Genomic DNA, 72089 nt, shown 5'->3' with positions numbered 1-72089 from the left:
AAAACTGCGCAAATGCAGTTTTACCGCAAAAAGTATAGCGCCAGCTTGAGTCATTCCAAAGCGCCAGCCGGGTGGCAAATTAAAGGAATCCCACAAGCCGGCGCTAAGGTTGGGCTAGCGTCTGGGAAAAATGATGTTAGTCGGGTGGAGGTGGCAGTACTGGGGTTTTGCCTTGTAAAATGACGATAGGCTGGTTGGAGGCAAGAAAAATGACGTTAACCAGCCTAGTGTACTTTCCTGATGCAAAATCATCCATACCACATGACTCCTGTCTTATAAAAGACAGGAGTCATGCCCACCACCCCAGTTGCCAGTGCACCCTGGGCATGGCCATTGCACCCTTTGCCATGCAGGGAGGCCCATTCCAAGGCCCCAATGGAACATTTTTTTAAACAAAATACTTACCTATACTTACCCTACTTACCTGGGATGGGGTCGCCTATCTTCTGGTGTGGGTGGGGGTGTTCTGGGGCTTGGGGAGGGCACCTGTTCACCCATTCCATGGTGTTTCACCATGGAAATGGGTCCACAGGTCCCCGGTCTGATCCAGGCGTTAAATAATGGTGCAAAGCAAGCTTTCCATCATTATTTGGCCCCTCCTTCCACCTGTGCATCATTTTAGCACGGGGGTAAATATGGGACTATGGGGATAGCAGCATTTTAAATATGGGAACGCCTACCTTGCATCTCATTGACGCAATGTAGTTTTACGCATCCCAAAAATAGTGCAAACTCCAATATTTTGACGTTAGACTTGTCTAATGTCAAAATATAAATAGGGAGTTAGGTTTGCACCGAATTTGCTTAAAATAAAATAAAGTACAAATGGAGTATAAATATGCCTCTAAGTATAGAAATACAGAAGAAATACCATTAGTAATACTGGTAAGTGAGGCGGATGGGGAGATGGAACACAGTTTTGAATGGTAGGAAGATTTCATTCTTGTATTGCACCAAGGAGGGATCATATCCGAAGTGCAAGAGGGAACCTTTCAGGAGAATCAGTCTATATTCAGAGGCAAATTGCAACTGACTTCTTTGTTAGCCTTTTGAATTTTCAGCTTGATAGGGAAGTTGTTCTTAAAAAACTGTGGGCACTACAGGGCACACTGGGCTCAAATCACACATTATTTTGTTGTGAGTAGTTGTGTTCCTGCTTAGATGTGCATTACTTCTGAACTTCTAGGCCTGACTCACAAAGCACTTTTTGGGAGTAGTTATGTCTTAATCTATGATTAGGTCTGATTTTTTTATGGGCCCATGGTTCACAAATGCTTTTCCCAGCAGTTAGGGTGCCTCATGCCTAGAAATCCATGAGTGAGCCATATGCTCATAGATGCATTGTTAACCAAAGCTCAGAAATCCAGGAATAATTCACTACAAAACAGAAGTAAATCACATCCTGAAAATGGGTTGTGAATTGGACCAAATATGTTTAGAAGGAAGGTGGTCATGTTTATTCAGATTTAGGGCCTGATTACAACTTTGGAGGACGGTGTTAATCTGTCCCAAATGTGATGGAAATACCACCTACCGTATTACGAGTTCCATAGGATATAATGGACTCGTAATACGGTAGGTGGTATATCCGTCACATTTGGGACGGATTAACACCGTCCTCCAAAGTTGTAATCAGGCCCTTAGTGTCTTGTAGCTCACACAACAAACTTTGAAGTGGAAGTTGACAGGGAGAGGGAGCCAATTTAGATGTTCCAAAGTGTGTGGGACGTACTCAAACTACTTTATAGTTGCTTGCTGCTGTCTGAAGAGTGACTTTGATTGGTGTCAGTGAGCACTATGAGAAACCCACCATTTGTGTCTGCCAAAGATAAGATGCACTACTCATACGTTTACATGAAGTCTTCACAGGTTTTTTTCAACAAAATGAGATATTGCTATGCGGAATGGCAGCATTTCTGCTCCATTAGCTGTAAAACTCTGATGTTAACCCCTCCCCAGTTTGCATGACTTTTTATAGGTTTTCTTCATACATACTCTAAGCAAGAGTACCTGCCATAGAAGCCAAAGCTTAGATAGCAGCTGCACAAATTTCTCATGAGAATAATGAAGAAGGACCTTAAAAAATACAAGAAACGTAAACTTCCAGGTGCTGAGCGAGTTGTTCGTGAATCCTCGCTCAGCAGCGCTAAGCATGAAAGTGTGGCTAAATATATTAGAGGTAAGAAAACAGTGCAGGCTATATACAAAAAGGGCAAACAAATTGACTGTAAGTGAATCAACATAGCATCGGATATGATGATTTTAAAGTAACTTTGTGCATTTCTCAGTTTCACCCATTTGCACAATCTTGCAACACCTGTATCAAGTTTACGACATCATTCCATTCACTTAACTATTCAGCTCTACATCAAAGCTCTACATCAAAGCAGCTTTTGATCTGAAATGTAGATTTTCCTAGTTTATGACGGAAAGTCTTAATTTTATTAAAGACACGGAGGCGAGTATTATGCGTTTCTCTTCTCGCTTTATTAACACAGCAGTCAAGAAGAAACTACAAATCCCATGGGACCAATTATAACGCGTCCAGCCCTTATAAATTTCCTGTACCTGGACACGTTGGAGGTCGGTGAATCTTTTAACCGAGTCGGGCTCTCCTCATCCTCAATAGTCGAGTCACTCAGATCAATAATTAATAACTGTTGTAATCGGTAATCAATACTCAATTAATTGATCAATATAACACATCAGAAATCAATAACAGTTGGTATTTCGGCGCACCATGACCTTTCAGTCATGAATAACCACACCAGTTTATTAAAAGTTAGTGAATTTATTTCCCTATATTAACAAAGCTAGCACGATATATATATGTCTCAAGACCAATTGATATATGTATATGAACATCACTAGCTGTCCATAACGGCGGAAGAAACGCAATCTACGCAAAATCTGAATGATGATACACTCTGTTATAGCAATGCAAATCACCAATGTGACTAACTGTATTTGACTAATTGCATACATTCGGTCAGCATAACAAGATTTCAATTCTTCATGATACATTGAATGAATACCTCGACTAACCTCTAATTAGCATTGGCATGTGGGACTTCATGCAAAACGAATTTAGTCAACACAAATTTGGAAAACTTCTAGCTAGGACTCTATCAAAATAGCAGTTGGTACCTAAAAGGAAAAAAAAAAACACAATGCATAATACATTTATCCTTTCATATTTACCAAATACAATCAGCATTCAAGAAAAGTCTTCGTCCTTCAGGTACCGGTTGATAAGCATAGGGCAAATTTCAAAGGGGCAAAGTTAAGGGCAAGTTTCCTTGCAGCGGCAAGGAGAATAGGGCAAAGTTACTGCATGGGCAAGACAGGGCAAATCAAAGTTAAAGTCTCTAGGGTGAGAATTCTTAAAGTCTCTTTCTCTCAGATAGCGAAAAGGGCATCAGGGTGTTGTCCAAAATGGAGTCTGGCATCAGGCTTCAAACTGGCATCGAGGAAAATGGCTGACTTCTCTTTGTCCGGTGGGTTTAAGTAAGAAACATTCCAAATTCTGTAGGGTCTTCCATTGGAGGGTTCATAGGTTGGCTTCAAATTGTCCAATCAAAAATTGTCTTTTACTAGCGCCCATTTATGCATACACAGTCCTTGGAGCCTTGGAACACAAATTGTATCATGGTTTGCCAATTATTTTACTATCTGTACCTTCATTGTCCGCACCTGCAGAGACTGACCTTGTATCAAAGGGGATGTAACCGGCCTAGCACGAAACCTTGGAGATAAGTGTACCAGCCAGCTTCTACTGGAAAAATACAACTTCAAGCAAGAATATATGTTTCATTAGTTCAAGGAAAAAAAATCACGCAGTTAGAATTTGAAACCAAGCAACTAGGCCAAAGCCTGTATTAAATTTAAGCTAAGCAAAACAGTTTTCAAACAAGAAATCATGGCATACATTTGCGATTATGACGGATTACTACAATTTTAATACTTCGTGATTAATAAAGCTCGTTTATAATGATGGCGAACTACCCAGAGGGCACAATTTCCCTCGTACATTATTTCTTTTACTAAAATCACACTTCATTATGTGTATTCGATTACACGGTATACATGAATATATGTCGGACCTTCTTTTTCTGCGTCATCCATCCCTCCTCTGATGACTAATTATGTCATCACATCAAATCTACCCACAAATTTTATTCCATTAAAATTCTGTATAGTAATTTGGCACTTCAGTCAATTCCCTTTTTCTTTTAGTCCCTTTTGACTTCTCCCTATATATTTCCACCATTTTGTTCTCTATTTTCTCTTCTCTTTTTCTTTTGTTCCTTACTTTTAACATTTTGAAAGCTTTCCATATTCCCCAAGAGCCCAATAAACAAATTAATATTATCAATATTCCCTTTACTATTTTTAGTAACAATCCGTTCCAAACGTTGCTGAGCCAATTTCCCACGGAAGCAAATCCTTTTCCAACTTTCTCCCAAACTCCGTGTTCTTTCAATTCCTTTAAATCTACACTTTCTTTAGTTAAGTTTGTAAGCATTGTTCTAATTTTTCCACTGTTGTCTGGTATATATGTACAACAGTGACGCGTGCCAAGCATTTTGCAAACGCCGCCATCCTTTGCTAAAAGAATGTCTAAGGCAAGCCGATTTTGAAAAGTCATAGCTCTTTCTGCAGCAAGTTCAGCATCCATCAGGATTATAGCTCCTGAAAACTTTGTCAGCATGTTATCCACAATAGTAGACAACTTTCGTATTTTGATCGAATTCAATATGACTCCTACTGAAGGAATCAAAGCTCCAAATATATCTCCTACCACACCAGAAGCTGTCTCCCTTTTCTGAACATGATGTGATTCAGACAGCCTTGGAAATTTCTTTAAGTCGTCTAGTTGGTAAACCTTTGGGAACACTATTCCCAAATAACACCTCCCATACCATCCTTTAGGAAGACGATAACAGGCGTTGAGTCCACAAATATAATATACTCCAGGAATAACTGGGTCTTGTCCATTCAGCATGGACGTCCACTTAGATTGAAATGCATATGTATGTTTACATTCACTCGTTCCCACAAAAACTGTGTCATAATATGATGGAAATCTATGTATACAAAATCTTCCTACATGCAATGTATCTAAAGCTATTTTTCCTTGTGTCTTTATTGCAGCAAAAGCATAATTATCTACAGACGTCCTTTCGTGTAATTCCCTCTCTAATTTCTCCTTCATTTCATTCTTCCTATCATCAGTGCGGTCTAAAAATTCTATTTCTACTGGTGAAAGCAAGCATGTAAGGTTCTCTCTATGTGCGTGAGCTGTGTGAAAAGGTGACATCGGTTCAAAGAATTCCCTCATTAATTTGGCATAATAATCTCGAGCTATCTTACTTAGGTGCCCTATTATGGGGACATATGCAAAAGTAACATCGTAATTAGTATAGAAATAATGAATGTCTTTTTGAGCATAAAATCTGGAAGCTACTATACTACATGTAATTCCATACGTAAGAGGCATGCTGTGATACGTTACCCCCTCCACTACTGAGGTAGGTATTTGTGTACACACATAACAATCTTTCGCATCCATGGTCTCAACATACTCACTCAGTAAGCGATAGAAAACGTTAGATGAAAGTTCCTTCTTATCATGCAAGTGCCTCTCGTCTTGCTCGAGTCTCTTCAGAGCTGTTAGTTCAGTAACGATAATAGGTTTAGAAGTAGAAGCATCATTCGTCTCACTCTCACTTTTACCATGCATTCCAAGAACTATTGCTACGATTATTAGTACGCATGCTGTTATTAAGCCTATACACATGTATTTACAATACTTCATTTTACGCCCCTGTGTAGTGAAGCTAGTCATGATCTGTATAGAATCAGAAAGCTGAAGACACTTTATCAAAGCATGTTTGCAGGTATTTACAAAGCTGAACGAGTTCAATGTTCACACAGTTTCTTTAGCAGCTTAGTCTCTTATCGGTTAGCAGCGTTGTCTCAAAATCGGTTTCAAAGTCAATCAAGTTAGCAATGTCTTAGCCGGTTGAAAAATCAATCAAGTGATCAATGGTTTCAATCAACAGAGTCCATAAAGTTTTTACTTCCAAAATGAAGTTCTGCCTCCTCGTTCTCAAGACTGAGGGATACGAATTCGTCTGACCAATCGTTATTGGCTACGTACGCCCACTCCGGACCGGAATACCTCCTGCTTGGTATCCTTTTTCTTTTCAACTTTGCATCTCTCTTTGATTCTTTCTCACTGATACTTTCCTCTTTGGCCAAGTCCTTTTCTTCACTTGGTGTTGGTACTACAACAGACACTTCCTTTCTTTTCTCTTTCACTCTTGGCCCTTCACTGTCGTTCAACGTTTCTCTAGTTCTTAGTTTTACTGGCGATATGCTTGGTCTTCTTTTTGCACTGTGTCCACTTGATGGACCTGCAATCTCTTCTGAAGAAGTTTGAGCAGTTTCCTTCTGTTCTGCCTTGTCCCCTCCTTCTTGGGTGTCAATCAGGTTTTCCTTTTCTTTTTCTGTATCGTCTGCTTCTGGGAAAGCCCTCCTCTGATCAGGCTCTCCTGCTTCTTCACCTCTTTCGAGCCCTTTGTCACCGTTACTTTCTTCAGGCTCTTTGTCACTTTCAGCTGCTTCAGGCTCTTTGTTACCTTCAGCTGCTTCAGGCTCTTTGTTACCTTCAGCTGCTTCGTCGCTGTCTGAGGCTCCTCCTTGGTCTTCCCCAAGTGAATCAGTGGCTTCGTCCTCAGAAAATATTTCTCCCTCCTCTATTTCTGCTTGTTCGCTTCTGGTTCTGTTTCGCTCTGCCTCAGCGCTTGGTACTTTGTTATCAGGTACTGGTAACTTCAGCGCTTCAACTTCCTCATCTGTGGGACACAACACCCTCTTTGTGTGACTGGTGTGAATCCAGTTGGGAGCTCCCGCACACTTCACAGCAGTGGTAGTCGTCAAAATCACTTGGAAAGGTCCTTTCCAACGGGGTTCCAAACACGACTTCCTCACGTGCTTCTTTATCACGACCCAGTCACCTGCTTTCAGGGCGTGTCCTGGACCTTGGATCGGTGGCAAGGTGGTTGCCTCCACCTGGTGAGAGAAAGATCGAACCACATCAGCTAGACCTTTGCAGTAGTCTAACACCATATCATCTGTATTATTCAAAAGCGCATTTGCAGGAACTGCTGGAAGTCTCATAGCTCTGCCCATGAGAATCTCGTGTGGGGACAGTCCAGTCTTTCTGTCAGGGGTGTTTCTCATTGACATTAGTACCAAAGGCAATGCGTCAGGCCATTTCAAGTTTGTCGATGCACATATTTTCGCCATTCTCGATTTCAATGTGCCATTCATTTGCTCCACTAGACCTGATGCTTCAGGGCGGTAGCTACAATGCAGCTTTTGCTCAATGTTCAGTGCTGCACAAAGCAATTTTATTACTTCATTATTGAAGTGACTTCCCCTATCTGATTCTAAAGAGATCGGGAATCCAAAACGTGGTATTAACTCTCTCAAGAGTAGCTTTGCAACTGTGAGACTGTCATTTCTGCGTGTAGGGTATGCTTCAATCCAGTGACTAAAAATGCACACAACCACCAACACATACTTCAAGCCTCCATGCACAGGCATCTCAATGAAGTCCATTTGCATCCTGCTGAATGGACCCCCTGCTCTTCCAATGTGGCTCAAATTTACTACTGTTCCCTTCCCTGCGTTCATCTGTTGGCAAATGACGCAACGGTGGCAAACTGCTTCAGCAACTTGACGGAATTTGGGGTTAAACCAATCAGTTTTAAACAACCTAATCATGGCATCCCTCCCAAGATGAGCTTGTCCATGGTAAAATCTGGCTATCTGTGTCAAAAGGCTATTTGGAAGAACGAATTTCCCTTCACTTGAAACCCACAATTCATCTAGTCTCTTTACACATTGTGATTTGGTCCACGAAAGTTTCTCATCCTCACTGACATCATTCTGTAGGGATTTCAATTCGTCCATCGTATCTATCACCTTTAGAGCAAATATTTTGCTTGTTTGGAGTTCTGGTTCACTTATCAAATTCCATTCATCCCTAAGCAATATACAGTTCAACGCGCAAAACCTTGCGACTTGATCCGCATATCCATTTCCCAGAGAAACATAATCTTGTCCCTTCGAATGTGCACTGCATTTTACCACTGCTACTTCTCCTGGTAGTTGGATGGCATGTAACAATTCTTTTATTCTTTCGCCATTTTTCACTGGCGATCCTGAAGAGGTCATGAAGCCTCTCTGTGACCACAATTGTCCGAAATCATGCACTATTCCAAACCCGTACTGGCTGTCAGTGTAAATGGTAACTTTCATCAATGCAGAGAGTTGGCAAGCTCTAGTAAGGGCTACCAATTCTGCTACCTGTGCAGAGTAAACTCCTTGAAGCCAAGATGCTTCCAAAACACCTGTTACCGTGCATACAGCGTACCCTGCTTTCAATACACCCAGTGCATCTCTTAAACATGAACCATCGACAAAAATAATTTGATCATTTTCTTCCAATCGGGTATCTTTGATATCAGGTCTTGGTTTGGTGCAAAATTCAGTCACCTGAAGACAGTCGTGCTCGATGTCTTCAGCGTTCTCAATTTCAGCATTTTCACTGGGAAACAAGGTTGCTGGATTCAACGTAGTGCACCTTTTCAGCTGCACATTAGGTGATCCCAGAATTATTGTTTCGTACCTTGTGAGTCTAGCACCAGTCATGTGCTGTGTTCGGGAACGTGTCAAAAGTATCTCGACTGAGTGAGGGACCATGACTGTTAAAGGGTGTCCCATCACTATTCCTTCACTCTGTGTGAGGCTGATACCAACTGCGGCTACGGCGCGCAAGCACCCTGGCAGTGCTGCTGCGACCGGATCCAAAGTAGCTGAAAAATACACTACTGGTCTGTTTACGCCCCCATGGGCTTGGGTCAAGACAGACAAGGAACATGCATCACGTTCATGACAAAACAATGTGAAAGGCTTTGTGTAGTCAGGCATACCTAAAGCTGGAGCCCTGCACATGCATTCTTTCAATTCAATAAAAGCATCCATCTCTTCTCCTTTCAGTTCAATTTCATCCAATGCATCCTTCTGGGTCAGTTTCAGTAAAGGTTTTGCGAGGGTTGAGAAGTTGGGAATCCATTGGCGACAGTAACTCACCATTCCCAAAAACTTCCTCACCTCCCTCCTCGTCTTTGGGGGACTCATTTGAAGTACACTTGTTATTCTTTCCTTCATTATTCTCCGTGACCCTTTCTCTATTTGGTGACCCAAATATTTCACTTTCTTCTGACAGAACTGTAATTTTGAAGGAGACACCTTGTGTCCATTCCTTCCCAAATGGTTCAATAGGGCAATGGTGTCGGCTGTGCAGTCACTTTCTGTCTTGGATGCAATCAGTAAGTCATCAATGTACTGTACTAGGGTTGACTCGAATGGCAATTCTAACGCTTCCAAGTCTTTCTTTAGAATCTGATTGAAAATTGACGGTGACTCCGAAAACCCTTGAGGAATTCGACACCAACTGTAAACTCTGTCTAAGAATTTGAAACAAAAGAGAAATTGGCTGTCCTCATGAAGAGGCACCGAAAAGAATGCTTGTGACAAGTCGATGACTGAGAACCACTCGGCATCGCAAGGGACTTGAAACATTATCACAGCTGGATTTGGTACTACAGGGCAGCATTTAATTATTATGTCATTTATTTTCCTCAAGTCCTGCACAATTCGTACCTTTCCACTTGGCTTTATTAGTCCCATAATTGGTGAATTACATGGACTGCTTAACACTTCTTTCAGTACTCCCTGCTTTACAAACTCATCAATAAGTTGGGTGACTTTCATGAGGGTGTCTTGTGCCATATGGTACTGTGGGGTCTGGGGAAAGGTTACATTGGGTTTTACAGTCACTTTCACTGGTTCCACTCCTTTCACCAATCCCACCTCTTTTCCTGTCATATCCCACACTTCTTTTCCGACTGTTTCCTGTAACTCAGCTGGAATATCTGCTTCAGTGATCATCGGAAAAAGGGTAATCAGAGGATACTCTTCATCGACAGTCTCCATCTCATCCCCTTCTACACTGTCCTCTTCTTCCCCATCACTGCTCGTCTGAATTCTAATTCCATCGTTCGAACACATAATCGAACATCCCAATTTGCACAATAGGTCTCTCCCTAACAGTGATATCGGGCTTGAGTCACATACCACAAAATTATGTGACCCTTGATAGTTACCAATTCTGACTTGTACTGGATCTGTGATTGGGTTCGTCAGGTACCTGTTTGCTACTCCCACTACTTGAACTGTTCTCCCTGAAAGTGGCAAATTTGGCACTTCAATGCTCCTAACAGTGGAACGTGTAGCTCCTGTGTCAACCAAGAATGAAACGCGATGACCCATGACTCTTCCCTCCACATACGGACCCTTTTGATCAACTTCCAAAGATGCTGCAAGCACACAATTTCCCTCCTCATCTGAACTTTCATTCTCCCATGCATCGTTTATTCCATTCTCGCTGTGTAGTGGGAATTGGTGTACTGTGTCATTTTGACTCATTCCCTGACCCGTGACCTGTTGAGGAAGCATTGCTTGCTGCTGATTCATTGGTGCTAAGGGTATTTGCATTTGCTGATTAGGTACCATAGGAAACTGCTGTTGCATTGGCTGCAATTGTGTCATTTGCACACGAGGCATTTGCACCTGTTGCGGTTGCATGGGTTGTAGACCCTGCATCTGGGTTATATTGTTTTGAAAATTTGGGTTTGGACCTCTCAGTTTCGGTCCTCTCATTGTCTGAAATGCATTGACATCATTGTTTTGCTGACCTACACCTTCCTGCACCATCATTGGGCACTCCCGTTTCCAATGCCCGACAATTCCGCCCGTGTGACATGGCATCACCTTCTTCATTGCCTGTATACCATTTGGAATCATGACGGTATTCAAATCAGGACCATTATTCACAAAACCTCCTCGACCTCTGCCTCTCATCTGCGGCTGAAACATAACATTTCCCTGTTGCTGCTGCTGCGGCATCTGTTGTTGAAAACCTTGCAAACCTTGTAAACCTGTCTGAGCTGCTCTGAGCTGCATCACCATCACCTTTTCCTTCAATCTTTTCTGCTTTGTCTCAATCTCATCACTGCAGTATTTTGCATAATTCAACACTTCATCGATCGACTTTGACTGCCAACAAATCAAATGCGATTTAATCATCTGGCTAATTTCGGGTCTCAGCCCTTCCACAAACCTGAACACAAAATGGAGCATGTCCTTTGGCTCAATCGTTTCCATGCCACTGTAATTTTTGAACGCTTTCAACAACCTCTCATAATACACATGTATAGATTCTTTAATCTCTTGAGCGGTCCTGTCAATCCTTTGCCAATCCACATTTTTCGACGCAACCTTGGTTTTCAAGTGCTCGATCACCTTGTGGTACAAACTCATTACCATAGGTGATGGCGCACCTGTGTTCCTATCTCTCTCTGGTTCACTCGTCGGCCAACCTACAGCCCTTTTACAATCTTCCCACAAATCAGCCGGAACCACGATTTCAAATAAGGTATTCAGGTCTTCCCAGAGACACTTCGCGAGTTTCACAAATCTATCCGTTTGTTGATACCACTCAATCGGTTTCTCTCTTAGTTTGGGAAAGTCATCCGTAAAGGATTGAATATCGCACCTATGCCATGGTACATGCACAAGTTTTCCCCATGCTGTCTCTCTCATTGGTAACATGGTTATCAGATCGTCATTCTGTTGTTTTTTCTCACTTCGTTCTGAAGTATTTTCTTTCTTTTTGTCCTTTTTCTTGACCCACCTGCTTTCCCACTTGTCTAAACATCTCCAAACCTGTGCACTCTGCAGTATCTCTTTAAGGTGTGTTTTCATCCCTGCGGATCTCATGTGTTCAAAATCTTTTGTCTCAAAGTCTAACCTGTAACTTCTGCTTAGGTGTTTGGTCTTACCTATATCGATCTCGTTTCTGTCTGCAATTTCTTGTAATTTCTTATGTATGTTGCTCACTTCTCTTGTAATCCTAGGGCACATGTATCTCAGTTCTTCTTCTGTGTATGATTCTAATCTGTTCAAACCCATTGTTCCCTCTACCAGTTCATCTGCCTCCATACCCAACCTTATTTTATTCAGGTATTCTTCTCCCTTCCCGCTTGATGTACTCTGTGGGGAGTTCAGGCTGTTGAACCATTGTGTCAACTGTTGCGCGTTCAGTCCCATCAATGTAGCAGTTACATCAACTGCCATCGACGGTTTCTGTAATGTTTCAGTCTGTGAAGTTAACGGTACTAATAGTGGTGGATGTGACCTTACCACGGTTGACGGAGCACAAATTGGAATTGGACTGAATTCCGACAAGGACCCAGATCCATTTGGCAGTGCCGCTATCGGAGTTGTCTCTGGAGTGGTTTCTATGCATCTCCTCCCTGTCCCATTCTGCATCATTAACCCTTGGTCGCTGGTGCTTGAATTTGCCTGTATGTACAGTGGTACTGGTGGACCTACAGTGATAGGTAGAGATATTGCGTCTGGGTTCTGTCTGTTCCCAGAATTCTGTGGCATGTTAATCCCCACATTGTGGTTCATCATTGCTGGCATACCTAACTGGCTTTATACTACTCGCACTTCTTGTGTCTGCTTTTGGGGCATCGAGAACTGTGTTGATTCAGCTTGAATCAATGTCGGTCTCTGATAGTTTTGTCCTCCTTGCGCCATTGAATCGGAAGTCATTCCCACATTATGCTCATCGCAACAGTGCCTTTGAACCTGTGGCTGATAGTTATCAGCAGGTTTCAATGTTGGCACGTCTGGGTACATTCTCTGAATCCGTGGTATTCGTGGTGAGAAAGGCATGTCAGAGCTTCTTGGCCTCTGAGATATTCTCAAATTTGGTGTTACATTACCCTGTATTGGTTCTGGAGGGGCAGTACTAATACTTGAGCCTTTTTCGCTTTCCACGTATGGTGGTGGGCGATCATTCAGCAATTGTATAATGAACTCCTCATCATCTGACTCGTCTCCCCTTTTCGAATTTCTATTGCCCTTTCCCTCTCTGGACTGACTCCTCTTTGTCTTACAGGTGGCTTTCCTTTCTTCCGTCTCCGCTTCCTCGGCAATCGCTGGAAACAATTTAATTCCCTGCAATACGTCTGATCTCCAAACCTTTTGTGTGCTGTCCCATCTAGCATCCGCTAGTGTCTTTTCTACTTTTCTTATTCTTGTCTCAAATTTCTTTTGTTGCTGGTTTCTAGCTATTAGCTCCCAAATTGCTAATGCCTCAAACTGTGCTGGCCTTGGAGGTACTTTCATGTCGTATAGCGCAAATCTCAGATTTTCTAAAACCCTTAGGTTAAACGACTCGTGGATAGGGAATGCTACACTTCCATGTTTTTCTGTTAATTTGCACCATTGCTTTAGCCATAGACATGGCGCTACACCCTTTTCTTCAATGACGATGTAAGCTGGTGTACCCTCAGGCGGTGTTTCTTCTCCTACATTTGCTTTAATATAAACGTCTCCCCTCATGGCACTCTTAAATGCTTTGAAAAATTTAATCTTTCCGTCTTTTGTTTTTCTAAAATATGTAATCAATAAGTGACTTTAATTCCCGGAATACTCTTCGCTTGCCTTTCCCCTTCCAATTGCGCTTCACGGACTGCGTCCAATCCGTGCGCAACCCTTCTCACCAACCGACCTATCCCAGCTCGGCTCCTAGTGACGTCACACTCACACACTGTGGCTGACAAAGTCCCACGGCTTGTCCTCTTTTCATTCGGCTTCACTCATAAACTAATTTCTGCAATATAACGCGAGCACTTAACCAAAAGAATAAAACAGATCTGTCGGTTTACTACAGGAAAGGTAATACAATCGCTTCAGAAACCTTAGGGATTTTTCACTAGCCTCGGCAGTTATTCCACCTTTCTCGGTTTCCCACTTTCGCAAGCAAAATTTGACCCGCAAACTTTACTCTCAACTGATCAATGAACTATTCTAGTGCACTTTAGAATTCGTCAAATCTCAAAGTCGAAATTTTCTTTCACTCTGCAACATTCATACCGACTTGTTGACCACGCCCGATCAACCTATTAAACCGACCAGATCACAACATCAAACAAGTGTCACATACACTTTTCAACATACTCCGGAGTCTCTTGACCTCGCAGGGCCCGTCTCAACATCAACAACCACGTGGACAATTTTTCTGCTCAAAGCGCTACACACACGTGAAGTTCGACGACTTCCCTACTCTCACACCTTTGGAGGAACACTCCTCTATTATCTTTTAACTCCTTAAATCCTCACAAACTTCTCAATTAATCTGCGGCGATAAGCTGTGCAAGCGCAAAACCCTAACTCCACTCATACCGTCACTAGAAACGCCGAAACCATTCTCACACCTCCATGTCCTCCATTCGCAAGCTCCGAGATCCCGGGAAAGTCATTGGGGATTTAGGGCATCATCATCTCTCCAACTTGTTTTATCAAAGAAAATTCTAACCCGACTCTGTCTATTGTTCGGATGGGGTCCCAAAGGGCTAAACCATCAATCTCTGCTACCATCTACTGATAACGCGTCCAGCCCTTATGAATTTCCTGTACCTGGACACGTTGGAGGTCGGTGAATCTTTTAACCGAGTCGGGCTCTCCTCATCCTCAATAGTCGAGTCACTCAGATCAATAATTAATAACTGTTGTAATCGGTAATCAATACTCAATTAATTGATCAATATAACACATCAGAAATCAATAACAGTTGGTATTTCGGCGCACCATGACCTGTCAGTCATGAATAACCACACCAGTTTATTAAAAGTTAGTGAATTTATTTCCCTATATTAACAAAGCTAGCAAGATATATATATGTCTCAAGACCAATTGATATATGTATATGAACATCACTAGCTGTCCATAACGGCGGAAGAAACGCAATCTACGCAAAATCTGAATGATGATACACTCTGTTATAGCAATGCAAATCACCAATGTGACTAACTGTATTTGACTAATTGCATACATTCGGTCAGCATAACAAGATTTCAATTCTTCATGATACATTGAATGAATACCTCGACTAACCTCTAATTAGCATTGGCATGTGGGACTTCATGCAAAACGAATTTAGTCAACACAAATTTGGAAAACTTCTAGCTAGGACTCTATCAAAATAGCAGTTGGTACCTAAAAGGAAAAAAAAACCACAATGCATAATACATTTATCCTTTCATATTTACCAAATACAATCAGCATTCAAGAAAAGTCTTCGTCCTTCAGGTACCGGTTGATCAGCATAGGGCAAATTTCAAAGGGGCAAAGTTAAGGGCAAGTTTCCTTGCAGCGGCAAGGAGAATAGGGCAAAGTTACTGCATGGGCAAGACGGGGCAAATCAAAGTTAAAGTCTCTAGGGTGAGAATTCTTAAAGTCTCTTTCTCTCAGATAGAGAAAAGGGCATCAGGGTGTCGTCCAAAATGGAGTCTGGCATCAGGATTCAAACTGGCATCGAGGAAAATGGCTGACTTCTCTTTGTCCGGTGGGTTTAAGTAAGAAACATTCCAAATTCTGTAGGGTCTTCCATTGGAGGGTTCCTAGGTTGGCTTCAAATTGTCCAATCAAAAATTGTCTTTTACTAGCGCCCATTTATGCATACACTGTCCTTGGAGCCTTGGAACACAAATTGTATCATGGTTTGCCAATTATTTTACTATCTGTACCTTCATTGTCCGCACCTGCAGAGACTGACCTTGTATCAAAGGGGATGTAACCGGCCTAGCACGAAACCTTGGAGATAAGTGTATCAGCCAGTTTCTACTGGAAAAATACAACTTCAAGCAAGAATATATGTTTCATTAGTTCAAGGAAAAAAAATCACGCAGTTAGAATTTGAAACCAAGCAACTAGGCCAAAGCCTGTATTAAATTTAAGCTAAGCAAAACAGCTTTCAAACAAGAAATCATGGCATACATTTACGATTATGACGGATTACTACAATTTTAATACTTCGTGATTAATAAAGCTCGTTTATAATGATGGCGAACTACCCCGAGGGCACAATTTCCCTCGTACATTATTTCTTTTACTAAAATCACACTTCATTATGTGTATTCGATTACACGGTATACATGAATATATGTCGGACCTTCTTTTTCTGCGTCATCACCAACACAGGGAACCAATGGGATTTAAAAACGTAGTACATAACATGTTAACCAATAGAAACACCTCTGTGCCATTATGATGTCACTTGACTGCAAGCAGCCCTCGTTTCTTGCGAATGAAGTCAATTGTTGAATAATAACGGAAATAGAGAACAAAGAATAAACAACGCCATCAGGAAAGCAAAAACGTCAGAAGAAAAGTCCAAAATCCTACAAAGAAAGGAGTGTTCCATTAAATCAGGAGAATACAATCCTGTGCTTGTCATGAATGAAGCCTTCCCAAAGTGTGAAGAAATCGTACTAGGACCCTGGTTGAGCGGCTGGAACTGTCGCTGGAAGAAAGGGAGGGAGAAAACAATGTTTAAACTAGAGGTGGGATAATACTCGCCTCTGTGTCTTTAATAAAATTAAGACTTTCCGTCATAAACTGGGAAAATCTACATTTTATGCCAAGACCGGAGGCTCCTTTATGAGAGTTCAAAGCATATTAATTACATTTAATGAAACATCGTCAACAGGTTTGCAATAAAAGACTCTAAAGGTATTGTCATTAGACCAGTCTGCAGATTTCAGAATATCCTCTAAACGGGAACCTGCCCAGAAGGCTTTGGAGGCCATAGCCCCTCTGGCAGAATGAGCACCAAACCTGGAAATATCGATACCCGCTAGGGACATAATCCACCTGACCCATCGAGCTAAAGTAGCAGACGAAACCGGGTTATAGGGTTTCCTAAAGGAAATAAGAAGCTGGGAGGAGGATGTTCTCAAATCTGCAGTTTTTTGTTCATAAACTTTAAGACATTGGCCCACACATAATTTGGGATGCTGTGGGAAATAAGGATAAAAAAATGACGATAAACTGGTCTTGGTACGTCGTACAACTGAAAATAGCACCCCCGAAGGAGTGAACTGTCGGTTGGAGACGTCCAGAGCCTTTACAGCTGATAAACGTTTGATGGAAACTAGACACAATAACATTGTTAACATAGCAGATAACATTTTTAGAGACAAAAAAGGATTATCCGGCAATGAAATCAGAAATTTTAGAACAATATTAACGTCCCATAATTGGTTATATTTGGGTAAAGGAGGTTTGGAAAATGTTACTCCCTTTATTAATCTGCATACCAGTGGATGTTCGCCTATCGGTTTCCCATTAACATGTATATGGTTAGAAGAAATAGCCGACCTATAAAGGTTGATGGTACGGAAAGCTTTACCTTTACTGGCTTCTGTGGCCAAGAAATTAACTACAAAAATTACATCCGCTAAAAAGGGATCAAGGTGCCTTCCCAAACACCAGCCGTCCCATAAAGACCAGGCTGATTTAGAGGCTTTCTTTGTACCAGGGGCCCAGGAATTTGAGATGTATTGGGAAGCTTCTTATGAAATGACAGGGAAAGATTGAGAATTCCTGAGATCTTCCAGGCGGATAGAGTGAGGATGTTGTCCACAATGAAGTGGTGAGGACGCTGGAGAGGGTCCAACAGTAAGTCTGGGAAGGACGGAATTAACAATGGAAAATCTACTGAGAGTTCCAGGAGGGTAGGAAACCATACTTGGGACTGCCAGAACGGGACAATGAGAATAAGAGAGGCCTGTTGACGTCTGGCGTGAGATAGGACCCTGTTGATCATGATAAAGGGGGGAAAGGCGTAATTGAGGGAATGAGACCAATCCTGTAAGAAGGCATCTGATGCCAAAGTTAAGGGATCTGGGTGCCAGCTGTAAAATTGGGGAAGCTGAGTGTTCAGTCGCGATGCGAACAGATCTATGGAGAATGGACTCCATAAGGAATGAATCTTGTGAAAAATTGAAGGATGCATTCTCCAATCGCTGGAGTCTCGGAGATGGCGAGAATGCCAATCCGCGACTGAATTGAGAGCTCCTGGAAGGTACTCTGCATGAACCGAAAGATGGTTTGAAAGGCAGAATTCCCAAAAACTCTTGGCCAAATCCGCTAGAGGTTTGGATTTTGTGCCTCCAAGATGATTTATGTATCTTACCGCAGAAATATTGTCCATCCTGAGGAGTATTGCGCAATGCACTTTGTGTTTTGCTAGACTTCTGATTGCAAAGGAGCCGGCAAGCATCTCTAAAAAATTGATATGCAATTTGGACTCCTCGGAAGACCATGTACCTCCAGTCGAGATGGGACTACACCGGGCCCCCCAGCCTAGACGACTTGCATCGGACTCTAATACAAGATCTGGGGCTGATGGAAAAATACTTTTCCCGTTCCAAGCATCCAAATGGTATATCCACCATTGAAGTTCTGTGCGGGACTCCACGGCTAAGGGAATGAGGTCGGAATACGATAGACCCTTCCTCAAGTGTTGGATCTTTAGTCTTTGAAGGGAGCGGTAATGGAGGGGACCTGGAAAGATTGCCTGTATGGAAGAGGACAGCAGGCCTACTATTCGAGCCAATGTCCTGAGAGAGATGAGAAAACTGCGAAGGAGTTGTAGAATCTCTGACTTTATGGATCTTATTTTTGTCGAAGGTAGAAGCAGGGTGGCCGAGATAGAATTGATTTGGAATCCCAAGAATTCTATGACCTGGGAAGGCACTAGGAGAGATTTTTCTCTGTTTATTATGAAACCTAGATCCTCTAGAAGGGAGCAGGCTGTTTGTAAGTGGAGAAGGAGAGTTTGGGGAGACTGACTTAAAATTAGGATATCGTCTAAGTAAATTAAGAGCCTTATGCCCTGGGACCTTAGAAAAGCCACCATGGGCTTCAAGAGCTTGGTGAAGCACCAAGGGGCAGACGATAGCCCGAAGGGTAGAGAGGTAAAGTGATAAGTTTGGTCGAGCCAATGGAACTGAAGGAATTTCCTTGAGTCTGGATGTACAGGAACCACTAAATATGCGTCCTGCAGATCCAGTCTGACCATCCAGTCATTTTGAAGAAGTATATCTCTGAGGTGGAGAATTGTTTCCATTTTGAAATGTCTGTATACTACAAACCGGTTGAAATGTTTTAGGTTGATGACTGGACCTATCTTTTTGTTCTTCTTTTGAACTAGGAAAATTGGGTTGGTAAATCCGAAAGGATGGGGTTGGGTGATTGAAATTGCTTGTTTTTGCAAGAGAGAATTTACTTCGAGAGATATTAGATGGGTCATTTCTGTGGAAAAATGGGGTAGAGGAATGGAGGACGTTTGCACTGGGGTAGAATAAAGGTCTATTATGTAACCTTGTACCGTATTTAGCACCCACACATCCGCAGTAATTGTTAACCAATTTGAAAGAAAATGGAAGATGCGACCCCCTGTTGGAAAGAAACCAACTTGGGAGCTTACCTGTGGGATTGGAGGTCTTGTTGTGTCTGAAGGATCTGGAACGATAACCTCTGCCACGCTGGGGGTAGAATTGTGGTCTAAAGTCTTGTTGGTAGGAACCGTAGTACCCTCTGGAGCCTTGGGTGGCGGTACCTCGGCCGGTAAAGCGGCCCCTGCCTCTACCGGCCCTGGCAAAAACACGTTGACTAAACATTTTTCTCATGGACTGTTGTGCTTTGTCCAAGGAGGTGAATGTAGTAACATATTTGCCGAGGTCTTTGATGAAAGAATCCCCGAAAAGCTGTCCTTCCGTGTGAATTTGAGGTTGAACCGTTGCCAAATTAATAAATTTAGGGTCTAATTTTATAAGGAGACCCTTCCGTCTCTCATGTATACGAGAGGAGTTAGCATTGCCCAGACGACAAAGACAACGTTGGACCCACAAAGATAGTTTTTCTGGGTCTAAAAAGCTACCATCCAGTCTAGCCGTTTCAACCATGTCGAAAATTCTGGTAAGTGGACCAATGATGTCCAACAACTTGTCCTGACAGGACGACCATGCCTTATCTACCCCTTTGTGAGGGTCTTTACCTTCTTTATTGAAAAAGGTTAGAATCTGCTGGTCGATGTAAGGGGTAGAAGTAGCCTTGTGTGGGAGCACCGGACGAGGGCATTCTGATTTGAGTTTGGCTCTGGTTTGTTTATCCATGTGGAGAAAATAATTTTTGAGCCATGTAACGACCAACATGGTCAGCAGGGAACCATTCAGTGGAATTGGGACGAAGTATGTGGAAGGGTCAAACATGGGGAAGCCTTCTGCATCAAAAAGAGGGGGGGGAACAGAGGGAACTTTAGGTTTCTTGGGAGCAGGAGGAGAAAAAGAATCAGTATCGTCTTTGTCAGAGACCAAGTAGTCAGAATCCGCATCAGGGATATCTTCATCCGAATCTGGAGTGGAAGCAGTGGGAGTGGGGAGGGAAATATAACGTTGTTTAGCTGTCCGTTTCAAGGAGGGCTTGGGAGCCATATTATTATACTCCTTGGTAGGAGCCTTGTGAGGAACCGCGTCCTCTGCCATATGTGAGGTAAACTCACTGTCCGTTTGTGTCAAACCCATAGGGTTGACAGGCTGGCGTTGACTGCATTCCCCCACAGACTGGGCCGAAGATTTAGATTAAAAAAATTAAAAATTTGACTCTAAATGTTTTGATAATTTTTGCATAGATGACGCCATTGCCTGTTGAACAGAGTTTTTAATAAAATTCCGAAGTTCATTTCTGATATCTTCAATCTCACTGGGTACACCTTGTTCCCCAGAAGATGTATTAGGTTCCAAAAGTGAACTTATCTTGACTGCAGCAGCAGGAAAAGAAGGCTGCTTGCAGTCAAGTGACATCAGAATGGCATGGAGGTGGTTAACATGTTATGTACTACGTTTTTAATCCCATTGGTTCCCTGTGTTGGTCCCATGGGATTTGTAGTTTCTTCTTGACTGCTGTGTTAATAAAGCGAGAAGAGAAACGCATAATAGGAGCCTCCGGTCTTGGCATAAAATTCAGAATTCAGAATTGTCTCCAGCTATATGGGGGAAGAGAGACGAACCGAGATCCAGGTACAGAAACGCACGGGGCAAATGACAAACTTATATTCTTGTCAAAGTATTTGACATAGAAATGTTGGTGATACAATGTTAATTTTCGTGTTGTTTGTCTGGAAAAGTAATAAAAAGAGTATTAAAAAATCAGAATTGGTATCAAAGCTATCATGGTCTTCAAGAATAGTCAAGGGTGAAGAAGAGGCAAAGCTTTCAGCATTGGCGAGACAATAAATAGCACATATTCAGATCCATATATTGTAAATCAGGATCAGGAAAATGAAATCAACTAGCATAGTTTCAACTTCATTCCTCACCCTCCAAGTATACTTAGGAAACAGGACAACATTCTATCTGTTTTAAATTAAACCAGGTATTTATTTTATAGATTTCCTTCACACCTTAACTAATATGATCTATTTGTTCATGGCTGCAAAGGTAGGTGTTACAGATGTAAGAGTAACATTCTGCACCAACTATGACACATATTCCACCTTTGGGAGCAAGGGCAAAACTCAGAGCCATTTTATTCTGCATTATGACCATCCTCTGGGTCTCTAGCCAATCTGATATAAGCCCCAAAGCGAGGGTGTTGGCATTCACTACCTCCTCTGTGACCTTAGCAATAGCTTGAACTTCATGGATGGTCAGTTGAATCCTTTACACTGGGAACAGGATGGCAAAGAAATGAGCAGTTTCAGAGATTGCTCGGATGGTGACAAAAGTATGTCTGGAGTGTGATGAGTGGCAGAGACAGTAAAGGCGGGTAATAGATTCATGACCGATCTCTGGGCAGCCAGGTGTAGGTTTGGCTTCTGCGGACATTATAAGTTCTGTACTGGTCACCGGAAAGACTGAGGCAGGGCTCCTGAGGGTAGCCAGAATGAGAAGCTTAGCTCTGAATCAGATAAGACTAGGAAGATGATGTCACACCCACTGTGTCCTACGAAGATGGTGCGATTTCAAGGAATCTCAAGCCATGCCATACGTAGAGTCATCAAAATGGGTGGTAAAGCCAATTTATAGGGTCGACCCAATAACCCTGAAAACCAGGGTAATGATACTGATCCAATAATCATGGTTCACTTGATCTATTACGACGGCAGTTACGTTGCACGAGGTGCGCTAATTAGTTCCTGCTCGCTTCAATATACATGAGGGCTTTGTTCCTTCGGTTGGAGAGGCTGAAGTTTTCCCACTTCGCAGAGCATCTTAATTGACTTTACTGAATATGGTGGATGAATTTCCCTTCTTATCTGAAGGGCTGTGTGCCTTTAAGTGCATAAAACATACCAATCTTGAGTTTAACCAAATGTTGTGTAACAAGCAACCATGACGCTCACCATCTTGTACAGTGAGCACCAGAGAAATTTGGTTTTGAACTTTGCAACTGTCTAAGGTGATGTGAGAGGCAGAGAGTAACAGAATCTTATATCGCGTCAACCAGGAAATTTATTTTTCTTTCTGAGCAGATTGGGGGATAGCAACTATCAAAGTAGACCCCAGAACAATGTTTTCAGAAGCTTCTATGAGAAAAGCAGCCACAGGCTTCAGGCAAGGCAGAGGAGCTGTCATCAAAGGGATCGTAAATGGAAGAGGCGCAAAAAGGCTTCCTTTTGGTTCACTATGATCTTTTCTCAACACTCCTTGGGCACAACCATTTCCTTTGTGACATGCTGGGACTAATGCTTCTTCACCTGAACTAACGCGTGCACTGCTTCTTCAGACTATGTGCAAAGGCTGTGATGCATCTTTTTTTTAACATAATCAAGAATGGGGTTTAATCAGAGTTGCAAACCCCAAAATCTATTGTCTACAATATTTCACCATCCTGAGAAAGCATGCACCTTAGAGATGGTAACTGGGCATGGTAACTTATGATGTATTTGATTCCGTTTGCATATAGGTAACGCTCCCCAGCCAAGTTGTTACCTAAATAACAGACATGGAGGGAAATGTAATTTCTCTTTCAAAGTCTTATGTTCTTTCAGTGAGCAGATATATTAAATCAACTTTGCCATGATTCTGAGTGGAAAAATCGAACAACAAATCATCAACATACTGAAAAAGAGTAGACTTTTTGGCAAAGACTAGGATTTGACTAGAATGTTGAGGTCCTTCAATAAGGCTTGGAAAAAGGTGGAAGGGAACTTCCTTGGAGAATGAAGAAGAAAGTAGCACATAAATGAACAATAATAAACCATTTTGCAGAGGTGGGACTGCATGATAGAATGGTTACAGGATTGGGTTATTCAGGGAAATTGGTTATTACAATACTATTTATTGCCCACAGATCCTGCACGAAGCAACAACATTTCTTACCTGCCTTTTTAATAGGGAAAACTGAGGTAATGCTTATGCTTAGAGTAGGCATTAGAACCCCTTGTTTAATTAGTGCTGCACTGTCCGGTCAAATTCCAGGTGCAGCATCTGGATCGAGGGGATACAGAGGGAAGTGAGGTACTTTCTAAATATGGTTAACCTTGATTTTATCAGAGCTGGAGGACATCACATAATCTACATCATTTGCATATGCAGATCATAATGAAGGACACACGTGCTTAAACAATTCATCATGCAACTTTGCATCACACACGTTTTGTTTTCCATCCAAACCATTAGACTTGCATAAAGCCAATACTTTCATTTGTTTTCGGCACATTGAGGTTCACTGCTTTACTTGTGCAGTACATGGTACAGTTTAATTTATATAACAAATCTCATTCTAACAAATTAGTGATTGAAGTTACATTTAACAAGAAATCATGGTAATCCATTATAGGTCCAAAAGTGATAGAAATTAGCTCAGTAACATGATTGGGAATGTTTGTATTTTAGGGGCCAACAGCATCAATGGACAAGCCCAAGAGAGGCAAATAAGGGAATTCGTAAGTGTTCAGAACGGGCACGAGTATCAATAAGACACAAGGTGGGTTTACCATTAATACCACATTTCAGAAACTGCCATTTTGATCAATAGGAATCAAGGTATTCATGGGGCACTTTGCACCTCTTGGATTACCTTTATTGTACAACACTGGGTTTTGTTTTCTCAGCTAATTCAAGGTCCTTGGGTTGTGGAGAAACATTGAAACATTGAGGGCCACATGTGCAACATTTTATTCGTGACTCGCATTTTGCAATTTTTTGCGAATCTCAAGTTACGAGTCACAAAACAAAATGTACAACAGTGTCTGAGACAATGTTAGCGATTCTCAAATGGTTTGCAAGGGATCTGCCTCATTAATATTCATGAGACAGGTCACAATTTGGGATCCATTTGGGAATGGCCGCACGCACAGGGATAGTGGCCTGCTGGGGTCAGCAAACCACCATGTCTGTGACTTATTTTTAAACAAAGCATTTTTTTTAAATGCAGCCTGTTTTCCTTGAAGGAAAACAGGATGCATTTCAAAAATAAAAATGAAACATTTCAGTTTAATTTTTTTCAGAGAAGACAATGGTCCCTGGGACCACTGCCTGCTCAGACAAAATGTTGGCGCCCCCGTTCACAGAGGGGAAAGTGTCCCTTAGGGACCCCTTCCTGTTTGCGAATGGGTTACCATAAATTTAATATTAGTGGTAACCGCAATTGTTTTGCCACCACATTCATGGCCACAAAACAATCATACATTGGCCTGCGAGTCGCTATTAGGAAGGGACACCCTTGGAATGCCCCTTCGTAATAGCGAGTTGCAATCCCTACTTAGTGAGTCAGTAACAGGTTACTGACTCCCAAAATAAGGATGGTACCTGCTACACGGCCATTTTGCGGTCCCAAAAGGCAAATTTCGCCATTTACAACCACAAAATAGCTTTGTACATCTGCGGCCAGATGTACAACCCAGAGTTTTGCGACTCATTTGCGAGTTGCAAATTGCAAGTCGCAAAACCATATGTACAACAGTGTACCTCACACTGTTTGCTATTCCCAATGGGGTCGCAAATGACCTACCTCATTAATATTCAGGAGGTAAGTCGCAATTTGCGACCCCACCGGGAATGGCTGCATTCACTGGGGTGGTAGCCTGCTGGGGACAGCAGACCACGATGTCTGTGACTGCTTTTAAATAAAGCATTTTTAAAGGAAAACGGGATGCATTTCAAAAACAAAAATGAAAAGTTTTCTTTTCATTTTTTCAGAGCAGGCAGTGGACCATTCACAAAGGGCAAGGGGTCCCATGGGGACCTCTTCCTGTTTGCGAATGGGTTGGCCCCAATTTGAAATTTGCTAACTGCGACCGCATTTATGGTCACAAAACAAACATACATCGCCCCATCCTAATTGCAACTCGCAAGGCCTATTTGCGATTCGGTAAAGAGATTACTGAATCGCAAAATTGGGTTTGTGCATCGCCAAATGCTTTTTTTATTGTCGCAAACGGGCCAATTGTGCAAATCGGGTCATTTGCGACAAGAAAAAAGCTTTGTACATGTGGCCCCTGACCCTAAATTCATTCAACAAGCCATCTTTAGCACCAACCATAGCAACATCATTAACAGGTCCATGTCATGGCCTATTACTCTTTTGTGCCGAACGATCTGTCACCTCACTTAGCACCGCCTGTTTCAGCAACTGATTCACATCTGCCCAGTTGGGTTTATAACAATCAAAACATTTTGCAACTACTCACAAAATCTCAAAGGGTTTTCACAGATATTGACAAACTGATTCTTGATATAGATGGAGATAGGTGGAGGTGTAGATCATCACAGGGGCGGAGATCTCACTAAGGTACAGCACAGGAAAAACAAATAAAGTTTATTATTCTTTAAAAGCAAATAATAAAAATATTTAATTTCAACATATTAATCTAAATTAATTTCAAATATTTATTTTTATCCCAGAATTTATGAAATACAATTCTCATTGCCTTATCAATTCAAATGTGTATTAAGTAATACTTAATTTACATCTATTAATTTAAATTTCATGCTATTCCCCCTTATCCCTCTGACATTTAAGTGCATATTTATACTCCGTTTGCGCCGAATTTGCGTCGTTTTTTTCGACGCAAATTCGACGCAAAACTAACTCCATATTTATACTTTGGCGTTAGACGCGTCTAGCGCCAAAGTTCATGGAGTTAGCGTCATTTTTTTGCGTGAACACCTTCCTTGCGTTAATGATATGCAAGGTAGGCGTTCCCGTCTTAAAAAATGACTCCGATGCATATGCGTCGGATTTATACTCCCAGGCAAAAATGACGCCCGGGAGTGGGCGGGTCTAAAAAACCCGCATTGTCGCCGGATTTTAGCACCTCGGTCAGGGCAGGCGTTAAGGGACCTGTGGGCTCAGAATGAGCCCAGAGGTGCCCTCCCCTGCCACCAGGGAAACCCCCTGCCACCCTTACCCACCCCAGGTGGACACCCAATGATGGAGGGACCCACCCCAGGGACATTAAGGTAAGTCGAGGTAAGTATTATTATTATTTTTTTTTTGTGGCATAGGGGGGCCTGATTTGTGCCCTCCTACATGCCACTATGCCCAATGGCCATGCCCAGGGGACAGAAGTCCCCTGGGCATGGCCATTGGGCAAGGGGGCATGACTCCTGTCTTTGCTAAGACAGGAGTCATTTCAATGGGGGATGGGCGTCGTAAAAAAATGGCGCAAATCGGGTTGTGGCGATTTTTTTGCCTCAGCCTGACTTGCACCATTTGTGGACGCCCATACGCCATTTTCCCCCTACGCCGGCGCTGCCTGGTGTACGTCGTTTTTTTTAACGCACACCAGACAGTGCCAGCGGCTAACGCCGGCTAACGTCATTCAATAAATACGGCGCAGTTTTGCGTCAAAAAGTATAAATATGGGCCTTACTACTTAAACACATACCTACATGCGCAGAGATCTTTGTCACTTTGCCTGAGATCTCTACAAGAAAAGATAGGAGAGATGCAGGTGGTGGTACTGTAGTACTACTACTTCACATACTGCAAAATGCAGTTTATGAATAGGTAGGAGTGTGCATGTGATGTTACCTTAGCATTATTCATACAGAACATGATTACCAAAGTTTCCTGATGCTTAGTATCTCTGAGTCAGAAGCTAAAGCATAAAATGTAAGGCTTTAAGGGAGGTATTACAACTTTGGAGGAGGTGTTAATCCATCCCAAAAGTGACGGTAAAGTGACGGATATACCACCAGCCGTATTACGAGTTCCATAGGATATAATGGACTCGTAATACGGCTGGTCGTATATCCGTCACTTTACCGTCACTTTTGGGTACGGATTAACACCTCCTCCAAAGTTGTAATAACCCCCTAAGGGAATTCTGCCACAGCAATTATGATCCACATCTCGGAATCCGCCGAAACTCAGACACCCACACAAGTCCGCCACACCAAAGGTCAGTGTTAAACTGTCGAAAACAAAACCTCCACCTCCACGCCAACAGAAACACGCCCATGCTATTACGACACACGAATCCACGCGTCGGTCTTTCAACCGCGGTATTCCATTGGCGGTACACACCGCCGCACTCAAAATACACACACATCTCCAAAACACCGCCACATTGGACATTTCGAAATACACACACCTGATACACATACACACACCACTCCCACACACCCAACACAATATAAAACACACACCCACATCACCCACAAACCCCTACGACCAAAAATACAGGAAGAAGGCCAGAGAGAGAGCACAGAATAGACAATACCACCACACAGAGGCACACAACACCATCACCCACACAACATCCACGCACAAAACACCACACACCACTACACATCACTACACTCATCACCACATACACCACCTCACACATCACACACACCACCCCATGGCACGCCAAATACACCCCCGATTTTCCGACAAGGAGCTCAGGGTCATGGTGGAGGAAATCCTACAGGTAGAGCCACAGCTATTTGGATCATAGGTGCAGCACACCTCCATAGCCAGGAAGATGGAGCTATGGCGAAGAATAGTCGACAGGGTCAATGCAGTGGGACAACACCCAAGAAATCGGGAGGACATCAGGAAGAGGTGGAACGACCTACGGGGGAAGGTGCGTTCAGCGGTCTCCAGGCACAACATCGCGGTACAGCGGACTGGCGGCGGACCCCCACCTCCTCCCCCACAACTAACAACATGGGAGGAGCAAGTCTTGACCATCATGCATCCAGAGGGCCTCGGAGGAGTCGGTGGAGGAATGGACACTGGTAAGTCAATTCTTAACTATCAGATCCCCCACCCTACCTGCATGCTATCACACACCCCCACCCTCACACCCTCCCCTATCACTCCAACTCCACACTAATGTACTAAGAACACAAACCACACATCCCAACAACAAGCCCTGCATGACACAACTAAGCATGGTCACCCCTCACCAAAGCATGCTCACTGCACATACCCAGAACAACCCCCTAACCATCATCACACAAGCCCCCACACAGGAATGCTAGCACTGGGGTACACGCTCACCCACCCATTGCACACCATGACACACACACATGCAATAATCATGCTCTTATGCCCCTGCAGGATCACGAAGGACCGTCACCACACCGGAGGGTCCAGACATCTCCACTCCACCCACAGAAGAGGCCCACAGTGACGATAGCAACTCTGCACTACTGGAGCCTGATGACCAGCCCGGACCATCGTGGGCCTCGGGACAGTCAGTTCCCCTTGCACAGGCACAGCCCAACACTGACCTTCCACCCTCTGGTAACACCAGCACAGCACCCACCCAGCGGGCCCAAACCTCCGTACCCAGGACAGGTCAATCAGCTGTGTGTCCACCACTACAGGGAACCCAGGATAACCCACCACCCCAACAACAACAGGGACCTGGGGGCAGTGGTAGTGGGCACATGGTCCAGGGGACGGAGGCACAGGAACACAGGGGAACTGGGAGGGCTGCTGTGCGACAGGGGGCGGACAGGCCAAGGGAACCCACTCTCCACAAGGCCCTATCCTCCATCATGGGAGCATACCACCACTCCCAGGAGACAATGGCGACGGTCCTGGTCAAGTTTCAGGAGACCCAGCGCCTGCAGGAGGAACAGTATTTGGGCTTCAGGGAGGAGCTCAGGACCATCAGCTCCGCCTTGGGCACCATCGTAGGGGTGCTGAAGGACATACAGCAGAACTTGAGGGACACCGTGGCACTCCAAGGGGCCCCTGACACTAGCATGGACGATGAACTGCCCACCACCTCCGCCGGTGCTAGTGGACAGGAGGCACCGCCACAGGACCACCACACCAGCACCCCACCCCCTGCAGACGGACAACCACCACGCAAGCGGTCCCTGAGATCCAGGAACAGGACAGAGCAAGATGGCAAGACACCCGCCGGCAAATGAGACCACCCTGATTGTCCCCCCACCGTCCCACTTTGTTACCCTGTCCGTACTTTAACTGCCCCAGCTCCACTTCCTACGCCCAGATGGGCAGTGCACCTGTGTGACCAATAGACTGGACTCTGCCATGGACATTCCTCCACCATCACCCATCACCATTTTACAACCCCCCTCCATTTTTGAGCACTTAAATAAACACCCTTGAACCACTAAACATTCTGGAGTCAGTCTATGATTTTGTAAAATGTATGATCAATGACAGTGTCAAAAAGCTTTTTTAGTTGTTAAGGCAACATACCAATGTCACACATCACAAGTCCTTGAAGGATGCATGCAGATGACACACGTTGGTAACCACACCTGTGAAACCGTAATAAAAAGGAACAACTCAGTTACCAAATAATCCCATTCAATTACACACTGGATAGAGTAAGACGTGTGACAGTGAATGTAATGTTAAAAAAGAAAATGTTCTCACCTGTGTGTCACTGGAAATATTGCTGTATGACTGCCTCGCTGTTGTCGTTGTCTTCTTCCTCAGCTTCCTCCTCATCACTGTCCACAGGCTCCACAGGCTCCACAGCTGGCACAACACCATCATCTGGACCATCCTCCTGCAGAAAAGGCACCTGGCGTTGCAAAGCAAGATTGTGAAGCATCGAGCAGGCGATGATGATCTGGCACACCTTCTTCGGTGAGTAGAATATGGAACCACCTGTCATATGGAGGCACCTGAACCTGGCCTTCAGGAGGCCGAAGTTGCGTTCGATCACCCTCCTAGCCCGCCCATGGGCCTCATTGTAGCGTTCCTCTGCCCTGGTCCTGGGATTCCTCACTGGGGTCAATAGCCAGGAAAGGTTGGGGTAACCAGAGTCCCCTAATAGCCACACACGGTGCCTCTGGAGTTGACCCATCACATCAGGGATGCTGCTATTCCGCAGGATGTATACGTCATGCACTGAGCCAGGGAACATTGCATTTACCTGCGAGATGTACTGGTCTGCCAAACAGACCATCTGTACATTCATGGAATGATAACTCTTCCGGTTCCTGTACACCTGTTCACTCCTGTGGGGGGGGACCAAAGCCACATCGGTCCCATCAATAGCACCTATGACGTTGGGGATATGTCCAAGGGCATAGAAGTCACCTTTCACTGTAGCCAAATCTTCCACCTCAGGGAATATGATGTATCTCCTTACGTGTTTCAGCAGGGCAGACAACACTCTGGACAGCACGTTGGAAAACATAGGCTGGGACATCCCTGATGCCATGGCCACTGTTGTCTGAAAAGACCCACTTGCAAGGAAATGGAGCACTGACAGCACCTGCACGTCAGGGGGGATTCCAGTGGGATGGCGGATTGGTGACATCAGGTCTGGCTCCAACTGGGTACATAGTTCCTGGATAGTGGCACGGTCAAACCTGTAGGTGACGATTAAATGTCGCTCCTCCATTGTCAACTGGTCCACCAGCGGTTGGTACACCGGAGGATTCCGCCATCTTCTCAATTGTCCCAGCTGACGGCACCTAGGAAGGACAACAGCGAGGATCGAGTCAACTTTTTTCCTGGTATGTACTCACAGTTACACAGAACACGACACCAAACACAAAACCCTTCCTCTATGTGTGTTGAGTGTAGGCCTAGCTATGTGTGACTCAGAAGTAAATGGAGCCATGTGGGCCCCTGAAATGGCGGCTGCCTGACCTCTAAACTGGGACAATGGGATTGTGGGGTAATTGTGTTGGCGTTGCACACCGTCGCGGTAGGTGGTCGTAGACCGCGGCGCAATGCTGCATTGGTTTACATCGGACCCTATGGGTCCCAGGAGCCAATGAGGAAGTGCGCCGGCGGTGATAATACGCACTGCCGCGGACGTCACCGCCGCGGACGTCACTGCCATTTTCTATCTGTTCTATCACTAGATACCTGATCTTCGACAGGAGAGGACCTACACTGCAAGTGCTGCTGTGACCTCGGTCTGGAAGCGACGATGGCTGCTGCGTCTGGGGAAAGGGACCCTGTCTTCACTGCTCAGGAGTTGGAGAAACTGGTAGACGGGGTCCTCCCCCAGTACACGCTACTCTACGGTCCTCCAGACCAACAGGCAAGTACACTGGGAGCACGTTGTATGGGCTAGGCCTGGGTGGAGAGGGCTGGTTGGAAGAGGGAAGGGGGCAGAGTTCAGGGAACATTAATGCATGTGAATGAATGTGCCACATGGCTAGGGTAGGGAGGGGGGCCACGCACATTGACGGTGCGGTTGTTAATGACTTCTCTTCTTCCCTTGTGCATGTCATGTAGGTCAGTGCCCACCAGAAGAAGGACATCTGGCGTGCCATCGCCAAGGACGTCCGGACCCTGGGGGTCCACCAGAGACGGGGCACCCACTGCTGTAAACGATGGGAGGACATTCGCCGCTGGAGCAAGAAGACGGCGGAGGCTCAGCTGGGGATGGCCTCCCAACGTGGGAGGGGTGCCCGTCGCCCCATGACCCCCCTGATGTTCCGGATCCTGGCGGTGGCCTACCCTGAGTTGGATGGGCGCTTGAGGGCATCACAGCAGACACAAGGGGGTGAGTACAACATCATTCTGCGGACTTGGCGCGCAGTGGAGGGGTCTGGGGGGGGAGGAGTCCTGTGGGTGTACCTAGGCCAGGCAGACATAGGTAGACTAGGCCCCTCTGTAATGCAGGCCATGTGGCTCCCTACCCCGCCGCAGTAGAGTGCCAAGTACAGGTATAGATGCCCCTGTGTCATCCATGTGTGCAGAGGTCCACCATAGCCATGTAGGCCAGATCCCAGGAATAGCATCTGTAGAGGCCAGGAGCATGGCGTAGTGCAGGGGGCTGCTGTGTCTGTAGTGTCCACCAACGGTCGCGGTATGCCATGCACTCAACCTGTCTTTCTTCTGTCTTCCCCCCGCCCTTTTTGTGCTCTCCATGTTCTTATGTGCATCAGCATCATCAGGCGGAGGTACAGTGGCACCGGAGCACGAGGGAGCTGCATCCCACATGGCCTTGGAGGGCCACACCACGGACTCTGAATGCACCAGTGGGACGGAGGGCGAGGGGAGCTTCACGTCGGGCACCGGATCACCAACCAGCGACACGGACTCGACCGACGATGGGAGCTCCCTTGTGGTGGCGGCACCATCTGTGCACCCCACTTCTACAGGTACAGCCGCCACCTCCCGTACTAGCACCGCCCTCCCAGCAGCCCCTCAGCGTTCGCCCCGTGCCCGCTCACCCAGGAGGGTGGGCATCACCTTCTCCCCAGGCACCTCAGGCCCTGCCCCAGTCACCCCTGCTGCCCTCAGTGAGGAGGCCATTGACCTCCTCAGGTCACTCACTGTTGGGCAGTCTACCATTGTGAATGCCATCCAGGGTGTAGAAAGGGAGTTGCAACACGGTAATGCATTCCTGGAGGGCATTCATTCTGGTCAGGCTGCCCTTCAGCGAACCCTGCAATCTCTGGCCTCAGCACTGATGGCAGCCATTGTCCCTGTGTCTAGCCTGCCCCCTCCAACCTCCTCCACCCAGACCCAATCCCCTGTACCCCAGCCTATCCCAAGCACACCATCAGACCAGCATGCACACACCTCTACACCCATAAGTAGCTCAGGCAAACATAGGCACCACACAACCCACAGGCATACACGCAAGCATCACCCACGTGCAGACACAGCAACATCCACTGCCTCCACTGTGTCCCCCTCCTCGTCGTCTCCCTCCTCCCTCCCAGTCTCGTCTACACTCACACCTGCATGCACTACATCTACAGGCACCAGGACTCGCACCAGAACACCCAGCACCACACCCCGCTCACCTGCACTCACCACCTCCACTACCATTTCCACGTCCCCTGTGTCCTCTCCCAGTGTGTCTGTGATGCCCCCTCCCAAAGTACACAAACGCGGGCACCCACACACCCAACATACATCCACCTCACGACAGCCTCCAGTACCTGCACCTGCACCCAAAACACCTAAAGTGACACCTACTAAAACCACCTCCTCTTCCTCCACTCCCAGACCCCCTCCAACTACCCATCCCAGTGTTCGTCAGAAACTGTCGCTGTGTAAAGTTGACCTCTTTGCCCCTCCCCCTCCACTTCATCAGTCCCATCTTAGCGCCTCAGCCAAAAAGCCTCCAATACCAGTGGTGCCTGTTCAAGGTGTGTGGAGTGCACCGGCCACCAGGACTGGCAGTGTGACCCGGAGCCAAGGCACTGGCAGCCCGCCCCCTGTAAAGGCTCTGAAATTGGAAGGTGGCCGACGGGACCCTGTGAAGACTCCTGGTGGCAAAACAACTCACAGGGGTTCCAGGTGGATGGCAGAGTCAGCTGTGACTCCTCCAAAGGTGTGGAAGGGCCAGAGGAAGTCTGCACAGCCTAGTGTGAGCAGCACGGCGGAGAAGGGCGGCATCCTTCCTGGCGGTCGGGACGCCACTGCCAGCACCGTCGTCACTGGTCAGGAGACCACCGCCAGAGTCATTGCCCAGGAGCGCCCAAGTATCGTCACTGGTCAGGAGACCACCGCCAGAGTCAGTGCCCAGGAGGGCCCAAGTATCGTCACTGGTCAGGAGACCACCGCCACCGCCAGAGTCAGTGCCCAGGAGGGACCAAGTATCGTCACTGGTCAGGAGACCACCGCCAGAGTCATTGCCCAGGAGGGCCCAAGTATCGTCACTGGTCAGGAGACCACCGCCAGAGTCAGTGCCCAGGAGGGCCCAAGTATCGTCACTGGTCAGGAGACCACCGCCAGAGTCAGTGCCCAGGAGGGCCCAAGTGCCGTCACTGGCCAGGAGACCACCGCCACCGCCAGAGTCATTGCCCAGGAGGGCCCAAGTATCGTCACTGGTCAGGAGACCACCGCCGAAGTCAGTGCCCAGGAGGGGCCCGGCTGCCACAGCCCCGCTGGGCAATGAGGGAACGTCATGCCACACACCACTGCCCAGTCCAGAGAACGTCATGCCACACACCAATGCCCAGTCCAGAACCGGCATGGCAAAGCACCGCTGAACAGTCCAGACACCGCCATGGCAAAGCACCGCTGAAGAGTCCAGACACCGCCATGGCAAAGCACCGCTGAAGAGTCCAAACACCGCCATGGCAAAGCACCGCTGAAGAGTCCAGACACCGCCATGGCAAAGCACCGCTGAAGAGTCCAGACACCGCCATGGCAAAGCACTGCTGAAGAATCCAGACACCGCCATGGCAAAGCACCGCTGAAGAGTCCAGACACCGCCATGGCAAAGCACCGCTGAACAGGGCATGCACCGGGAAAGTATGAAATGTCCGCCACATCAAGCATCGTTATCCCATGTGCGGGTGGGCCAGGGATGGTACAGGAACTTCCACGGGGAGACTTATCCAGTCTGGGCACCAGTCCCCCTCCTGAACCAGTGGAGGCTGTTATCTACTTTGGAAACTGTGGCTTTGCACTCCCCAGGATGGTACAGTGGGCAAGCCACCCACTGTAGAGACTTGAGAGACTGTGGCTTTGCACTCCCCAGGATGGTACAGTGGGCAAGCCACCCACTGTAGAGACTTGAGAGACTGTGGCTTTTGTAGAGACTTGAGAGACTGTGGCTTTGCACTCCCCAGGATGGAACAGTGGGCATGGAGCCCGTCGTGGATCTGGCTTTGCACTCCTCTGGCTGAGGTGCCCCCCCTTCTCTTCCCCCTGAGGTGCCTGTAGTATTTCTATCTGATGCCCCGGCAGTGTCTCTCCGTGTGTGGACAGGTATCTTTTGTGGGCCTCGGCCTTGCATTTTTGGACTAGTGGTGCACGGACATTTATATGTGCATATCTGCACCACTTCTCGGCATGTATATACTTTTGTATGGTTAGCTATATATTTGAGACATGTATATACATTACAAGGTTTGGACTGATTTCGTTTTGTCTTTGCTTTCTTCCGAGGGGGTTGTGGGTTGTTGATGTTATTTTTGTAAATGCTTTGGTGTGTGTGTTGTAATATGCGAGGGTGGGGTGGGGGTGGGGGTGTTGCGTGTGTGTCCCCCTAACTTTTGCCTCCCCCCTCCCCTATGTCATAGGTGCAGTACTCACCGTTGTCGTCGCCGGCGCAGGCATTGGTCTTCGTAGATGAGTAGGAATACAAGGGCCGGTAGGATTTGGAGTTCAGACTCCATGGAGTCCTCCTTCCTCGTGGGATGTGTTCAGGTGAGCGTTTTCCCATTGCAGAAACTGTTTCCGCCGTGTTTTTATCCACGGAGAATCCGCCCCGGAAAAAGGTGGCGGATTGGCGGGTTGTGATACTATGGGCAGTACATTGTCTTCCGCCTGTCTGTTGGCGGTGATCGCCGCGCTGCTTGTCTGTACCGCCGTGGCGGTCGGAGTGTTAAAGTGGCTGTCTTTGTTGGCGGTTTCCGCCACGGTCATAATTCCTAAATATTTACCGCCAGACTGTTTGCTGTCTTACCGCCGCTTTAACACCGTCCGCCAGGGTTGTAATGACCACCTAAGTCTTTTGCTAAATTTTAACTGGCTCGTTTCAGTTTCATATGAAAGCACTTCTTCACTGGCGAGCAAGTTTTAATTTAGGCACATGAATAAACACTCAATTTGCTAAGCAGGGTGTATGACCTGGTATGTACCATTGTAAACTGTATGGGCCAGATTTAAGAAAAGCAGCGCTGCACCCAGTGCAGCACCACTTTTCTTGCACCCCTTAGCACCCCCCTAACGCCACCATGTGTGCACCGTATCTAAGATACGGCACACCATGGCGGTAGCTAGGGAACAAGCGCCAACATTTTTGACGCTAACTTGGAGCTTTGCAAGACTAGCATCAAGAATTTTGACACTAATCTTGCAAAGCACATTAAGGCCTATTGTAAACAATGGTGTGCCTCCTTTTAATGCCTCCTCTGACCAGACGTGAAAAGCGCCAAACAAATGACGCAAAGAAATCTCTTTGATTTCTAATGTTCCCTTTGCATACATTATACCTGGCACAGCATAATGTAGCGCAAATCAATCAATCAATCAATCAGTGAATTTATAAAGCGCGCTATGTACCCGACAGGGTTTTGAGGCGCTGGGGGGGGTGGGTGCTGCTAGCGTTCGAAGAGCCATGTCTTGAGGAGTCTCCTGAAGGTGAGGAGGTCCTGGGTCTGGCGTAGTGAGGTGGGGAGAGAGTTCCAGGTCTTGGCGGCGAGGAAGGAGAAGGATCTGCAGCCAGAGGTCTTGGGCTGGATTTGGGGGACGATGGCGAGGGCGAGGTTGGCAGAGCGGAGTTGACGTGTGGGGACGTAGAAGTTGAGTCTGGTGTTCAGGTAGGTGGGTCCGGTGTTGTGTAGTGCCTTGTGTGCGTGGGTGAGGAGTTTGAAGGTGATCCTTTTATCCACAGGGAGCCAGTGGAGGTCCTTCAGGTGGGGGGAGATGTGACATCGGCGGGGTATGTCGAGAATCAGGTGGGCTGATGCGTTCTGGATGCGTTGGAGTCGTTTGATGTCTTTCGTTGGGATGCCTGTGTAGAGTGCGTTGCCGTAGTCAAGTCTGCTACTGACGAGGGCTTGAGTCACCGTCTTCCTGGTTCCTGTTGGAATCCACTTGAAGATCCTGTGGAGCATGCGGAGGGTGTTGAAACAAGAAGAGGAGACGGCGTTGATCTGTTTGGACATGGTGAGTGCAGAGTCGAGGACGAAGCCGAGGTTTCGTGCGTGGCTGGCTGGGGTGGGTGGGGGTCCGAGGGCGGTGGGCCACCAGGAGTCGTTCCAGGCCGAGGGGGTGCGTCCGAGGATGAGGACTTCCGTCTTGTCGGAGTTGAGCTTCAGGCGGCTGTTGCTCATCCACTCGGCGATGGATTTTAGTCCCTCGTGGAGGTTGGTTTTGGCGGTGAGCGGATCTTTGGTCAGGGAGAGGACGAGCTGGGTGTCGTCGGCGTAGGAGATGATGCTGAGGTTGTGATGACGGGCCAGTTGTGCGAGGGGGGCCATGTAGACGTTGAACAACGTTGGGCTAAGAGAGGAGCCTTGGGGGACGCCGCAGATGAGGTTGGTGGCTTTGGAGCGGAAGGGTGAGAGTCGGACTCTCTGGGTTCTGTCGGAGAGGAAGGATGAGATCCAGTTGAGGGCTTTGTCTTGGATGCCAGCTTCGTGGAGACGGGTTAGCAGGGTGCAAAGTGGCACAATGCATGTATTGCACCACTTTGTAAATTTGGCGTGGCGATTTTGGCCTCGTTGGGCCACATTAACATAAAAAGTTGCACTAATGTTGCAAAAGGCGCTAGGGGCTCTTAAATCTGCCCCTGAGTCTGGAAGCTGTTGCCATATAGACTTGTGGACATTGGGAATAATTACTTTCCTGATTATAAACCATTGTAAAGGATTTGCTGTGACAGAGCTAATCTCTTTTCTTGAAATGGACCTCTGCATATGTATGAGGTAAAGATATTTGAGCAACATTTCAGGAACTGCAAGATAAATTGCATTTCCATAATGCAGTTGCCACTAAATCGGGGTGTGTATGACTGGAATGTGGAACTGAATAACAATGTAGTTTGTAACTTTAGTTACAAAAAACAAATATTTGCCACCTTAGTCACTTGGGCTCTTAGGGCAAATTGCTGTTAATATTAATTGCAAGATTAGATATAGACTTTCATTCTTAGTAAGACAAATTAGAGGTGTGAAGAAGTACTTCTATTGTGGTGGAATTTAAATTAAGTCACTTTGTGGCCATTCACTAGTGGATGGGGTATAAGCATGTGAGGGTCCCCAAGTGTGGATCTAAAGATACTTCTCGTAAATGCCTTTTGTGACTTCCCAAGGTCGTAAACTTAGACTTTTAGTCTAAGTTTAGCCCAAACGTCTACGTTTAACTTTGTGAATCGGGCCCCCAATTCGGGAATAAAGTTAAAGGGTTTTATTAAAATGAATACTCAGATTATTGTAAATAATTCTCCAGAACAAGCTGTAGAGGTACAGTAACACCATTGGATGTCTAAACCTCTGGAAAAAAAACAAAATCTAATTAGCATTAGACAAATTAAACACTCAATACCCTCTATACAAAACAGCAATAGCAATACTTGGTTCTCAATAAACAAGTGTTATCCAATCCATCTAAGCATTAGCACTATTTTCAATCATCTAATTAGCTAACTGAACAATGGGGATCTCTCAAAGACAGCGAGTCACTAATTGACATGTACTGAGCTACAAGACAAGGGGGCAAAAAATGAAAAGAAAATAAGGAACAAAAAGAAATTGGAAAATGACATCTAGGGCAAAATAAAGCTAACTAAGGTTGGCAAAAAGTAAGTAAAGGGGGAAAGTGTTGGCATCTCAAAAGCTCGGTCAAGAGTCATAGGTCAAAGAAAATCTAAGTCCTCTCAGCAAGCATTTGGGAAAAGTGTGGGGTAAGGGGAAAGAGGTCTGTACCTCTCGAAGTCCAAGAGATCTCTCTTACTACAGCTAACTAAAATCGATAAATTAAAGTCCAAAGTGAATGTGGACTTGTCAATTGGTAATGCCATATAGATTGGAAGATTTCATTGGCAGGTCCCTTCTCATCATACAACAGGCATCTGTAACATAGCTAGAAGTTCCCAAGACCGTCCTGGGAAGGCATCTGTCATTGGTGCCCTGAACAACTTTGCAACATACTAATTCTTTGCATCTCCATGTATCGGCTTCAATGTTAATTTATCTGGCTCTCTATGACTAAAACAGTAGCACATCTATTTCCAAGCTAACATTTCATGTGAACTCCATCTGGAAAGAAATAATACATTATCAAAAATGAAACAACTTCCCACACTCTGTGAAGCTAGGAACTAGCAGGCCTTAAAACGAGTAAACTAAAACAGAATTAAAATGGCACACTTTATTCATTTTAAGCAAACACATGTAAACGTTTCATTTATAAATTGTCATTACTAAATCTTGTCTGACTTCATGTTATAGTAAATTACAAAGGTGACATAACTTGTTGATACATCAATAAAACTGGTGGAGAACTGCAATTTTCAACATTAGCCCATAAAATTTAATGGACAGCATTGATGAAATCATTATTGTTTCAATGATAACTATTCTCTAACGCCATAAGGAAACATATGAACTCAAAATCAAAGATCAGATTTATTAATATGGTTATACCACACACATTTAAATCCTTGTCTACAATGGATGCAACTTGATTTAGACTTTTAAGTACACCACTCTACAATTAGCTTGTTATCAATTCAGAGTATGATGCCAACATGGTCACATATAGATCAACATTGTGACATCAAAGGTAGCAGCCAAATCTCAGCTGCACCACTGTCATCCACAAACATATAAAATCGAGCCCCAGCTGGGTAAAGTAGTTGAGCAGGGTGCTATATACGAATGTTACAAAAAAATAAAAACCGAGTGAAGCCCAGTGGCCACTACTGTTAAGTCTGTGAGTGCTTGAGCTAAATGGGGGACAAAAACTCCCATTACTTTGATGAAGTAATCTGACCAGGTTAACACAACACCTGAAAAACTCCTTTAGAAATTTTGAAATATCAATTGTCGTGATTATTGGTGTCAAAAGCAGATAATGGACCTAAAACTATCAGCAAACCAATATTACCTTGATCTACAAATATCTAAAGGTCGCCATAAGGTGGAAACTACATATTCTTTGGTTCTACCTAGTTGGAAACCAACCTGGGGCACATCCTAGAGTCCATTGCACTCTGTTAAATCCCAAATCTATAAAAAAAAAACAGATTCTACAGCAGCAGAATGGTGTTAGACCATAGCATTCCAGAGCCTACCTGCCCGTCCATTACAACTATACCATGGCTAACATTATAGAGTATCTGGTACCTTTGAAACTTAAAAGACAAAAACTCAAAATCTTCTAGTATAACAAGGAGCAAATGAGGGGAAAAATAGGTTAGATCAGTAGAATGTATATGGAGGCTAAACTCTTCAATCTTCAATCTGACTATACTCCTCAATGAAAGAAGCTATAAAAAGAACCTCTTTGAAGCAAAGGCCTCCTTCTTTAGATTCCAAGTAGACCAGACTAGAAACCGCCCCAAAAATCAATATGAATTCATCCAGCAGCAAACCATCCCACTACCAAAAAGGGCATCAACATCTTCAATGAAAGATAAGAAGAGCTATCTAACTTTTCCACAATTTGAAAAAGATCAAACAATCACTGCAGCTGCATACTTTGCTGACCCTTTTCGGCTCCAATTTAATTAAAGAAATCAGTAGATACATCTCCACATACTGGCCCAAGGTGATGTCCCTGTCTGTCTGAAAATTGGATAACTCTACTCTTAAACAAGTTAGGGTGGAGACCCAGACAACCTTATCCATTTCTTACCAGTGACAAAATTCCTGTTTCTAGAGAAAATACTGTAAAGTTGAGTCTCAATTAAAGCAATATAGCAGTTACCACTATCTCTTACACTATCTTCAGTCCGGTTTCAGAGCATAGAAATAGCCATTCTACACATCATGAATAACTAACAAGGCCTAATACTATCCCCATTTCTGCTTAACCTTTACAGGTAGCTTCTAAGTGCAGTCTTAAGACATTTGAACTTTGCTTGCTATCTATATGTTGATGACACACAAGTCTCATTGAAAGAAGATATCATTTCACTAGATAATACCCTAAAGGGTATTCAGGCCTAGCTATCCTCCAGCCACCAGAAGATAAACCCAATGAAGATAGAATTCCTACTTTTCTCTCCCTCTTTCATCCCGCCAACTGTTACAGCCTGGACTAAGGTTGGCTGGCCTCACCAGACATTCTACGTTGTCTATCCAAAATCATAAAAAGCACTAAGGCCCTCATTACAACCCTGGTGGTCGGTGTTAAAGTGGCGGTAATACCGCCAACAGGCCGGCGGTAAAACAAATGGGATCACGACCATGGTGGAAACCGCCAACACAGACAGCCACTTTAACACTCTGACCGTCACGGCGGTAGCAACCAACACCACGGTGGTAACCGCCAACAGACAGGCAGAAGACAATGTACCGCCCACACTATTACAAGGCACCAATCCGCCAGCTTTTCCGGGATGGTACCAACACCATCAAAAGCACGGCGGAAACAGTACACAGAAGGGAAACCACTCACCTCTCGACACCCAAGGAAGAACTAGGACGCCGTGAAGCCCGAATTGCAGATCCTACCCATGTTGCTGTATCTATTAATACACCACGAAGTGGAAAGACGGTGGCGTCAACGATGACGGTAAGTACTGCACCTAGCACACAGGGGAGGGGATGAGGGAAAAGAGAGTAACACACACACACGACAAGCAACACCCCCAACCCCCACCCACAACAACATACACACACACATATCCAATAACATCACAGATACACCCCGTCACCCCCTGGAAGAACGCAAGGACCAAACGAAATGAGTTTAACTAGTGTAATATTCGAACAATCAGATAGATCAAGAGAACAGCAAATAATCAGTATACACAAATGTTTACATCATGGACACAAGTCCGTATACTGTCCCATGAAATGTCCGTGGACCAATGGTCCCAAAAAGCATGGGCGAAGCCCACACATGACACCTGCCTCAAAATGGAGAGAACACTGCAGGGGCATCAGGTCGAACAAAAAACAGGCACCTCAGGGGGAAGTGGGGGGGGCACCTCAGCCGGATGATGGTACAACGCTATTGCCCCTCAAGGGGGCTCCATGCCCACTGCCTGGTCCTCGGGAGTGCCAAGCCACAGTCTCTCAAGAATCTCAAGTGGGTGCACTGCCCACTGCTTGGTCCTGGAGAATGAAAAGCCACAGTCTCTCAAGTGGGTGCACTGCCCACTGCTTGGTCCTAGGGAGTGCAAAGCCACAGTCTCCCAAATGGATGCCTTTCTCCACTGGTTCTGGAGGGGGCTTTGTGCCCAGTGTGCTTCATTCTGCCAAGGATAGGGTGACTGGATGTATCTCTCCACTGGCTCTAGAGGGGGCTCTGTGCCCAGAGTGCTTCATCCTGCCAAGGATAGGGGGAGTGGATGTATCTCTCCACTGGTTCTGGAGGGGGCTCTGTGCCCAGAGTGCTTCATCCTGCCAAGGATGGTTCTGGAGGGGGCCTTGTGCCCAGATATGCTGCACCTGGGGTGTGGCAGTTGACATCATCTCACCTGGGGGTCTCAGCCATGCGATGTACTTGGAACAGGTAGCATGATACTCCATGGAGGCAGAGCCACATGCCATCCTGCGCCGACTTATGCTGCCAATTGCTGGTTCCTGTCAGTGCTGGGGGTGGTGTCTTAAGTGGTGTGTCCAGGGTCCAGGACGTCACCTGTAGACTCTGACGGCTGCACACTGGGGATGGGGCTGACGTCCAACAGAGTGGCATCGGCTGTGCACGTGGCGGTGCTGAAGGTGGTGCAGGTGGCGGTGTCTGCGGCGGAGATGCTGACAGTGCTGGCCGTGGAGCAAGTGACTGTTGTGGTGGATGGAGACACCATACCATCTCCAGCAGCCTCGAATGGCTGATCCTTGGGGAGAATGCTGCAGACTGATGTTGTGGCAGCGGCGGTGCCGGTGGCGGGGCAGGTGGCAGTGCAGGTGGCGGTGCAGGTGGCGGTTGGAGTGGCGGTGGTGACTGTGGTGCATGTGGCTGCCATCCCTGATGGTATGGTGGTCACCAGCCCCTCACCAGAAGACATCGTGCCCAGAGGTGATGTGCCCTTTGGCTTGTGGCCCGTCCCCATCTTGACAGTCGCTGCAGGGACCTTGGCACTGTCCACTCGGTGTTTGGGCGAGGCCATGGTGGGTGGGTGGTGTGACTGTCCCCTGCTGGAAGCTGGCCCCTTTTTTACCTTTGCAGGTGGTGGAATTGGGTGGTCCTTCTTTTCTGTCAGTGGTATACTTAGAACGTACTGGAGTAGCAGGGACCACAGTGGATGCAGATTTGGTGGCTGAGGTGCTGGGCTGGGATCTAGACATCCTGGCCCTAGGGGAAGGACGGGGGGTGTAGGGAAGAGGTTAATGTTTGCTAAGACATTTTTTTTTTACACACTGGGATGGGAAGATGGAGGGGTGTGGGAGTGGAGGAAGAGGTAGTGGTTGTAGGAGGTGTATGTCTGCTGAGTTTGGGTGAAGGTGCATGGGTTGGAGGCTGTTGAGTGGATGTGTGCCTGCGTTTGTGTACTTTGGGAGGAGGGCTTACAGACACACTGGAAGAGGACACAGGGGACGTGTGAATGGTAGTGGGGGTGGTGATTGCACGTGAGCGGTGTGTAGTGATGGGCGTGCTGGTGGCAGTGGCTGATGATGTAGTGCATGCAGGTGTGAGTGGAGACGAGACAGGGAGTGAGGTGGAGGACGTGGAGGAGGGGGACACAGTGGAGGAAGTGGATGTTGGTATGTGTGCATGGGTACGGTGCTTGTGTGAGTGCCTGTGAGATGTGTGGTGCTTATGTTTGCCTGAGCCACTTTTGTGTGTTGATGTGTGTGCATGCTGGTCTGATGGTGTGCTTGGGATAGGCTGGGGTAGAGGGGATTGGGTCTGGGTAGTGGAAGTTGGAGGAGGGAGGCTGGACACAGGGACAATGGCTGCCATCAGTGCTGAGGCCAGAGCCTGAAATGCTCTCTGTTAGGCCGCCACCCCAGAATCAATGCCCTCCAGGTATGCATTTGATTGCTGCAAATGCCTCTCGACGCCCTGGATGGCTTTCAGAATGCTTGACTGCCCAACAGTGAGGGATGTCAGGAGGTCAATAGCCTCCACACAGAGGGCAGCAGGGCTGACTGGGGCAGGGCCTGAGATGCCTAGGGGGAAGGAGATGCCAACCCTCCTAGGTGAGCGGGCACAGGAAACACACTGAGGGGCTGCTGGGAGGGCGGTGCTGGTAGGGGGGGTGGCGGCTGTACCTGTTGTTGGGGTGGGCACAGAGGTGTCCGCCACTGCCAGGGAGCTTCCATCAGAGGAGTAGTCGCTGTCGCTGGTATCCCCTCCTGTCCCCGTCTTGGAGCTCCCCTCACCCTCCGTTCCACTGGTGCCTTCACCCTCCGTAGATTCACCCTCCAGGGCCATGTGGGATGCAGCTCCCTCCGTCGCCGGTGCCTCTGCTCCTCCGCCAGATGATGCTAATGCACACAAGGACAGGGTGACAAAACAAGAAGGGAGGGAAAGACTGAAAACACACATGGTCAATGCCAGCAACACCAGTACCGGTGGCGGACACAACACACAGGGAGCAGCTCTATGCACTAGGCCATGCACAAGCAGTTCTTAGAAAATTCACCAGGCCATGGGGTACTATGGCTAACACCATTTGCTGCACACCTTGAACCCACAGGAGCCTGCCCAGTTGTAGATGCCCACTTAAGATATTGGGGTTGGAGTGCCTCTGAGCCTGCCAAACATAGGACCTACCCTACCAAGTTCGCCCTGGCCTAGGGGAACCTACAGGCCACATCCCCCACCCAGACACTTTGTAAAGCGCGCAGAGTCAGCTTAATGACACTGTACTCACCCCCTTGTGGCTGATGTGATGGCCTCCAGTGCCCATCCAACTCTGGATATGCCACCGCCAGGATCCGGAACATCAGGGGGGTCATGATGTGACGGGCACCCCTTACACGTTGGAAGGCCAGCCCCAGCTGGGCCTCCGCCATCTTCTTACTCCAGCGGTGCAGGTCCTCCCATCTCTTGCGGCAGTGGGTGCTCCGTCAATGATAGACCCCCAGGGTCCGCACTTCCCTGGTGATGGCATGCCAAATACCCTTCTTCTGGTGGGCACTGACCTAGAGGAAAGGAACATGAGGAGAGGAAATTACTCAACCGTCAGGACCATCATACTCATTGCCCACCAGTTCCCACCCATGCCCTGACGCACATACACTCACCATTCTCACATGCAGGCCTCAGCCCCCCCCCCACATGTATCTTCTATCCACACCACTCCAAACAGGCATTGCCCACGCATCATGCTCACAGTGTACTCACCTGTTTGTCTGGAGGACCGTAAGGTAGCGTGTACTGGGGGAGGACCCCATCCACCAGTTTGTCCAAGTCCTCCGTGGTGAAGGCAGGGGCCCTTTCCCCAGACACTCGAGCCATTGTTGCTTCCAGACTCAGGTCACAGCAGCACTTGCAATGTAAGACCTCTCCTGTTGAAGGTCAGGTATCAAGTGAGTGAATAGATAGAAAATGGCGGTCACGTCCCCGGCGGTGCGTACCGTCACCGCGGGCGTACATCGTCATTGGCTCCTGGAACCCATAGGGCCCAATGATAACCAATGCTGAATTGCACGGTGGTCTTTGACCGCCTACCGCGACGCTGCACAATGCCAGCGCAGTTACCTCATTTCCCCTTGTCCTTCCTCACAGGTCAGGCAGCCGCCATTTCAGGGGGGCACATGGCATGGCACCTAACTTCGTCACAACACAATTTGGCAGGTATACGGACAATCAACGCCATACACAGATTCACTCACATTACTGCAAACACATTTGTGCACCCTATGTGGTACATGACCCTCTGCTCACCATTCTCCTCCATAGGGCACATCCGCTGGGGCAGATGAAGAGATAGTGTTATCCTCTGGTGTACAGACCCCTGGTGGACCTGCCGACAATGGAAGACAGACACATCATTATCACCTACAGACTTGATCGTGCCACAATCGAAGACCTGTGTGCCCAATTAGAGCCAGACCTGATGTCAGCTTTCAGCCATCCAACAGGAATCCCCCCTCTAGTGCAGGCCCTGTCAGTGCTCCATTTCCTGGCAAGTGGCTCCTTTCAAACTACAGTGGCCATGGCATCCATGATGTCTCAGCCAATGTTTTCTAACAAGTTGACCAGATTGTTGTCTGCCCTGCTGAAACACATGCACAGCTACATCGTGTTTCCCCAGGTGGAGGATTTGCCCACAGTCAAAGCTGACTTGTATGCCCTGTGACATATCCCCAACATCATAGGTGCCTAATGTCTATAAGGGTATGTGGAAGGGGCTGGGGTGATGGTGGAGGAAGATCCTTAGTAGAGTCCAGTCTCTTGGTATCACAGGTGCATTGTCCAATGGGGCCTAGGAAGGGGAGTAATGGCAGTTCAAGGTGGACAGGGTGACATAGTGGGACAGAAGGGTGACAATCAGGAGGGTCCTATTTCGTGGCGGGGGTCTTGGCAATGTTCTCTGTTTTCTGCCTGGATCGCAGGGACCGTTTACGGGATGGTTCTCCTTCTGCAGGGGGTGGGGTGCTGGTGGGCTGCTGTTCCTGTGGCGGGGCCTCCTGTCCATTAGCACCGCCGGAGGTGGAGGGCTGTTCCTCGATTTGGCTAGTGTCAGGGGCCCTTTGTTGTGCCACTGCCTCCCTCATGGTCTTGCCTATGTCAGCCAGCACCCCTGCTATGGTGATCAGGATGGTGTAGATGTTGGTGAGGTCCTCCCTGATCCCCATGTATTGTCCCTCCTGCAGCCGCTGGGTCTCCTGAAACTTGATCAGTACCGTGCCCAGGGTCTCCTGGGAATGGTGGTATGCTCCCATGATGTTTGAGAGTGCCTCATGGAGGGTCGGTTCCCTGGGCCTGGCCTCCCCCTGTCACACAGCAGTCCTCCCAGCTTCCCTGTTGTCCTGTGCTTCCATCCCCTGACCTGTGTGCCCACTGCCAGTGACCTCAGGTCCCTGATTTTCTTGGATTTGTGGGGTTGCCTGGGGTCCCTGTAGTGGTGGACACACTTCTGATTGACGTGTCCTGGGGACAGTGGCATGGGCCCGCTGGGTGGGTGCTGTGGTGGTGTTTCCTGAGGGGGGAGGTTCTGTGTTGGGTTGGGACTGTGGCAGGGGAACCGACTGTCCAGAGGTCCCTGATGGGCCAGGCTGATCATCTTGATCCAGGCGTGCAGAGATGCTCTAGTCACTGTGGGCCTCTTCTGTGGGGGACTGAATATGGCTGGCACCTCTTGTCCGGTGACGTTGGGTAGGGGTCCTGTTGGGGTGTAAATGCATTGTTATTTTATCTGTGTGTGCCATCTTGTGCAATGGGTGTGTTTCCCTCTATTACTGTGCTTGCACTATTGCCTTGGCCCTTGTGTGAGTGGTGATTTTGTGCCATGGGCGAGTCTCCCTATTGGACATGCTTTGGTGATGGATGTCCATGCATGTCTGTGATGGGTGTCCATGCATTGTTGTTGCATGCAGGGCTTGGTTGTGGGAGTGGTGGGTTATGATGGTGGGGTGTGTGGGAGATGGTGGAGTCATGGGAGTGAGGGTGAGGGTGAGGGTGGGAGTATGTGATGGCATGCAGGTAGGGTGGGGGGATATAATAGTAAATATTTGCCTTACCAGAGTCCAGTCCTTCTGCTACTCCTGCGAGGCCCTCAGGATGCATTATTGCCAAGACTTGCTCCTTCCATGTTGTTAGTTGTGGGGGAGGAGGTGGGAGTCCACCACCAGTCCTCTGTACGGCTACCTGGTGTCTTGCAACCACGGAACGCACCTTCCCCCGTAGGTCGTTCCACCTCTTCCTGATTTCATCCCTTGTTCTTGGATGCTATCCCACGGCATTGACACTGTTCACGACTCTCCGCCATAGCTCCATCTTCCTTGCAATGGAGGTCTGCTGCACCTGTGATCCGAATAGCTGCAGCCCTACCTGGAGGATTTCCTCCACCATGACCCTGAGCTCCTCCTCAGTAAACCTGGGGTGTCTTTGAGGTGCCATGATGTGGTGTGAGTGATGTGTGAGGTGATGGTTGATGTGATGTGTGGGGTGATGTGTTGGGGTGTGTGGTGTGTTGTGTGTGGATGGTGTATGAGTGATGGTGTTGTGTGCCTCTGGATGCTGGTGTGGTCTTTGCTTTTCTCTGTCTCTGCTTCTTTCAAATATTTCGGTGTAAGGGGTTGTGGGTAATGTGGGTGTGTGTTTTATAGTGGTCTGAGGGTGAGGGTGAGGGTGTGGTGTGTGTATGTGTGTCAGGTGTGTGTAGTTTGAATTGTCCAATGTGGTGTAGTTTTGTAAGTGTGTGTGTATTTTGAGCACGGCAGTGGTTTACCGCGTTTGTATGACCGCTGCGTTGATTCGTGGGTCGTGATACTGTGGGCGTATTTCTGTTGGCGTGACTGTGTGGGTTTTGCTACCGCCAGTTTATCACTGACCTTTGGTCTGGCGGACTTGTGTGGGTGTCTGTATAGTGGCGGGATTCTCAGTGTGGGTCATAATACCCATTGCGGATTTCCGCCGCGGATACCGTATGTTGGCGGCCGTCGGCACAGCGGTCAGCGGGATTTACCGCCAGGGTTGTAATGAGGGCCTAAATCTCTTGAGATAACCATTGACAGGAATCTAAACCTCCAAGTGCAAATAAACACCACAACAAGGGGTGCCCAGCACCATATCTGAATTTTAAGAAATATCAAACATTTCATCCCAGAATCATATTTCATACATGTAGTGCAATCCTTTATCATCTCCAGACTAGACTATGGAAATATGCTTCTCACTGGAGGCCATTAAAAGTTCCTGGCTTCATGATGGCAACCTTTAACACTGCAGTGAGAATATCATCAGGAGTGAGGCAACCTGGTCACTTTATGCCTGTGCTCTCCACCCTCAAATGGCTCGGGACAGAAGCCAGATGTGTATTCAAAAAAGCCAGCAGCACCCACAAAGCTCTACACTGTAACACACTGAAATACCTGACTAAACAACACATTCTATAAGGGAGCTGTCACTTCCTGAATCCTAAAACCTCTCAGGTTCAAAAAGTAGAAAAACACCAATATTTATTTCAAAATACATCAAGGATATAGACCTCAATCCATCCTAAGATCCACACAAATCTGTCATTTGATGCCTTCAAAAAGAGCCTAAAGCAGCTACTAGTTCAGAAATACAAAATTAAGAAACTGATCCTATGAATTGTATACAGCCTTAGCTTTCAAGTGAACCACTCTTCCCATGATCACTCTGCATAGAATGTTTTGCTCTTCCCTCCTACTAGTGTGTGATGTGTGATTACATGCCATTGATTTGCTGCTCATAGGTGTATGCTTACCCTGTCATTGCTATATTTTTTTCAATTTCTTATTGTAAAGTATTAAATATATAAATATATTTTTTTGAAGAAAAAAAAACTGTTTGTATCATTTGTCTTCAAAGGTTTCCTAAGAAGCTGTCTAACAATAGTAGGCTTCATTGCATGGGCATTATGCCAGTAGACAGGAAGACATTGACTGTTATTAGTAAGACTTTGACTAAAAGGGAACTCAATTGCTTCAGAACTGAGCTTATGGCAACCAGGTGTAGACTAGGGGTGGACAGAACCCTCAGAGTTTCACTCTGCTACATACAGATTCCACGAAATTCCATAGAGTTACGCAAGTGGGAAGAATAAGGCATGCTGCGCTGATTTTTAGTGTCAGGAGCTTCTTCTGCGCCTAAAATCAGTGCAAACGGCACCAGGCAGCACGTCAAAGGGCACAGCTTCTTTCTGCCACTTGAGTAGATTTTCTACTCGAGTAGCAGCTTCTTCAAAGTTAATGGGTGAGAAAATCATCTCAGGGGTTGCAAATTCTTGCTAACGCTCGCCAACTTAATGGTGCCGAGCAGCGTCCCAGAAAAAACTCTGCCACATGGCCATGGCAGAGTCTTGCCAGAACTCCATGCTCCAAGTGAAACGCAAAGTGGGCAAAACTCAGCAAACTCCTCCGGTGGAGTGGAATTTTTTCCCACCCCTAGTGTAGGCCTGCTCATTGTCTGTTACTTGGTGTACAGTGATGCCAAGCTCCAGACCACTTTCAAACTATTATTGTCAGTCAATTTCAGTATTCAACATAGGCATGCATAAAACACGGTTATCCCATTCAATATGACAACCGTATCGCTGTTCTGCATGGGATAGCTGTGCCATGCGGATGCCTCTACTGAGGCTGCAAAATATCTCTAATCAAATACAAAAAGGTTAAATAAGTATAAAGAAAACTTCAGACACATCTTCATGATACCTATGTACTACAATTAAAGCATGAGTTTAGATACACAATTTTGAAAGTTGAGAAATATGGGTTGGCCTTGCCAGAACATGTGTTGGCAAGTAACTTGTTCTAATTATGTAAATCAAGTGGAACAGTGCAAAGATATGACCAGTTAATGAATGAAAGGTGTTTGAAAATAAATAATTTTTGGAGTGATTGATGACAACAGATGATGATGATAACGGAAAGATAAGTACAGAAACATTCAATTCAAATGCAAAAGTTTAAAAAAACTTAAATAATTTCCTGAGGAAGTTGTTTTGCTTCTTATTAAATGCTTCAGAATTGATGGAAAAAATATACCTTTAGGCGGCCTAAACGCAGAAATTGTTTTCAGCAGGTTTGCCTTAAAGATTGGCTTAAATGTGCCTAGACTTGTGCAGCTGAGATTTTGCTGCTATCGTTGATGTCTCAATGTTGATCTATGCATGATCATATTGACACTATACTGTGTGGTTTCATAACAAGCTAAATGTAAAGTGGTGCACTAACACTAAACATCAGTATCACAGAGAATTCACTGTAGACTTGTACTTTTATGTGTGTGGTATAGCCCCTCTAACCAAAGTATAATCATTTATTTTAATTTCATATGTTTTATTATGATGTTAGAGAATAGTTATCATTGAAACAATAATGATTTTCATAATGGATATTCTTTAACTGTCGGAAGATAATGTTTAAGATAAAGTTCCCCATCATATTTACTGATGTGTTAACAAGTTATCTCACTTTTCTAATTTACTGTAACATTAAATCGGACAAGATTGATCAATGATGATTTTATAATTGCAACGTTTATGTGTTGCTTAACTTCAATAAAGTGTGCCATTTAAGTGTTATTCTCCTTTAGCTTAGCCATATTGATTTGCTAGGCCTCAGTCTCATACACATAAGAAAGCTGTTTTCTCTTTGGTAAGGGGTCATTTCTTTCAATGTTGTTCCCATGAAATGTTAGTTTGGAAATATATGTGCTATTGTTTTACTCATAGAGAGCCGGAGAAAGTAACCGTGAGGACAGTACACCAAGAAACAAAGAATGTGAAGGCCAACCCAATTCAATAACTGTTGCAAAAGTTGTTCAGGACAGCAAAGATGGATACCTTCTCATGAATTTCCTGGGAACTTGTTTGGATGGTGCAGATGCCTGTGCTATGAATGGAGAATAAAATCTTATGATTCATATGGCATTACCAATGGACAAATCATCATCCACTTTGGATTTAACTTACTTTTTCCAGTTAGCTTCAGGAGGAGAGATCTTTTGGACTTTGAGAGGTACGGACCTCTCTACCCTTTCCCTGCACCTTCCCAATGTCTGCTGAAAAGACTAAGGCGGTCATTCTGACCGCACCGCCCGCCCTGCGGTCACCGCCATCAGGCCGCACCGCGGTCAAAAGACCGCGGCGGCCATTCTGGCTTTCCCGCTGGGCCGGCGGGCGCCTGCCAAAGGAGCGCCCGCCGGCCCAGCGGGAAAGGCCCTGCAACACAGAGGCCGGCTCCGAATGGAGCTGGCGGTGTTGCAGGGGTGCGACGGGTGCAGTTGCACCCGTCGCGATTTTCACTGTCTGCTAAGCAGACAGTGAAAATCATGCTGGGGCCCTGTTAGGGGGCCCCACGACACCCGTTCCCGCCATCCTGTTCCTGGCGGTAAAAACCGCCAGAAACAGGGTGGCGGGAAGGGGGTCGGAATCTCCATGGCGACACTGCTTGCAGCGCCGCCATGGAGATTCAGCCCAGACAGGGGAAATCCGGCGGGAAACCGCCGGATCCCCTTTTCTGACCGCGGCTTTTGGAATGACCCCCTAAGATGTTTCCTTGACCAATGAGAAGACTCTTGACCGAGCTTCTGAGATACTGAAAACCTTCCCTTTCTACTTACTTTTTGCTAACTTTAGTTAGTTTCATTTTGCCCCAGATGTTATTTTCCCATCTTCTTTTTGTCTTTTATTTCCTCTTTACTTTTTGCCCCCATGTTTTGTAGCCTAGCACATATCAATTAGTGACTTGCTGTTTGAAGGATTCCCATTGCTTAGCTAGCTAAATTAGTTGATTCATAAATGTATCAATGCTTTGGAGGCTTTGGAGGTTTGTTTTCTGAGCATCAAATTTTACTTCTATTGATCAGTATTGCATTAATCAAGTGCTTAGTTTGTCTTATGTTGATTAGACTTCGATTTTGCCAATGTTTGGTCACTCGATGGTGATATTGTATATTTATAGCCTACTTTTGAAAATTATTTACATTCACCTGAGCATACTTCCTTTCTTGTTGGTGAGTTTTTAATTTCAGTTTTGCCCATTCTGGAGAAAACTAGCCATTTTGGTTTCAGCGGGTCCCCACAAGTACTCCAATAAGGATCCCTAAAATTCCTTGACTAAGCTGGTTTATGTAAACATTCGGGATTGTAGTGCCTGGCCTCATCTTTTTTCCCTCTGAAAAATCATTAGCAGGGATATCTACATATGGGAGACAGGTTTCAAAACCTCAAGTCAGCCTAAAATGTCTTGAGTAATGTTGTCCCAACATGCTACCTCTACACCTCATGGCCTCTCCTCCTATCCCAAGAGTTGTGAATGTAATTTAGCTATGTTCAGAGGTCTTTGGGTGCAGGGTGTGACCATTAGACATAGTGCTCATCCAGTCCCTCTGCCCACAGAAATGTCTCAGTGAAGAATAAAAAAAGTAATAGATCGAATACTTGAATTAATTGCAGCCACCGGTAATTACTTCCAGCTCTGGGCTGCATCCCAGTCCACCATTCGTTTGCCTACCATGCCAGTGGCTGACTTTATTTCAAGCATTTTTTCCATAACCTTCTTCTTTTTGTAGTAGGCACCCTTAGTGCCCAGATGTGGTCCAGAGCAGAAGACTCAAGCTATATCTTAGTGATAAACCCTAAGTAGGTCAAAACCTGTCTGGATGGCTTGTATTCCTATCAGGGGGAGATCAAGCTTGGCAGTTTCGGCTGGACTGTTCCCATCTGAGCAGGATCAACACTGATTTACATAAGGTCGGTACCTGTCCAGAATAGCACAGTGGGCCAAAGACAATGATCTGGAATGCAGCATCAAGTGATTGACAGTGCCTGAAATTAATTCAAGTGTTCCTTCCACCATCATGTTCTTTTTGACTTGGAAACTTCTCAGCACAATCAGAGACTGTAGCAAAGGATATCCCAATACAATGAGGGCCTTTTTGATACCCACTTTAGCTTGTCCCTCTCCCCTTAGAATCCAAAGGGTCTGTATGTTCTTTCACCTTTGCCAGGATGTCTGTGAATGTTGTTTGGCATCCAAAGTACAAACCTATTTTTCAAAACCTGTGCATGGGTTCACTGATCAGATAACTTAGTTCACGATATGCAACTTTTTTTTCAATTTTCAATATGTGAACCTATTCATGATGAGCCCAATTACCAATATATCATTACAACATAAAATCTCATGATGACGCACAAAAGAAGGCCAAAGTTATGAGCATTCTATGAGTGTTTTTTTGATTGACCGGTGATCTCTAAATGAGTCTGTCCCTATCTGGGTGTATGCGTCAATTTGCACTTCTGACTGTCTTTCAGCCTACCTCCATTTTGTCTCACTTTGTTACCTGTCCACCTCTCTGTGAGTAGAGCAGGGCTTCCTATTTTTTGTTTGTCTTTACATCTTCATATGTCTCCAGTCATTTGTCCATGCTTTTAGCTTCATATACATTCATATATACAACTGCCAAACCATCTATTTAAGCATCCTTCAATCCTGACATCTACCCCATTTACGTTGCCTTCTTTCTGTGTAATTTTTAATTTTTCCATCTCTACTTCTATCCCACACATGCAGGAAACTTGAACCAGATAAACTATTTATATATTCACTTGCCTCTTTATTAATCTATTATAATATCTACTTGTTCCTACTATTGTATCTTGTATTCCACCCAGGCATCTATTTTGTGCTTTTGCAGATGTCCTTCTCCATACTCAAGTCTAATATAATACTGCAAACAGCCAGCAATGATGTCTCCTCAATGTGCCAAGCTCCAATCATATTACCAGAAGTACTGTGACAGGTGTACATGAACTAGTTGGCATGCTGAAAGCATGCCTTTCTAGGTGAACCGCATTGGGCATAAGGTGACCTAAGTGATCTTTGGGCATTGTTCAAGCATGTCAGGAGTTACAACTAAAGGCAATGTTTCCAGAGACGAAATCGTTCATTGCCAACAGTCTGATGGCGGTCAACATGATTATACTCAGTCATAAAATGCTGTGACTAACATAGAACAGAGGTGAAGTGCATTCTAACACTAACAGATTGTGTCTCATTATGATCAGCCTCGAAGCTGTGCATTTGGTATCTTGAACAAATCAGGATATTTTATGATTGGACAACTGTCCCATTGCTCCACAGGGTGGTGAATAAGAGGCCTGAAATGGCAGGGCCGCAGGCAGTGAAAGCTGCCATTTCAGGTCTTTTGTGAACCAGTGTGCACAACGGGAAAAAAACGAGGACTTACCTGGGTCCTCGTTCCCAGGGGGTTCTCATTGCCAGCGGCCTAACTGGCTCTTTGCCTCCTGGTCCTGGATCCAGAGCTTCTGAGCTTGGCCATTGGTGAGCAGCTCCATGCAGCTTTGGGTGAGTGCGCACTGCAGCCCAGTTATGGGCTACACAGTGTAAATGCAGACTGTCTGCGCTTGCACTGTGTGGCCCATAACTGGGCTCCAATGCACACCCGGTGAGCTCTGCTCCCCTGACAGGGCTAGCAGAATTTTTGGCTGAACTCTGCACTCCAAGCGGAACGGGGAGTGCCAGAAACTCCGTTAGCTCCACCAGCAGAGTGGAGCTCACCGTCCACTCCTACATTTATGAGTACTTAATGTACTTTTAATGCAATTCACAGATGTATGGGCATAGATCTGTACCTAGTGTGGAGTTCTCTGCCAAGAGTGTGTAGAACTCTGCCCATATTTACATGGGAGTGGCAAAGAGGAGTAGCTTCTAAATGGTGAATATCTGCTACAAATTAGAAGAAGTAAATGGAAAATGAAAGAGAGGTACAATAGAAAATAAATTAAATACGCCATAAAAGATAAGTCAGAAGCAATTTACCAAAGATAAGCCCACATTTCCTCCAGCAGTACCACAGCCCAAACAGGTGTAAATCTGCTCCATCCAAGCAGTGGAGTAAATCAAACACCACATATGCTAGCACACAGGTACTGCAAGGGAACCAATAGAGGCATGGGGTAACACTACCAGCACAAAGCACACTGCCTAAAGTAAATAAAGTATGGTGTTTTGGCATAACACATTGCATATACTGAAAAGATAACTTGAATATAATCAATACAATTAATGTGAAAAGTTGTCCTATAACTGGTTATTTCAGACACCTAATCAAATCATATTAGAAAAATGTAAATGTTTCAGATGCACAAAGATAGAAAATTACTTGGATGTAAATTGGTAATCATTTTTAGAAATCACATTCCACATCACATATGACAGTGCTGTACACACACTCAAAGATAAATCATAACACATTACATGTTTCACACACAACACAACTATAGCTGGTGTCTGCCACCATAGAGTCTTGTAGCACTTGTGGAAGAAGACGTCAGAACCTATGATGTGGGATGTATTTATGTACTCCCAATAGCAATGTTTGAAAGATGTGTATTATTTTCCTCAGGGGATATATGTTTCCGGATTATTTTTAATTTGTAATACTACACAGGATAGGTGGAGATCTACACTTATGCTATACAAAGCCATATTTGGCAGATTTATGACTACAATACATCTGTAAAGGTACTGATAATAATCTTGTGGTTGTATTTTGAATTGCACATGTCCCCAAAACCTCATGTAAGGGGGCACATATTCCTACTCGTATGCTTATTTCTCCACCCAGAGTTAGTAAATTGAATTTAGGCAGAAATATTTGCTTTGGTTTAAATATACCTGTTCAGAAATGTCTACTTATAAATAAACTTTTGTGAATTGGGCTCTAAGGGGGTCATTACAACATTGGCGGTAAAAGCCGCTTACCGCCGTGCAGAAGACCGCCAATACACCGCCGCGGAATTCCGCCACAGCTATTATGACACACATCTCGGAATCCGCCGAAACTCAGACACCCTCACAAGTCCGCCACACCAAAGGTCAGTGTTAAACTGGCGAAAACAAAACCTCCACGCCAACAGAAACACGCCCATGCTATTACGACACACAAATCCATGCGGCGGTCTTTCAACCGCGGTATTCAATTGGCGGTACACACCACTGCGCTCAAAATACACACACATCTCCAAAACACCGCCACATTGGACATTTCGAAATACACACACCTGATACACATACACACACCACTCCCACACACCCAACACAATATAAAACACACACCCACATCACCCACAAACCCCTACGACCAAAAATACAGAAGGAAGGCCAGAGAGAGAACACAGAAAAGACAATACCACCACACAGAGGCACACAACACCATCACCCACACAACATCCACACACAAAACACCACACACCACTACACACCACTACACTCATCATCACATACACCACCTTACACATCACACACACCACCCCATGTCACGCCAAAGACACCCCCGCTTTTCCAAGGAGGAGCTCAGGGTCATGGTGGAGGAAATCCTACGGGTAGAGCCACAGCTATTTGGCTCACAGGTGCAGCACACTTCCATAGCCAGGAAGATGGAGCTATGGCGCAGAATAGTCGACAGGGTCAATGCAGTGGTACAACACCCAAGAAATCGGGAGGACATCAGGAAGAGGTGGAACGACCTACGGGGGATGGTGCGTTCAGCGGTCTCCAGGCACAACATCGTGGTACAGCGGACTGGCGGCGGACCCCCGCCTCCTCCCCACAACTAACAACATGGGAGGAGCAAGACTTGACCATCATGCATCCAGAGGGCCTCGGAGGAGTCGGTGGAGGAATGGACACTGGTAAGTCAAATCTTAACTATCAGATCCCCCACCCTACCTGCATGCTATCACACACCCCCACCCTCACACCCTCCCCTATCACTCCAACTCCACACTAATGTACTAAGAACACAAACCACACATCCCAACAACAAGCCCTGCATGACACAACTAAGCATGGTCACCCCTCACCAAAGCATGCTCACTGCACATACCCAGAACAACCCCCTAACCATCATCACACAAGCCCCCACAGAGGAATGCTAGCACTGGGGTACACGCTCACCCACCCATTGCACACCATGACACACACACATGCAATAATCATGCTCTTATGCCCCTGCAGGATCACAAAGGACCGTCACCACACCGGAGGGTCCAGACATCTCCACTCCACCCACAGAAGAGGCCCACAGTGACGATAGCAGCTCTGCCCTACTGGAGCCTGATGACCAGCCCGGACCATCGTGGGCCTCGGGACAGTTGGTTCCCCTTGCACAGGCACAGCCCAACACTGACCTTTCACCCTCTGGTAACACCAGCACAGCACCCACCCAGCGGGCCCAAACCTCTGTACCCAGGACAGATCAATCAGCTGTGTGTCCACCACTACAGGGAACCCAGGATAACCCACCACCCCAACAACAACAGGGACCTGGGGGCAGTGGTATTAGGCACACGGTCCAGGGGACGGAGGCACAGGAACACAGGGGAACTGGGAGGGCTGCTGTGCGACAGGGGGCGGACAGGCCAAGGGAACCCACTCTCCACGAGGCCCTATCCTCCATCATGGGAGCATACCACCACTCCCAGGAGACGATGGCGACGGTCCTGGTCAAGTTTCAGGAGACCCAGCGCATGCAGGAGGAACAGTATTTGGGCTTCAGGGAGGAGCTCATGACCATCAGCTCCGTCTTGGGCACCATCGTAGGGGTGCTGAAGGACACACAGCAGACCTTGAGGGACACCGTGGCACTCCAAGGGGCCCCTGACACTAGCATGGACGATGAACTCCCCACCACCTCTGCCGGCGCTAGTGGACAGGACGCCCCGCCACAGGACCACCACACCAGCACCCCACCCCCTGCAGACGGACAACCACCACGCAAGCGGTCCCTGAGATCCAGGAACAGGACAGAGCAAGATGGCAAGACACCCGCCAGCAAATGAGACCACCCTGATTGTCCCCCCACTGTCCCACTTTGTTACCCTGTCCATACTTTAACTGCCCCAGCTCCACTTCCTATGCCCAGATGGGCAGTGCACCTGTGTGAACAATAGACTGGACTCTGCCATGGACATTCCTCCACCATCACCCATCACCATTTTACAACCCCCCTCCATTTTTGAGCACTTAAATAAACACCCTTGAACCACTAAACATTCTGGAGTCAGTCTATGATTTTGTAAAATGTATGATCAATGACAGTGTCAAAAAGCTTTTTTAGTTGTTAAGGCAACATACCAATGTCACACATCACAAGTCCTTGAAGGATGCATGCAGATGACACACGTTGGTGACCACACCTGTGAAACCGTAATAAAAAGGAACAACTCAGTTACCAAATAATCCCATTCAATTACACACTGGATAGAGTAAGACGTGTGACTGTGAATGTAATGTTAAAAAAGAAAATGTTCTCACCTGTGTGTCACTGGAAATATTGCTGTATGACTGACTCCCTGTTGTCGTTGTCTTCTTCCCCAGCTTCCTCCTCATCACTGTCCACAGGCTCCACAGGCTCCACAGCTGGCACAACACCATCATCCTGCAGAAAAGGCACCTGGCGTCGCAAAGCAAGATTGTGAAGCATCGAGCAGGCGATGATGATCTGGCACACCTTCTTCGGTGAGTAGAATAGGGAACCACCTGTCATATGCAGGCACCTGAACCTGGCCTTCAGGAGGCCGAAGGTGCGTTCGATCACCCTCCTAGCCCGCCCATGGGCTTCATTGTAGCGTTCCTCTGCCCTGGTCTTGGGATTCCCCACTGGGGTCAATAGCCAGGAAAGGTTGGGGTAACCAGAGTCCCCTAATAGCCACACACGGTGCCTCTGGAGTTGACCCATCACATCAGGGATGCTGCTATTCCGCAGGATGTATACGTCATGCACTGAGCCAGGGAACATTGCATTTACCTGCGAGATGTACTGGTCTGCCAAACAGACCATCTGTACATTCATGGAATGATAACTCTTCCGGTTCCTGTACACCTGTTCACTCCTGTGGGGGGGGACCAAAGCCACATCGGTCCCATCAATAGCACCTATGACGTTGGGGATATGTCCAAGGGCATAGAAGTCACCTTTCACTGTAGCCAAATCTTCCACCTCAGGGAATATGATGTATCTCCTTACGTGTTTCAGCAGGGCAGACAACACTCTGGACAGCACGTTGGAAAACATAGGCTGGGACATCCCTGATGCCATGGCCACTGTTGTCTGAAAAGACCCACTTGCAAGGAATTGGAGCACTGACAGCACGTGCACGTCAGGGGGGATTCCAGTGGGATGGCGGATTGGTGACATCAGGTCTGGCTCCAACTGGGTACATAGTTCCTGGATAGTGGCACGGTCAAACCTGTAGGTGACGACTAAATGTCGCTCCTCCATTGTCAACAGGTCCACCAGCGGTCGGTACACCGGAGGATTCCGCCATCTTCTCAATTGTCCCAGCTGACGGCGCCTAGGAAGGACAACAGCGAGGATCGAGTCAACTTTTTTCCAGGTATGTACCCACAGTTACACCGAACACGACACCAAACCCTTCCTGTATGTGTGTTGAGTGTAGGCCTAGCTATGTGTGACGCAGAAGTAAATGGAGCCATGTGGGCCCCTGAAATGGCGGCTGCCTGACCTCTAAACTGGGACAATGGGATTGTGGGGTAACTGCGTTGGCGTTGCACACCGTCGCGGTAGGCGGTCGTAGACCGCGGCGCAATGCTGCATTGGTTAACATTGGACCCTATGGGTCCCAGGAGCCAATGAGGAAGTGCGCCGGCGGTGATGATAAGCACCGCCGCGGACGTCACCGCCGCAGACGTCACCGCCATTTTCTATCTGTTCTATCACTAGATACCTGATCTTCGACAGGAGAGGACCTACACTGCAAGTGCTGCTGTGACCTCGGTCTGGAAGCGACGATGGCTGCTGCGTCTGGGGAAAGGGCCCCTGCCTTCACTGCTCAGGAGTTGGAGAAACTGGTAGACGGGGTCCTCCCCCAGTACACGCTACTCTATGGTCCTCCAGACCAACAGGTAAGTACACTGGGAGCACGTTGTATGGGCTAGGCCTGGGTGGAGAGGGCTGGTTGGAAGAGGGAAGGGGGCAAAGTTCAGGGAACATTAATGCATGTGAATGAATGTGCCACATGGCTAGGGTAGGGAGGGGGGCCACGCACATTGACGGTGCGGTTGTTAATGACTTCTCATCTTCCCTTGTGCATGTCATGTAGGTCAGCGCCCACCAGAAGAAGGACATCTGGCGTGCCATCGCCAAGGACATCTGGACACTGGGGGTCCACCAGAGACGGGGCACCCACTGCCGTAAACGATGGGAGGACATTCGCCGCTGGAGCAAGAAGACGGCGGAGGCTCAGCTGGGGATGGCCTCCCAACGTGGGAGGGGTGCCCGTCGCACCATGACCCCCCTGATGTTCCGGATCCTGGCGGTGGCCTACCCTGAGTTGGATGGGCGCTTGAGGGCATCACAGCAGACACAAGGGGGTGAGTACAACATCATTCTGCGGACTTGGCGCGCAGTGGAGGGGTCTGGGTTGGGGGAGGAGTCCTGTGGGTGTACCTAGGCCAGGCAGACATAGGTAGACTAGGCCCCTCCGTAATGCAGGCTATGTGGCTCCCTACCCCGCCGCAGTAGAGTGCCAAGTACAGGTATAGATGCCCCTGTGGCATCCATGTGTGCAGAGGTCCACCATAGCCATGTAGGCCAGATCCCAGGAATTGCATCTGTAGAGACCAGGAGCACGGCGTAGTGCAGGGGGCTGCTGTGTCTGTATTGTCCGCCAACGGTCGCGGTATGCCATGCACTCAACCTGTCTTTCTTCTGTCTCCCCCCCCCCCTTTTTGTGCTCTCCATGTTCTTATGTGCAACAGCATCATCAGGCGGAGGTACAGTGGCACCGGAGCACGAGGGAGCTGCATCCCACATGGCCTTGGAGGGTCAGACCACGGACTCTGAATGCACTAGTGGGACGGAGGGCGAGGGGAGCTTCACGTCGGCCACCGGATCACCAACCAGCGACACGGACTCGTCCGCCGATGGGAGCTCCCTTGTGGTGGCGGCACCATCTGTGCCCCACACTTCTACAGGTACAGCCACCACCTCCCCTACCAGCACCGCCCTCCCAGCAGCCCCTCAGCGTTCGCCCCGTGCCCGCTCACCCAGGAGGGTGGGCACCACCTTCGCCCCAGGCACCTCAGGCCCTGCCCCAGTCACCCCTGCTGCCCTCAGTGAGGAGGCCATTGACCTCCTCAGGTCACTCACTGTTGGGCAGTCTACCATTGTGAATGCCATCCAGGGTGTAGAAAGGGAGTTGCAACATGGTAATGCATTCCTGGAGGGCATTCATTCAGGTCAGGCTGCCCTTCAGCGAACCCTGCAATCTCTGGCCTCAGCACTGATGGCAGCCATTGTCCCTGTGTCTAGCCTGCCCCCCCAACCTCCTCTACCCAGAGCCAATCCCCTGTACCCCAGCCTATCCCAAGCACACCATCAGACCAGCATGCACACACCTCTACACACAAAAGTAGCTCAGGCAAACATAGGCACCACACAACCCACAGGCACACACGCAAGCATCACCCACGTGCAGACACAGCAACATCCACTGCCTCCACTGTGTACCCCTCCTCGTCGTCTCCCTCCTCCCTCCCAGTCTCGTCTACACTCACACCTGCATGCACTACCACTACAGCCACTAGGACTCGCACCAGAACACCCAGCACCACACCCTGCTCACCTGCACTCACCACCTCCACTCCCATTTACACGTCCCCTGTGTCCTCTCCCAGTGAGTCTGTGACGCCCCCTCCCAAAGTACACAAACGCGGGCACCCACACACACAACATCCATCCACCTCACGACAGCCTCCAGTACCTGCACCTGCACCCAAAACACCTAAAGTGACACCTCCTACAACCACCTCATCTTCTTCCACTCCCAGACCCCCTCCAACTACCCATCCCAGTGTTCGTCAGAAACTGTCCCTGTGTAAAGTTGACCTTTTTGCCCCCCCCCCTCCAATTCATCAGTCACGTCGTAGCACCTCAGCCAAAAAGCCTCCAATACCAGTGGTGCCTGTTCAAGGTGTGTGGAGTGCACCGGCCACCAGGACTGGCAGTGTGACCCGGAGCCAAGGCACTGGCAGCCCACCCCCTGTAAAAGCTCTGAAATTGGAAAGTGGCCGACGGGACCCTGTGGAGACTCACAGGGGTTCCAGGGGGATGGCAGAGTCAGCTGTGACTCCTCCAAAGGTGTGGAAGGGCCAGAGGAAGTCTGCACAGCCTAGTGTGAGCAGCACGGCGGAGAAGGACGGCATCCTTCCCGGCGGTCGGGACGCCACCGCCAGCACCGCCAGAGTCAGTGCTCAGGAGGGCCCAAGTATTGTCACTGGTCAGGAGACCACCGCCGGAGTCAGTGCCCAGGAGGGCCCAAGTATCGGCACTGGTCAGGAGACCACCGCCAGATTCATTGCACAGGAGGGCCCAAGTATCGTCACTGGTCAGGAGACCACCGCCACCGCCGGAGTCATTGCCCTGGAGGGCCCAAGTATCGTCACTGGTCAGGAAACCACCGCCGGAGTCAGTGCCCAGGAGGGCCCAAGTATCGTCACTGGTCAGGAGACCACCGCCACCGCCGGAGTCAGTGCCCAGGAGGGCCCAAGTATCGTCACTGGTCAGGAGACCACCACCAGAGTAATTGCCCAGGAGGGCCCAAGTATCGTCACTGGTCAGGAGATCACCGCCAGAGTCAGTGCCCAAGAGGGCCAAAGTATCGTCACTGGTCAGGAGACCACCGCCGAAGTCAGTGCCCAGGAGGGGCCCGGCTGCCACAGCCCCGCTGGGCAATGAGGGAACGTCATGCCACACACCAATGCCCAGTCCAGAGAACGTCATGCAACACACCAATGCCCAGTCCAGAGAACGTCATGCCACACACCAATGCCCAGTCCAGAGAACGTCATGCCACACACCAATGCCCAGTCCAGAACCTACATGTTAAAGCACCGCTGAACAGTCCAGAACCGCCATGGCAAAGCACCGCTGAACAGGGCATGCACTGCCATGGCAAAGCACCGCTGAACAGTCCAGAACCGCCATGGGAAAGCACCGCTGACGAGTCCAGAGACCGCCATGGCAAAGCACCGCTGAACAGGGCATGCACCGCCATGGCAAAGCACCGCTGAACAGTCCAGAGACCGCCATGGCAAAGCACAGCTGAACAGGGCATGCACCGCCATGGCAAAGCACCGCTAAACAGGGCATGCACCGCCATGGCAAAGCACCGCTGAACAGTCCAGAGACCGCCATGGCAAAGCACCGCTGAACAGGGCATGCACCGCCATGGCAAAGCACCGCTGAACAGTCCAGAGACCGCCATGGCAAAGCACCGCTGAACAGGGCATGCACTGCCATGGCAAAGCACCGCTGAACAGTCCAGAGACCGCCATGGCAAAGCACCGCTGAACAGGGCATGCACCGCCATGGCAAAGCACCGCTGAACAGTCCAGAGACCGCCATGGCAAAGCACCGCTGAACAGGGCATGCACCGCCATGGCAAAGCACCGTTGAACAGTCCATAACCGCCATGGCAAAGCACCGCTGAAGAGTCCAGAGACCGCCATGGCAAAGCACCGCTGAACAGGGCATGCACCGCCATGGCAAAGCACCGCTGAACAGTCCAGAGACCGCCATGGCAAAGCACCGCTGAACAGTCCAGAACCGCCATGGCAAAGCACCGCTGAACAGGGCATGCACCGCCATGGGAAAGCACCGCTGAAGAGTCCAGAGACCGCCATGGCAAAGCACCGCTGAACAGTCCAGACACTGCCATGGCAAAGCACAGCTGAACAGGGCATGCACCGGGGAAGAATGAAATGTCCGCCACATCAAGCATCGTTATCCCATGTGCGGGTGGGACAGGGACGGTACAGGAACTTCCACGGGGAGACTAATCCAGTCTGTGCACCAGTCCCCCTCCAGAACCAGTGGAGGCTGTTATCTACTTTGGAAACTGTGGCTTTGCACTCCCCAGGATGGTACAGTGGGCCAGCCACCCACTGTAGAGACTTGAGAGACTGTGGCTTTGCATTCCCCAGGATGGTACAGTGGGCAAGCCACCCACTGTAGAGACTTGAGAGACTGTGGCTTTGCACTCCCCAGGATGGTACAGTGGGCAAGCCACCCACTGTAGAGACTTGAGAGACTGTGGCTTTGCACTCCCCAGGATGGAACAGTGGGCATCGAGCCCCGTCGTGGATCTGGCCTTGCACTCCTCCGGCTTAGGTGCCCCCCCATCCCTTCCCCCTGAGGTGCCTGTAGTATTTCTATCTGATGCCCCGGCAGTGTTCTCTCCGTGTGTGGACAGGTATCTTTTGTGGGCCTCGCCCATGCATTTTTGGACTAGTGGTGCACGGACATTTATATGTGCATATCTGCACTACTTCTCGGCATGTATATACTTTTGTATGGTTAGCTAATATATCTGTATATTTTTGAGACATGTATATTGATACATTACAAGGTTTTGACTGATTTTGTTTTGTCTTTGCTTTCTTCCGGGGGGGATGTGGGTTGTTGATGTGATTTTTGTGAATGCTTTGGTGTGTGTGTTGTAATATGCGAGGGTGGGGTGGGGGTGGGGGTGTTGCATGTGTGTCCCCCTAACTTTTGCCTCCCCCCACCCCTATGTCATAGGTGCAGTACTCACCGTTGTCGTCGCCGGCGCTGGCTTTGGTCTTCGTAGATGAGTAGGAATACAAGGGCCGGTAGGCTTTAGAGTTTAGGCTCCATGGAGTCCTCCTTCTTCGTGGGATGTGTTCAGGTGAGCGTTTTCCCATTGCAGAAACTGTTTCTGCCGTGTTTTTATCCACGGAGAATCCTCCCCGCAAAAGGTGGCGGATTGGCGGGTTGTGATACTATGGGAAGTACATTGTCTTCCGCCTGTCTGTTGGCGGTGACCGCCGCGCTACTTGTCTGTACCGCTGTGGCGGTCGGAGTGTTAAAGTGGCTGTCTTTGTTGGCGGTTTCCGCCACGGTCATAATTCCAAAATGTTTACCGCCAGACTGTTTGCGGTATTACCGCCGCTTTACCACCGTCCGCCAGGGTTGTAATGATCACCTAAGTGTTTTTATGCTTATGAAGGAGAGTGCTCCATGAGAAGAATTGTGAATAAAAATAATTTATTTAGTTACAAAAAGTAAAGCATAATGCATGCAGAAAGAGCAGACATACCAGGGATGACCAAGACCAAAATGTTCCCCTGGACATGTTTAAGGAACTCTTTCTTCAATTATTTCAGCCAGTTTTTGGAGCAGTGATTCAGACTCAAAAGTATAACAGTTTTCCTACAGCATACAAGAGAGACTTATTCTCCCCAATGGTCAGAAACATGTGGTTTCCAGTCTTCAAGTGTTCATTCGCAAGCAAGGGTTCTCACAGCCTAAAATATAACATTTTCATTGGTGGATGCCCATATAATAATCCTCAGTGCTTCTAAAGCATCCCCAATTTTGTACAGGTAGGACATAGTTACTTTTTTAGGAGTGTGCCTATTGAAAGGTGCCAACTTTTAGAGACATTTCCAGGCAAAAATGACCATGGCGAAAAGGGCTTCCTTAAGAAGAAATACATTTTGCTAAACTGTATGTCCTGCACAAGCTGAGAGCAACCAGCACCCAAGGTCAGACAGTCACAGGGCAACTTCTACTACTGAACTCAAATTGTATACAGTCACTTTTAGGCTAGGGCAGTGTCAAAGAGTTAGGCAAAAATACGTACATGAGATTATTGCATTTCTCTCCAACCCTGCAGGATATCGCTATACCATTAATTCAATGTGGCTTGCTTGAATTATATATTTCAGAATTGAGTGATTCAGGTAAAACTATACTGATTTTTTTTAAAGCACTTCATTATTGCATTTCATATTGTCATTAATAAACGTACAGCACAAACACTGTTTTAAACGCAAAAAAATTATAAGTGTCAAGTATTGTTAATAGTGAAATGTGTATAGCACAGCTGTACCAGGAAAGGAGAAAAGGTCGGGTGGGAGCTTGAACATGGGACTGTGTTGTTGGCTGAGGACAAATATGAAGGGAGGTCATGAACAAGCCCTGTATGTATGGGGAAGATGGCTGGATGAACATCTGGTTTAAAAGATACATGATAAGACTGTGAGGTCGGGGTCGAAGTATTAAGAGAATTATAAGTAGGCTTTCCAATTTTCAGTTAAAACCAATTATAACTGATAAACACCACAAAATGGAACATTTGCTTTTCAGGAAGTGCCAAGTATTATAAATGCAGCCCTTATATCTAACCACTTTTCTGTGATTGATGCTCACACTATGATTCCCTTCAGCCATGGCAAGCCACTTAACACCTTCAATGCGGTGGATGACCCCTTGGCGTCCTCCGCACTACCTCCACAGTGCGGAGGACTACAATGGGTTACCCTCCTGGTAGGTCATAGGGGAAGCTCTGGTTTTGCGCAGAGGCTTTCTCGCATGGTGGCATCAGTGGGGACTGACACGGAATCGCTTCCGCATCAAGTCCTGCTTCTCCCCCACCCATCAGGACGTCAGCTTGCCACACAACATGCTGACATCACTGACCCCAATGGAAAGCATGAAGATGAGAAGGTAAGGAAGATTCCTGTGTGTGTGTGGTGAGTGTTTGCCTCTCCAGGCTGCCTCTGCAGAGGCATTGCTGGAAATAGGAAAGTCTCCACTTTCCAACAATGCCTTTTTCAAATTGATCGCTGCCCAAGGATTGCGGATGCACCACGATCCATGAGTACGAACCACTAGACACAAAGGATATTATTTTAGAAGTGGGGGGGGTCGGCACTCAGCCATGATTGGGCCCCTTGGGAGCATATATTATATTTTTATGTTTTCCCTTTTGTAGGGGGGGTGATAAGCCCCAGAGGTGGAGACACAATCAACCACCTCAGGGAAGGTAACATTTGGTGGCCATGTTTATTTTTAGCTTTGTGCTGCCCTGGGCTTTTCCAGCTTTTCCAGGCACCACAAAGGGTACAAATTAATTGCTGGAAATGTGAGAGTCTCCCTTTTCCTAGCGAAAAGTAGGGGGGGGGAGCAGCTCCACCGGCCGTGTTCAGTCCCTCACAAGGGCAATATATTTATATACATATTTTTTGTATTTCCTGGTGGGGGGTGATCAGCCCGAGGGGGGCACAATCTTCCCCAGGGAAGGAAAAATTTGGCAGCCATTTTGTTTTTTTGCTTTGTGCTGCCAAGCCAGGGCCTTTCCAGCTTTCGCGAGGAGCACAAAAGGTGTAAAGGCAACATTGAGGAGGGGAAAGTTTCCCTTCCACAGATGCATTGGTGAAAGAGATCCCTTCTTGCAGCTAGCGACTTCACTGCAATCCATGAGCAGGGATTCCACTTGACACCAGGGATGTCTTACTTTGTGTAGGGGTCGGTCCGACAGGCATGGTTGACCCTTTCTTATATATTTATGTTTTCCCTTCTCTAAGGGATAACCATATTGGCCCCCAAGGGGATGCCCAAATGGCTCTCCAGAGAACGAGAAGTTTGGCAGCCATTTTTTTCAATGTACCCTGGGCTTTTCTGGTTCTCATCCCCCACTTATAGGTTGATCCCCACAGGGGGCAATGTATTACATTTTGTTGTTTCCCATTCCATGGGGTGCTGATTGGGACCCCAAGAGTTATGCGACTGACTTGTCCGTGAAGTAAAAATATGGCTGCTGGTATAGGTATATGGGCCCGGTGTTTAGGCAGCCATTTCTTTGTACTGTTGCCTTGGTGTTTTTAGGTTCCCTCTCCCTGGACAGCAAGCAGTTCAGCCACTGATAAGTGTAACATTCACATTTTGTTTAGAACCCAGCAGAGCTTAGATCACAAGACAGTGGTGAGACCACTTTAGCCAGTGATCAGTAATTCAGTCAATCATTTTAGTATGGCAACAGTATTTTAGGCGGCCATGGAAGGTGGACTGATGCATAGCCCTATCCTGTGGGAGGGGGTAGAAACAAAATGTGTATGGCTGAGTAACTGAGCAGTGGATTCAGCCAAGATTATTAGACTTAACACATGAATGGAGCAATAACTGATTAATGGCTGAAGTGTGCTCGCCCATTTTTGCTGTGATAGATGCTGCACTGGGGAAAGTAAAATGTGAAAGACTCAAGAACTGATGAGTGCCTGATGTGGGCTGTGGTGGGTGGAAGCAGAGGAACCCATAGTGCAAATTGGCAACTTCATTGTGAGTCACCTGCATTCTGCTCTCTTACAAGAAACACTACTTACAAATAATTTTATCTAGGCATCGGGACAAAAGTAACATAATGTGCTTTTGTCTTATTGTGTGTGTTGCAATATGAACTAATATTTTTCTTACCTTTTTCCCTCAGCTGTGTTGGTGAAGATTTTGGCAGCGTTGGATCTTTGAAGAAATTCTTTGAATCAGATAAGTGTGAGTTTGAGACTGTTGACCTTGTGATCACACTCTACAACACTCTTACACCATTACATTCTTTCACTTCATAGCACACATTCTTGCCCCTGACACACAGCAATCATTTATACCACTACCTCTGTATTCAACCTAGTTCAGAAAGATTTAGTTAGAAAACAGAGATGGCATCTCATTGGATGACAGTTTCTGAGGCTCCAACTTGAATAATGAAGAAGAGGATCATGGAAAAGGATGAGGAAGTGATTTTTCAGTCAGAGCTCCTTCCGATGATGACTCATCTTCCAGTGTTTCAAAGGAACATGGGACTAGTAGGCATGATGTCCCCGCTGAAGCACTAATCGTGGAGCAAAAGACTAGTGACAGTATAGACCAGTGATGGGTGCAGGCAGATAGGGCGCTGAGCACTGACAGAGTGCTCATTTGTCAGGCTCTTAATTTGGTTCAGCCAGCAATTCTCCCATTCACTGGATATGCTGGATGTAAGGTCAATACAGCAAATGTACTTCCATCTTTTTGTGGATGCAAAATTAATTGAGGAAATTGTGCAGCAAACAAATTTGCATGAAAATAGTTTCTGAGGGAGCATTGGGGCACTCTGGTGCCTCAGTCTAGGGTACTCCTATGGACTCCCACTTCACTTGGGGAGCTGAAAAATGCCTTGGCCTAATGCAGCTGGGAATAGTCCATGAACCACCTGTACAGACCTACTGGTCTATTTCTCACCGGTTATGAGCAGAGAGAGGTTGTTTATTTGCAGTGTATGCTGCTTTTCAATGCCAATTATGCTCCATTGTCACAGAACCACCCAGACGATGACAGGTTAGTCAAAATTCGACCTGTCATTGAACATTTGTCTGCTACGTTTCCACAGGTTCATACTCCTGGAAAGAATGTAGCAGTTGATGAGTCCTTGTTGTTGGGCAAAAGGCGACAGCTGTTTTGGCAGTACATACCTAGTAAAAGCGCTAGTTATTTCATCAAGATGTACATGTTGTGTGAGAGCTCTACTGGTTATGTGTACAGCCTAAGAGTATACACAGGGAAGGGCTCTGCAATAAATCCAATAATTTGTCCTTCCACATTAGAGGTAAATGAGAGGATCGTATGGGAGTTTGTCCAATGTCTCCTTGATAAAGGTCACAACCTTTATCTAGATGACTTCTGTACATGTGTTTAGCTGTTTAGTGAACTGTACAAAGCTGGCACTGTGGCTTGCTGATCCATTAGAAAGCACCTCAAATGATTCCCTCAGGCACTTGTTTTTAAGAAGTTCCAAAAAGAGCAGAGTAGTATGTTGTGTTGCAACAAACTACTGACTGTCAAGTGCTCAGACAGGCAGGAATTATATGTGATCATTACAGTTCACGACAACAGCACTACTATCACCATTTGGGGACAGATGGCAGATGTCAACAAGCCTACCTGCATACTTGATTACACCAAGTACATTGGTGGAGTAGATAACAAAGACCAGGTTCTTCAACCATATATTGCAAGCTGTAAAACTAGCACATGGTAGAAACATTTGGCTACTCACCTGATTCAGTTGGCAACATCCAGTTCATATTAGTAGACCAAAACAGGAATTGTTGTCCTTCCTTGACTTTTAGTTGTCTATAATTGACAGCCTTACTGCAGTAGAATCAATCTGATTTTAAAAGAACTCTAGACGAAGACTTTTTATTTCTAAATTTGATTTGAGACACCATGTATTTACTGTCTCCAGTAAAGAAGTGCATTGATCTTGTTTTTGTCTTCTTGCCACCTTCATTTCCCATCAAAAATTTTAGTCGAAGTTCTATCTGCTATATTACAAGTGCATTTCAGCGAGTTCACTGTCCATAATGGTCAACAGGACATGCGTCATGTTTTGATTGAGTACACAGTCCACCAAACCCTAAGGTCCTTAGTAGTTCCAGAATTGCTCTTTATGGAATGCTGATTTAGATTTTGGCAGATGGAATAGTCCGTCAGAAACATGATGGCTATCATGTCTGCCAAACTAAAAAGTGCTATAGGATTTAATGGTTTTGTATTTCGGCGGAAAGAATATCAGTCACATTTGTGATGGAGTACCCCATCTCCCGAAATCTAAATCAAGCCCTTAGTATAGTCTGTCCCTGAATGTTTAGCTCCATTTTCAAAGGTAGATTTGTTGACACTGTCTGAAAAATGGGCCAAAAATGCATGCTCAGACATCCCTTACTTACCTCCACTCAATGGAAGGAGTTGGATTTAGTACACTGAAGGCGCATGAAAGAAAAGTCTCCCTGAGCTTAATCAGGCTTCTACTGTGAGGTTTTAATAGACGTGCATCTGGCACCCTCACAGTAGTAGACAGTTGGTGAGATGGACATGAGCAGGAAGTCAAACCATAACCTGGATTTGTTTTCATAGTGATCTTGTGTAGGTAGAAGCAGATGTTCATGGTCAAAGTAAAACTGTTCAAGGCACTAACCCAACCACAGCTTGCAGTATGAGTGTAGTGGTGTGACTATCGGCTGGTAGAAAGTGTGGCTGTCGGCTGGCAGAATGTGTGGCTGGTGGAATGTGTGGCTGTCGGCATGGTAAAACGTGTCACTGTTGGCTGGTGGAATGGCTGAATGGCTGAATGGCTGGCTTTTGGCTAGCAAAATGTGTGGCTGTTGGCTGGCAAAACGTGTGTACTGGTTTGTAAGAGGTATGTTTGCATAATACGTTCAAGAGCACTGACTGGCAGTGTGATTGGTGTTTTTTAGTCCAGTTGACATATGACTGTGATGTGCACTTGAATGATGGTGGTTTGTTGGTGTGAGTGTTATGTGTGTTGGGTCCATGGCAGGCAGAATGAATGGCATTGTGTGGTGCGCATGAAAGGAATGTGAATAGACCGTAAAGTGGTTGGTGCCTTGACGCACCTTTACAGTTCACTAACGACAATGATAATAGTGTTGATGATTTGTCCCTATTACTAACAGTATTGCCAAAACCAACAGGTATGGATTTGTTCCAAAACCAACCGGTATGAATTTGTGCTTTGGTTGTTGATAGACTCAGAAGGAACATGTACTGTCCTGCAAATT

This window comes from Pleurodeles waltl, chromosome 1_2 (genome assembly GCF_031143425.1).
Source record: "Pleurodeles waltl isolate 20211129_DDA chromosome 1_2, aPleWal1.hap1.20221129, whole genome shotgun sequence".
Lineage (NCBI taxonomy): Eukaryota > Metazoa > Chordata > Amphibia > Caudata > Salamandridae > Pleurodeles > Pleurodeles waltl.
The sequence above is the reverse complement of the archived record's forward strand: the minus strand, read 5'-3'. Positions refer to the sequence as shown.